Raw genomic sequence first — 63,390 nt, forward strand, 5'->3', positions numbered from 1 at the left:
AATATTTTAGATACGTATGGATAAAGGGGTACGTCAATTGTCCTTATTATTTGCCCCGACTACGAAAGAAAATCTACTATTACCTCTATCGGCTGTCTATTATTGAAACATCACGGTACTAAGCAACACAGATTAGCGCATGCAGTTTAAAATAACTTGAATTCGGTAACGTAGAAATATGTCTATTACGGATGTGATCAAAAATGGAAACATTTATACATGTTTATGCATGTTTCTTACTTGCCAAAAGTATCAAAAATACTTTGTCTGTGCTCAGTAAGTATTACATATGTTATACATTGTATACTTTAAAAAGGTGTTGTTTTAGCTGTCCGTTCGATATTTTTAACTGTACGCTTTTTAATGATTTCAGTTGGTTATTATTTTTCATGAAAGTGATATTGTAAATAAAAACAACAACTTTATCATTTATTAAGCAAACAACTGAAATAAATACGAAATATACCCTATCACATGGATCTGCTGGCAGCCATTGTTGATTACTATAAATAGAAACTAGAATAGTTCTGTAGGACACAGGATGAGCACCCGCTGGTACATTTGTCACAAATAAGGGGCAATAATTCAACTCTTTGCAGTCATTTTATATAAAAGATTCATTACTCTATGCCATATACTTTTTGAGCTATGAGCATCACAAACAAAAATCCACTATTTTGGCTATTTCAAGGACCATAACTCTGTAATTAGCGCTAAACTCTAAAAAAAGAATGCCAAGTGTGCAAGGTCGCATCATGATAAAGACTCATGCAAGGTTATGAATTTACATCAAATATTTTTAGCAAGGCGCGTCATTAGGTAAAAATTTGCATTTTTACTATTTCAGTGACCATAACTTTGGAAATAGAGGTGGAGAATAGGAGATGCTAAAGTTTATATCATGATAAAGACTCATGCAAGTTTTCATCAATTTAATTGAAATACTTTTTGAGCTAGGCGCGTCACAAGGTGAAACTGTGCATTTTTTACTATTCAGAGAGCATTACTTTGAAAATAGGGGGCGGAGCTAGACGAAAAATAGCAAGTGCGCAAGTTCATATCATGATTAAGACTCATGCAAAATTTCATCAATTTATATCAAATACTTTTTACCTAGGCTCGTCACAAGGTGAAAATGTGCATTTTTGACTATTTCAGGGGCTATAACTCTGGTATTAGGGGACGGAGCCGGACGAAAGATAGAAGGTGCCCAAGTTCATATCATGATATAGAATCATGCAAGGTTTCATTAATTTATATCAAATGCTTTTTGAGCTAGGCGCGTCACAAACCTTTTTCGGACGGACGAACGCAAAACAAATCTGTATGCCCCCACCACGCATAGTTGGGACAAGAAAATGCCCATGGATCCGGGAGCAAAAGCCGTCAGACTTAACGTTTATTCCACCCAATAAACAAAATAATGCAGGAGAACAACACTTCAACGGTTCCCACTATTCTCTTCAAAGAAAACAGCATTAAACATTGACGATGGTGGCCATTTTGAATTTTCATTAAAATAAAAAGTCCCCAAAAGATGACAAGGTATCATACATTGGGTTCTCTAAAGAAAAGGAAACAACAAAAATATCTTGTATATACTCCATCGCAAGGTTCAACTAAAGTTCTATAAGAGTATATGCTTGGTATTTAAACCTTTATATCAAGACTAACCATTGGAACAAGTATTTGAAAAATTCTATTTACCTGAACTATAGTTATATTGTACAATATCTTATAAAGATTAAATATAATCGGTACTTGTTTATAAAGCATACAATATCATATCAGTTTATACTCTTAAAAGTAATGATTGACAGTACTATATATTTTAAGGCAACATTTAACCTGTACGAAATCTTACAGCTGAAAAAGACCTGCATTTCTGTATTCATATGGAGCAAACTGCTGACGTAACACTATCGCTTACTACGATATATCGAATTTAACGATGCAACGCTTACAGTCCTCCGTATTGAATTCCATTTAGCACACTCCGCTTGTTAACATTTCTGTTGTTGCGGTAAATGAGGTAAAACGATGCCTTTTCATGGTCCCTAGGTTAATATTTTGCACCTTTTAATTGACATTTGGATTGCAACAGTGGAACAAGTTTCTGTGTTGATTTGGCAAACTAACTTTTATATTTATTCAATATGATTTTTACCTGTAAATGAAGACTTTGATTTTGCTCGCATTATTTAGCCATTATACAATTTGAAATTGATACTGATTTGTGGGTATTCATATTCATTTTAAATGATTGAATATTTAAGTGAATATCTTTATCAATTTAACCAACGGTCATTGGTATTTTGACGATTTTTTTGGAATTGTTGGTGCTGTATTTACTAACAGTTTTATATGTGCTTCGAGTTGCTAGTATGTCTGGTCGTTGTCCTTAGTACGATTTACAGTTGTCATGTTCGTAAACAATATTTATATGACTTTTACAATATCTGGCATTTTTAACGACAAAAAATATATTCGATGATATTTGATGCGTCCACACAATCATTTTCTATTAATACCTTTTTTATTTTTATCTTGTTCGTCTTGATGTACATCTTCACAATCAGCACCTTGTTCGCCTTGATTTTTATTCTCATTTTTCTAATCTTGTTCGCCTTGATGTACATTTCCATTTTCCTCAGCTTGTTCGCCTTGATGTACATTTTCATTTTCCTCTGCTTGTTCGCCTTGATGTACATTTACATTTTCCTCAGCTCGTTCGCCTTGATATACATTTTCATTTTCCCCCAGCGTGTTCGCCAGCTTGTTCGCCTTGATCTACATTTACATTTTCCTCAGCTCGTTCGCCTTGATATACATTTACATTTTCCTCAGCGTGTTCACCAGCTTGTTCGCCTTGATATACATTTTCATTTTCCCCAGCGTGTTCGCCAGCTTGTTCGCCTTGATCTACATTTACATTTTCCTCAGCTCGTTCGCCTTGATATACATTTACATTTTCCCCAGCGTGTTCGCCAGCTTGTTCGCCTTGATCTACATTTACATTTTCCTCAGCTCGTTCGCCTTGATATACATTTTCATTTACCCCAGCGTGTTCGCCAGCTTGTTCGCCTTGATCTACATTTTCATTTTCCTCAGCTTGTTCGCCTTGATATACATTTTCATTTTCCTCAGCTTGTTCACCTTGATGTACATTTTCATTTTCCTCAGCTCGTTCGCCTTGATATACATTTTCATTTTCCCCAGCGTGTTCGCCAGCTTGTTCGCCTTGATCTACATTTTCATTTTCCTCAGCTTGTTCGCCTTGATGTACATTTTCATCTTCCTCAGCTTGTTCGCCTTGATGTACATTTCCATTTCCCTCAGCTTGTTTGCCTTTATGTACATTTTCCTTTTCCTCAGCTTGTTCGCCTTCGTCTGCATCTTCATTTCCCAGCACCTCTGTCGGTTTGATCCACATCTTCTTACTCCGCATCTCGTTGATCAAGATACACATATCTATACTCCACCTCTTGTCCGGTTTGATTGTATCTGATGTATCTATATTCGATAATACTTGTTTCAGAAAGTCAGGATCTTTATCTGCAATAATAGCTCTGAAAGGTTTGAATCGCGGATATTCAATCATAAATTTTGTTACAGATTTTCCATTCTGGTATCGTCTTCTTACATATCTCCATTCGGTCTTGATTGCTAAGATATCAAATATTGTTTGGCCGGATTTTGTACGCATGTAGTAATCGGCTCTTAAATCTTCTACAAGGATCTTGAATATATCTAGGTTCATCTGGTCACAAGCTGTATGCAGCGGAGTTTTTCCGTATTTATCTTGCGCATTTACGTCTGCAAGCGGGCCTAACAATTTGACAATTTCTATCTGACCCTTGTGAACCGCAGCATGTAAAGGGGTGTATCCATCTTTCTCGGATATTTGGACATCTTAATATCCAGAAAGCTTCTTTATTACTTTAATTTGCAGCTCTCTTTCCAGTTCTGGCCTCTGCTTCGTATATCTTTCGGCATTCTCATTCTTCTTATCTCCCCGTCCGTATACGGCTAGATAAATGGGTGTTCTTCCATAGGCATCACGAATGTTTGGACACAGTTTATTTTGTATCAATATGTCTATTAAATCAACATTCTTTTTTAAGACGGCAACATGATACAGGCTGGCACCCTTGATGACAGAAGCTTTACCATAGGATACGCAATTCTTTAGTGTCACTTTAGTTTCATCTGCTTTCAGTAAAATGTCCACAATTTTATTTTCTCCACTGAAAGCTGCGCAATGTATTGGATAATGGCCTCTGTAATCTTTCACCTTTATTGATGCTCCATATTGTAGTAATAGCTTTGTTATATTTTCGTCTCCGACATCAGCATTCATGTGCAGTGGAGTTCGCTTAAACTTCCCTGCCTTGCAATTGACACGAGCTTTATTTTCTAAAAGTATTTTACACGAATCTGGCCGTCGATAAAGGACGGCTTTATCCAGTGCTGACCAACCGTTTTTATTTCTGTAGTTGATACTGGCACCATGACGAAGTAAGCACTGCATACATTCAACAGCGCCACATTTGGATGCTGCAATAAGTGGACTGTTTTTGTTTATACTGTTAGGATAATCTATACAATTTCCAGTATAATTCTTAAGCAAATATTCAAGACTTCCACTGTGCCCCTTTGCAGCTGCAAAATAAATCGCGTCTTCATTTACGGTAGCGCCGCGCTGTAACAACATTTCAATGACATCTTTTAATCCTTCATGCGATGCTATCAGTAATGTTGATTGCAAGAATTCTGTTGTGTTTATACATTGATGTAAATTCTGTTTGAAAACTTCTTTAAGAAGTAGGGAACTGTCGTATAAAAGTCCAAGTGACGGCAAGTACACTGCAAGTTCTTCTCCTAAATCAATATCACAGTGCCTATACTTTTGAGGCAACGCATCAACTGGTTTTGAGAACATATATATTCCTTCTTCGCTTTCACAAAATTGACTGACAAAATGTTTATTGTTGAAACAGTCGTGTTCCAAAAGAGACGTATTCACTGATATCTCATTTGCAGAACTAACAAACAACCCAAAGCCGAATTTCATTTTAATTTTTCCATCTCCTTCCCTGAATCCACCTTTAGGCAATTCTTTCGGGTCTAATGCTCTGCATATTGCCGAGTGCAGTTCCTCGTACCTAAACTGTTCAACGTAAATATGAAGGCCGTCATCTTTAGTCTCATCTGTCGTTACAAACTGTTTCAAGAATTCGCTATCCGCGAATTCTAGTACTGCGCTCGTATATTCCTGACCCGCAACAAGCCCAACCATATCCTTTACACTATTGTGGCTGAAACGATATGTACCCGTGTGGGGATTAAATTGCAAAAATCCGTCTTCGTTGTATTTCAGCGACTTACGAAGAGTTTTAGTTGTCTTTTGTTTCAGATTAATGCCAAATTTCGATGCTGCCCTTTTTATGTCATCTGGTATATCTGGTGGTTCAACGTCTTTCAACTTTAACTCTTTCTCAGGACTCGTCCAAACAAGTATTAAGGCAAGAAACTTTTCTTCGTCTAGAAATAATTCTTCTACGCACTTTCTGAAGAACAGGAATGGTTCACCGAAGAAAAAAGCACCTTGGTTGAATAGGTGTTCATTTCGAACAAAAAGGCTGACGATTTCCGGAAATCCTATCATTGATTTATGTTTAGAGTCCTTTCTTTGAAAGAAATCATCAAAATCTGATGGCACATCGTATATCATGGAGAAAAATTCAGATTCACTGTCGTAGACCTCGTTACATTCTGTTATTAGATTTGAATCGAACTCTTTCTTTGCATACTTTAAGTGCTTCTCAAGAATTTCAGTTCTCTCAGCATTCGAAAGATCATAAGATGCTAGTATTTGAACATTGTCGTCTCTGAGTATGGTCAAACGTCTTAGTTTTTCTTTAGCTTCCTTTAAGATATAATGACGTGTTGTAATTATTGCTTTCACCGTTTGAGCTTTAATAGCCTTTTCAATATCTGGCAAGTGTCGTGACCATTCTTCCAACAACTTTTCATTTAAAGCTCCTGCACCAAATATGTCGTCGATGAAAATTGTCAGGGGCTTCTCCTTGTTCAGTGTTAACTTTTTCCAATCCGACGGCTCACTTAGTTTTAAACAGTGTTCTTGATCTGTTATTTCTGACAGTAGTTTTGTGGCTATATAGGTTTTTCCTTCCCCGGGAAGTCCGCTTAATATCAGGCAGCCAGTGTGGTTTAATTTTTCCTTCGCGGTCTTATGTGCGTGAGTGGTAACATAAACTTCACCACGTTCAGAGTCTCTTAGCCATACGTTTGTGACTGCTGCAATAATAAATAATTATGAATGATTATAACACTGAAGATTAAATCATTTGTTGATATTTCTTGACACAGTGTAAAATTAAATTTTACCATAATTTTTAAAGTTATATACACCCGCTAAGATTGAGCAATATTTGAATGCAGTCATCAATCAGTATTAGCATTCTTTCTTTCCGAAAGTTTTTGAATACAATTAAATCTAATGAGTTAACAATGCGGTAAAACAATTTCCATAAAATTAAATAACTCAACATGATATTCAACAATAGAGAGTTTGAGATTTCAACCTTCGCCTTCCCCTTCAACGTCTCTCATATATACTTGGGGTAAAACGTCACCAATATGCGTGTATTTTATTCATATCAGACGTTGCTACTAAAGTTTTCCATGTAATTTCAAGTAAGCCTAAGACTTCGTTTTATTTCTATGTGAAATAAAAAGCTTAGTTTCAGGATTTCTGCTTATTAAGTTATTCGATTATCCATATGTATAACTGGACTAAATTCGATGCGAAACACTAGCAATAGGTATAAGAATATTGAAGTTGTGTTTGGCTAATGATTTTAACTAAATACATTGAAATGAACCTGTAAGTATGAAGTTATCAACTGAATTTTGAGAAACTTTGAGATTTTGTTCAAACTTTAACTTCTACGGCATATTTGTGTCCTCAGGCGGTATTGATTATACCAGATGGGCCTTTTTGTCGTAAGAAGTGAAGTTTTGAACGTCCGAAGATGTGATATCACGGAAGTCAAAACTTCAGTCTTTGTACATCTACTTTGTCCACAAACACGGCATCAAAGACTGAAATCTGGATGGAGGCACATGGCATGACAGTCATTTTACTTGAAAAATGAATGATAACGCGCGATTATCATTTAGTGGAACATTTTATTTTAACTTCAAAATAGAATCAATCCGTTTCTGCCGGACACTTAATAAGACAATTGCGTTTTAATTATAAACATAAAATGGTACTAGTAAGACGGAGTTTTTTTTTTTGAAGTATCAGACAATTTTAGATATATGATATCATGGTACGAGAGGTTTCCTGTTAGCCATATGGGATAGCTCCATTATCTCCATTCTTTACATGCACGGACCCAGAACATGGTAGAGGGGCATTTGGGTCAATCGCCCTTTGATTCTTACATTTTACAAAGAAAATCGGTCTTGAAACTCGGTGTGACAATCCCCCACCCCCTGAATTGGTGACCCCTCCCCCCTCTTGAAGTTGGTGTCCCTCTAACCAAAATTCCTTGATCTGCACATGCTTTGTATTTGTCTTTGTTTTTTTTTACTTATGAAATAGTATATTCAAACAAATACGTGTAAATGCCCACATGTTATTTTGTGCGACAATTTTCGTCTCCACCTAACAGTTCTTGACTGTTTCGCTAGACTCATGGTGACTTGGCACGATTATATTGTGCTGTCTGAGAGTTTGGCATTATACAGAGTCAAACTTAGTGTCATGATGCCAAAACGTATGATAATTATCACGAGAGTATTTTGTATTTGTTTCAAATCGCTTGTTAAATGTATTAATAAATTGTGTATATTGGCTCATGTTATCAACGTATTTTTTAAAAGGTTAGATTTTCAACAGGAACAGTCTACAATTAAAACGCGTAAGGAATTCGATGTACAAAGTACCAATTCAAAGCAAAAAAAAAAAACTTTAAGAAAAACAATGAAATACTAGTCAACAGCCTTTTGTGTTTGCTTTATCTCATATATTTAACTTCAAAGTATATCGAGAAATGCATTTGTTGTAGTTGATGTCTCATGTTTTTGTTTAAAAAGTATTAACTGTAATATCTTTCAAGAACACCATCAACAATAGAATACGATGATATGATTATCATTTTTATTTCCTCTCATGTATGATTTACAATCATGCATAGTATACTTACATCAATTTATACAAAATGTTCTTTTTTTTAATCGCGCTAATATCCATGCGATGATTATGTTAATTGAAATGTTTTTATTTAATTTTCATTTCTAAAACCTCTTGTAAAAGTCCTGCACTTTCGGACAATTGATATCAAAATGCACGAGAAAAACGATCATAATTACAGATAAATTGAATGGGCGAATTAAAAGAAGTAAGGTTCATTCTAAAGTTTGAAATCTCAAGGAATTTTAATAGAACTTCAACTTCATACGTTAACTTCGCAAAAGACGTTGAAGGGGAAGTCGAAGGTTGAAATCTCAAACTCTCTAATATCTGGCTTACAACCTAGCAAACGGGTGGTCACGTGCAAAGCACTACTGCTGGTCTTCCCTTATCATTACTCGGAATGATAAAGTACGACATACTTACATGCAATTCTAGTTACTTCAGAAGAAATCACCGAGGTTTCGCTCACAGATAATTCTTGTACTGAAAGAAAATATGTCGGTTCATATTTATAACTGTGTCGGCTGTAAAATATCATGAAATACATCCCTTAAATGTGATATCATTAAATTATGCTATATATTATGTGACATAACATTTGTATTTTGTGATACTTAATAAGGAACAAAAGGTAAAACTGAATGATCATGACACTGAAATTAGTTTATATCGTACTAATAAAGGTCAGCAGTTAGTTTTCTTCCTTTACAATAAAAAAGAACTAAGTTCACGACGGTATTAGAATACACGAGAAGTAGTTGGATGGTAAGTAAAGTATCAGTTTGATGACAGGAAATATCGTACTTTGTATTTTGTAACGGTTGTGAGGGCTGGGGCCGTATTCATAAAGCATCTTAAGTATAAGTTTTGACTTAAGTTGAAGATTTTACTTAAGTTTGTGGTGATTTCAGCTTAAGTCTAAGTAAAAAACTAAGTCCTATTCATAAAACAGCTTAAACTTAAGATACGTAAGAAATGACTTAAGTCAGAAAACAAAATAGCGTCGTGAGTACGATTAAAGTGTTGTTTTTCAGATAAAAGCACTTTAAACATAATTGTGCATGTTGTATCTGTCTGAAATTAATGTTGTTTGTTTTATTGTTTTCGTCCACAATAAAAGCCAAGAATTACTTATTAAGTTGTTTTATGAATAACATATATACTTAAGTAAAATAAATTTCTTACTTAAGTAATACTTAAGTGAATAATCAATTTCTTATACTTATACTTAAGATGCTTTATGAATGCGGCCCCTGCAGTTGATTTGTTTGCAAATTTGTAAACATTTATATAGAAGTAATTAAAAAAAGTGCCGACCTTTAACGAAAAAGTTATGTTATAATGAAGTTCACCATATTGTTTCATTTAAATAAGACGATTATGCTTTGATAATTTGCTGCATGTCTAAAAGTGTAATCATTTTATTGACGAGTCTTTAAACAAAAAACCAATATTGCCTTCAATAATTCGCACGATGAGAAACAAACAACGAAAAACAAGTCGCTCGAGTAAAAACATTAACCCTGTTCAGGCTTTCAGTGCATTTTATAGGAATTAGGCTGGACTCGATATTTTGAAAATCATTTGTACATAAAAGCATTAATACATGAAACGTTTACATAAAGAGAATATTTAGCAATACCAGTGCCGGTCTATGCATCCGTCATGTCTTTGCCGAATGATTACATGTTTATATTTGTCATGTGAGGAAGTCAACCACACGGCTAGCGTAAGGATTATGTTTCTACCCTGCTGCTTTATATATATATACATTTCTAGACAATGTTGCCTAACTTTATTTCGATTTGGTAACACAAAAACGCGTACATTTCCCCTTTACGTGAAAAAAAATGAATAACATAATTCTTCTTGTTGATAATCTTTACAACTTAATTGTATTTTGCGTACACATGTAAAGTTATCTGATGTATTGAAATATGTATGTAACGGACGGCAATAAATTGCAATTTAAAGTTTTAAATTGAAACATTACAGTTTTCTTTAATCTCAAATCAAAGGGAAATACTTTAATATGTTATATACTCCATACACAGCCGCCAAAGACACGACCGCGTGCGTTGACCTAAAGCAAACGTATTTTTTAAAAAGCTTCCGAATCCTATGGCTATTGTTTTCTTTAAAAAATCTTGTTTCCATAATGAACTAGAACTGGCACAGGAGTGACTCATATCCACACCATACGGTCTTCTCACAGAAGAATGGCAACCATAAGTAATCTTAAAAATACTTAGAATAATATAAAAATGTCAAAAAAGCTTAATACTTAAAAAGAAGTTTACTCGTCTTTGGAGTACTTCATCCTGGGCTTCCACATATAAGTAATACTAGTATAAACATGTAATTATGTGCCCTGGATGAGGGATGAGGTAAATATAAAAAAATTCTAATATTAGAGATACACTAAAAGTGAATACAAACAAATGTCTTGCCGACCCATGTTACCACAGAAAAATGTATTTACTTTTTACATAGGACTGATAATAAAAAAGTTAGAAAAATACCAAAAATATTGAAAATCTAAAAATAGGATTTCTAAAAATAGACTAATTCCTGGAATTTAAGGGGAAGAAACGCAGTACAAAAGTTAAAAAAAAAAAGGTTACTTCCCTTTGGCTCTAAGCCAATCAGAATGAGATATAGTGAAAATACATCAAAATTAACCTTAAATTCTAAGTAAAAGGGGACATAATTCAAGAAAAATTGGTGTCAGAGTTATGGAACATCTATTTTAAGTTTGAATCATATCCATTTAGTAATAACTGAGATAATAGATTTCGGGACGCGACGGGACGGGACGGGACGGGACGCGACAAAACTGACTCCTATATACCCCCCTCCAAACATGTTTGGTGGGGGTATAAATATTCTTATGAAATCGTCCAGGACAGTCAGTTTCCAGTACAAATAGTATATGTTTGCGCCTTTTGTCATGCTCGTATGGGAATTACAAGTAGTTACATTTTACATCTTGTAGCTCAGAGTGAAGTTTATTCACTTGAAACCACCACATTGTCAATGCACCAAGTTATGTGAACCTTTCCAAACAAATTAATCATTCAAGTGAAAAAATATTCCAGTGATGAAATGTCATTCATATGGAAATCCTAAAACCGAAACTTAAGGTAAAATTCGTCGCAAAACCATAACAAAAAAAACTGATATCGACATTCACGCCATACAACACGGACACTTCGTGTTTTTATGTTCATTTAAGAAAGCATTTATAAAAAGTTATCAAATACTGCATGCTTTCCTTCGACGGAATTCATATCGTAAGTGTAATTTATCGTTATTTGGACTTTTATTTACTGAACGGTTACAAACAGAACACTATTTCTGTATAAATGAAGTCGTACTTTCAAACAAGATAATTAATGAGTCTCAGAGTCAAGAAATTAAAACATAGTTAATAAATAAATCAAATCGTTTTCAGTTCTCTGAAAGCCAAAATATCAGGAACCCCATCCGAACCGTTACAAAATGTACAAAATGGAGACATTTATCGTCATAATCCCGATACGGCACTCGTCGTTCCACAATTTCTTATGTCACCTAGTACCGCCCGTGTAATATTATCACTTGAATATTTCCCCTATCACCCATATAAATTTTTCCCTCACCTTTTGATTGTAGCGAGCATACATCAGTGGCGATACTATCTACTTTAGAATCAGAAGACTGGAGACGTTGGTAGATAATACTTTGGTGTTCTTCAAAACATTCTGTATTTTTCTTAGTCATCTCTTCAAGATCTTCTACATTTGCAATGCAATCTTGCAGGTCAGCCTGGATGTGAGCAATTTCTTCTTGTAGTGAGTTATCCATTTCCTCCCACTCTTTAATCATTTTTTGATAACCATGTTCTTTCTCTGGATCTATACTGTCATCTCTCAACCTCTGAATGTCTTGATATAAGTTTGGTATTCCTGTACCCAGACGTGTAATCACCTAGTATCACAATCAATAGATCACATCATTAAATAGAGAGTTGACAAGATTGATTAAATTGATTAGAAACATTTCTGTATTAACGACTCATTTACTCCAGCTTAATAGAGAATTAAGCTTCATAGACAATATGATATATGGTATCATTTATATTAATACATAAATCATGATTAGTTAGAAAGCCGAAACGTTCAAGATAATTATTTACCTGTTCTATTTTGTTCCACTTCCTTTGAAAGTCTTGCTTGTTCAATGAAATTGATTTCAAATGTGATATCTGAAACACAAATATGAATCTGTTCTATCCATATACCTGAAATATATCAACCTCTTAATTAAACGTACGAGTCTAAAACATCGCCAAGTACTGTCTGTTTGCGCTCTCACTTAACCTACATTGTATATTACGGAATGTCGGTGCTTTAATCAAGGTGCCCGCTCATAATCAACTAATACCCGGAGGTACACCTAGGGTCTTCCTCCGCCATTACAAGCTGGAACGTCACCATATGACACACACTCATGTAGGTGTGATGTTAAACCCAACCAAAACAAAAATCTAAACATACAAACTCTAAGTACTACTTACTTTAGACATATGCTCAATCGACCATTACAATCTGAAAACAAAACTACAGCATGACATTTTGAAAAAGAGGGATTTGAACCGATGATCCTGGCAAAATTTGTTTCATGGAGACAACGCCACGCACACTTTACTGGGGATAGAGAGCTCAAACCATAATTTACCTTTAGGCATGAAAAAGCATGATTAATTAGCATTATTAGGCCTGCTCTCGATGGATTTTAACAATGATACATAATTCATTAGATACCACACTAATGATCAAATCGAGGAATGTCCTAGGAATATTATATTTGTCATGAAAGAGACGAATTTTCTAAACAAGAGGGTCATGAAGGCCCTGTATCGCTCACCTGACCTATTGACCTAAAGATCATCAAGATTAACATTCTGACCAAGTTTCATTAATATATGGTCATAAATGTGACCTCTAAAGTGTAAACTAGCTTTTCCTTTAGATTTTACCTGGTGACGTAGTTTTTGGTCCGACATGACCCAGATTCCAACTGGACCTTGAGATCATCAAGATTACCATTCTGACCAAGTTTTATGAAGATACAGTCATAAATGGAGCCTCTACAGTGTTAAAAAGCTTTTCCTTTGATTTGAATCGGTGACCTAATTTTTGATCCCACCTAACCCAGATTTGAATATGACCTATAGATCATCAAGATTAACATTCTGATCAAGTTTCATTAAGATATGGTCATAAATGTGGCCTCTACAGTGTAAACTAGCTTTTCTTTTGATTTGACCTTGTGGCCTAGTTTTTGACCCTACATAATCCAGATTCAAACTGGACCTTGAGATCATCAAGATTACCATTCTGACAAAGTTTCATGAAGATACAGTCATAATTGTGGCCTCTACAGTGTTAACAAGCTTTTCCTTTGATTTGACCCGGTGGCCTAGTTTTTGACCCGACATGACCCAGATTCGAACCTGACCTAAAGATCATCAAGATTACCATTCTGACCAAGTTTCATGAAGTTACAGTCATAAATGTGGCCTCTAGAGTGTTAACAAGCTTTTCCTTTGATTTGACCTAGTGACCTAGTTTTTTACCCCACCTGACCCAGATTTGCACTTGACCTATAGAGCCTCAAGATTAATATTCTGACCAAGTTTTATTAAGATATGGTCATAAATGAGGCCTCTACAGTGTAAACTAGCTTTTCCTTTGATTTGACCTGATGACTTAGTTTTTGATTCTACATGACCCAGATTCAAACTGGACCTTGAAATCATCAAGATTAACATTTTGACTAAGCTTTATGAAGATATAGTCATAAATGTGGCCTCTACAATGTTAACAAGCTGACCCAAGATGACCCAATATCAAACTCGTCCAAGACTTTATTGAGGGTAACATTCTGACCAAGTTTCATTAAGATAGGGCCCAAATTGTGACCTCTAGAGTGTTAACAAGCTTTTCCTTTGATTTGACCTGGTGACCTAGTTTTTGACCACAGATGGCCCAATGTCAAACTTGTTCAAGATTTTATTGAGGGTTACATTCTGACCAAGTTTCATTAAGATTGGGCCAAAAATGTGACCTCTAGAGTGTAAACAAGCATTTCCTTTCAACTGACCTGGTGACCTAGTTTTTAATCCCATATGACCCAATATCAAACTCGTCCAAGATTTTTTTAAGGGTTACATTCTGACCAAGTTTCATTAAGATTTGGCCAAAATTGTGACCTCTAGAGTGTTAACAAGCTTTTCCTTTGATTTGACCTGGTGACCTAGTTTTTGACACCAGATGACCCAATATCGAACTCGTCCAAGATTTTATTGAGGGTAACATTCTGACCAAGTATCATTAAGATTTGGCTAAAAATTGTGACCTCTAGAGTGTTAACAGTCAAATTGTTGACGACGACGACTGACGACGGATACAGGGCGATCACAAAAGCTCACCTCTGAGCACTTCGTGCAGAATTTTACAAAGCATTATGTTTATAAGGCTAATGTTGGAGCAAGAATAATCTCTGCTACTCATGCCTTTATGCAAAAAAAAAAAAAAACGTTCGGGGACTTATAGATGCATGACTGTATAAATGCCAATATAATCTATTATTTTCGTTGAGTGTAACCTGTGAACCGAAAACGTACCAGTAAGAAATTCAGCGGAAGAAACTCATTGTACAAACACTACCCTTTTGTCGCACTAACTGACATTATTCCAACACTTGTTTGACGAAGTTCTATCAGTAACTAGTAGTTTGGTATTTAATTTTACCTCATTTCTGTACTGTCTAAGTCGTGTGATGTCCGCTTCTGTTGATAAGTCAAAAGAAGGAGGGACAGAATTCCATATGTTCGAGACCTCATTCAGACCACAGATATATCTCAGCAAACACACAAGCAGAGAAACATCAAACTTTGCCGAGTTAGGCTGACCTATTGCCGGATAAAGAACTTTCCACTGTCCTTTTGGTAAGACATTTTTCTTTAACAAGTTATTTAGTTTACTACGTGTGTTGACATCATTCAGCGTGTTCTGTAAGTCATTTGGTGGAATGGCTAGGTCAAATATGTGACGTAAGACCAATGTCCCGCCGTCTACAATCAGAGATAAAAGCCGGAAGCAGTATGCCTTCTCTTCTGATGGTGTAAGAGAGATTGGCAGTAATGACGCCATTCTAAACTTAATTCATCTCTGCTACCATAGCTTTCCTGTTGAAAGAATATGAAAAAAAAAATTTAGTTTGCAAGAAAAAAAAATCATTACATGTGCTATGAACTTAGATTACAAGTTCCACACATGTAAAGAACACGTTTTTGTTTGCATTGGTTTACAAATAGAGTTGACGATTTAACTCCTTTACGTGATTTTAAAATCAACTTCAACATTAAGCTACAGCATTTTAATACTGGTCGTTTTTAATTACCAAATGTCAAAATCATTTGCCCATCATGGCTGTAATTTACGCAAAAGGTTTGTCTCAGATCATTTGTTACATTAAGGGTTTTAAACCTTTAAGACTTACTTTTAGATATTTCTTAGTTTTTCGTTATATTTTATGTTTTATGTCGAGTTATTAGATCGTTGTTTATCTATTAATACGATGATTTATGATACTCATGATGATATCATCAACTTTTTCCACTTACTGGATTATTTCAAAATACTACAACTTGCAGGTTTTACATAACCATGATAGTTTTATGAAGAGTTTCTATTCATCTAATGCACAGTAGATGCATGGACCATACGATGTTTTCTATCAAGGCGAGTCATGAATTAATTATCATCAGGAATACAGTTTACAATGTCACAGTTGTACCTGTCCAGAGGGTATATACATTTCATAATCAGAAAATGTTATTTGATTTTTCTTACATTTACCAAAGTCGATATTACTGGGATATATTTGTACTAATAATACTATAATTACATGTGAAACTGTCAACAGTTGACATTATACTAGGGTCATATTTCTCGTTTTTGCCATTTAAATGCGGATTTGACATCATATAAGCTACAAAGCATCGAGCCAGTAAGATCATGACATTTCTGGAATCTAAAGTATTCCATCCGACAGTCATTTAAATGTCTATGATTCTAAAACTGGCGTTTAAACGGACTATTTTAATCCTGATTAAAATATTTAATTATACGAACAAATTTATACTTCATTCAGGTAATAGTTTATTTGGTGGTCTCTTACCTTGTTTATAGATTACAAAATCATCGATTGGATTAACTCAGTATATATGTATCAGATTATCTCATTGGTTATCGAAACTTATATATCGGAAACACTGTTTTTCTTTTTTGGTCGTGTCAACACGTAATTTGAAAACATACTGAGTAGTTTTGGCGGGCTTCACAGTGCCCACAATTATTTATAAGATAGAAATTTAAATTACTGAAAACATCAGAAGAGAGAAATGCCATAGACAAACTTCTTCAACGCAACGTCGGGAAAAATCATGCGTAGAATAGAGAGAACATTTTTCAAGTAAGACATTTTAATAAACTTTGTGAAAAGTGTGTATCACGGACAAAAAGTGATTAAACAGTGATCAATCACGGACAATTGTAAGTTGTACGGTGAAGACAGCAATCAAGATAAGAGGATGGAAAGAAGGGAACGAATAGATTATAAGCGGTTACATGAAGGGAAATCGGCTGTTAGAAGGAAGTTAGAATACGTGCCACAAAGTCCAGAAATCGCTCGAGGTGAAGAAACAGGTGCTACAGGCGGGACCGTAACAACGAGCGAGTCGCATAAGGAACAGATTGAAATTGGTGGTCTACGACCGGAAAGTGAGTCGGATTCGGACGATGATGTTGAGATTGCTTCAATGCGAGAAAAGCTAGCTCAGCTTGAAAAAGAGGAGAAAAAGCTAAAGAAACAGCAAGAGAAGGAACGTTTAAGAGGGCTCCTGGAAGAGAAGAAAGACAACATCGTCAAACTCAAGGGTAAATCTTCTATTTCTTCTTTAAAACCGGAAGCAAACGATGCTATTGCTAGTACTAGTAGTAAATCTATCAAATCTAAACAGACAGAGTCATCTTCATTACCATCAGAGTCGATGGTAGATATCAATGCACTTAGAAAAGACAAGAAACTGTTACGTTCAGTGTAAAAACGATTGAAAGAAATTGGCTTGGATTCGGATAACGAATCGACTGACAGTGATTCTTCTGGTGATTCCTCATCAGATACAGATAGCAGTAGTGATCATTTAACAGAAAATGTTAAAAATGAAGATAGCAAAAAGAAAGATGTGTCAAAAGCAAAAAAAAATCTAAATCTAAACATAAAAAGTCAAAGAAATCTGGTATAAAAGCAAAATCTTCAGATAAAGTTAAACATGTACAGAAATATCCACATTCTCAGCTTAGGCACAAGATTGTTAATCAAAATAATACATTTCAATACCTTAATCAAAGTTTATTTGTTGCAGGAGAATTAGAAATTATTTCTGATGATAGAACAGGTATGGTAGAAAACAAGAGGGCCAAGAAGGCCCTGTATCGCTCACCTGACCTATTGACCTAAAGATCATCAAGATAGTTTCATTAAGATATGGTCATAAATGTGGTCTCTAAAGTGTTACTAACGTTCCCTTTGATTTGACCTAGTGACCTATTTTTAGACCCCATATGACTCAGATTCGAACATGATCTAAAGATCATCAAGATTAATATTCTGACTAAGTTTCATGAAGATACAGTCATAAATGTGGCCTCTAGAGTGTTAACTAGCTTTTCCTTTGATTTGACCCAGTGACCTAGTTTTTAACCCCACCTGACCCAGATTTAAATATGACCTATAGATCATCAAGATTAACATTATGAACAAGTTTCATTAAGATATGGCCATAAATGTGGCCTCTAGAGTGTTAACTAGCTTTTCCTTTGATTTGATCTGGTGACCTAGTTTTTTATCCTACATAACCCAGATTCAAACTAGACTTTGAGATCATCATGAGTAACATTCTGACCAAGTTTCATGAAGATACAGTCATAAATGTGGCCTCTACAGTGTTAACAAGCTTTTCCTTTGATTTGACCTGGTGATCTAGTTTTTGACCCCAGATGACCAAAATCAAACTCATCGAAGATTTCATTGAGGGTAACATTCTGACCAAGCTTCATTAAGATTGGGCCAAAATTGTGACCTATAGAGTGTTAACAAGCTTTTCCTTTTATTTGACCTGGTGACCTTGTTTTTAACCCCAGATGACCCAATATCGAACTCGTCCAAGATTTTACTGAGGGTAACATTCTGACCAAGTTTCATTAAGATTGGGCCAAAATTGTGACCTCTAGAGTGTTAACAAGATTTTCCTTTGATTTGACCTGGTGACCTAGTTTTTGACCCCAGATGACCCAATATCGAATTCGTCCAAGATTTTTATGAGGTTTACATTCTGACCAAGTTTCATTAAGATTGGGCCAAAATTGTGACCTCTAGAGTGTTAACAGTCAAATTGTTGATGACGGACGACGGACACAGGGCGATCACAAAAGCTCACCTTGAGCATTTCGTGCTCAGGTGAGCTATAAAAGGGTAGGTCAAATTTGTTGAAAAGAATGATGTATCTAAGTTCAAATTACAGTTTTACAATATTGAAATCATTTTACGCTGCTGTTCTAAGAGAAATTGAATTAGGAGAAAATCTTGGTCTGACGATTTTCATTATTTGGAAATTGCTATGCTTACGAAAGCCAATCCCCCGAGTAGATATTCGTCTACAAATGCCAATCTAGGTAAAGGTAAAAAATCTTACTCAAAGGTCAATCAAGAAAATGTAGAAGAGGAGAGTACATGGTTCTGCTCTTTCTATCACAGAAATAAATGTATGCACAAGGCTAGTCACACACTAATGGTTAAAGGAAAATTAAGATGGGCCAAACATATATGTGCTACATGTTGGCAAAAAGATCAAAAGAAACTTGAGCATCCGGAAAGGTCAACAGCATGTCCCTATTCATCAGCCTGACGGTATAGGTCCATTGAGATAATCCAATAAGATAAAGTAGAAGATATTTTCCTTCCAAAATTTTGTTAAAATACAAATGTTGAGAAAAATATTCTGGACAAAAAAGTAAATACTTCACACAATTGTAATCACACTGAAACTTGTAAAATCTGTAGAGAAATAAAAACAACCTCAGGTTTTCAGAAAGTACATGAACAGTTTAAGAAATCGGGGAAATTTAACTATGAACAATGTAGGATTAGAGTAAATGAAAAAATTAACACAGAGTATTTAAGAACAGTACTAAATAATTTTCAGTATAATGACATGTTAGTGTGTGATTTATTAGAATATGGATTTCCCATAGGTTTTACAGGAAATGAAAATTTGCTTCCTGAAACAAAAGAGGTTTGGATGTATAAAAATACAAAGGCGCAAAAGAGTTTCCAGAGGTTATTAATAAATATTTAGTTAAGGAAATGAAAAATGACGCAATTATAGGACCTTTTAAACAAAACCCTTTTAGTCAAATTTTGTTGATTTACCCTTTGAACTCTGTACCCAAAAAGATATTTCAGATAGAAGAATTATTTAGATTTGAGCAGTAATACCCAGTGTGCAGTTAATGAATTTGTACCAAAAGATGAATATTTAGGAGAGGAAGTTGCTTTGATTTATCCAAAGAGAGGTGATTTGGTAGCACTCAATTTCAAATGGTCAAGGTTCATTACTGTTTAAAAAAGATCTATCCAGAGCTTATAGACAAATAAGTATTTGTCCTTCAAATTACAATCTTGTTGCTTACACTTGGAAAAAACACATCTTTTGCGATACTGTTTGTCCATGGGTTTGAGAAGTGCTGCATATATCTGCCAAAGGGTCACAAATGCCATTTCATTTATTCTTCTAGGCATGGGAATTGCTGTACTTAATTACTTAGATGATCTTGCAGGTGTTGAACGTAGAGAACATGCAGCGTTTGCCTATTTGACATTAGGTAAAGTTCTGAAAAATGCTGGTATTGATGAAGCTGAAAAGAAAAATAGCCCATCATCGGAAATCATGTCGTTTTTAGGAGTTTTATTCAATACTTTATCAATGACCATGGAGATAACCCCTGAAAGACTGAATGAAATTAAAAAATTGATAACTTTATGGTTAAATAAAAGCATGGCCACATTGAAAGACATTCAGTCATTGTTAGATAAACTCAACTTTGTTGGGAGCTTGTTTAAACCCAGTAGGATTTTTATTAATCGTTTATTAAACTGGTTTCGTCAGTTACATGTTACTAACAATACAGCTCTACATGTTATACCAGAGGAGGTTAAAAAAACATCGTTTGTGCTGGAATGAATTCTTACCTATTTATAATGGAGTTTTATTAATGAATTTAGGGCCTTGGTCAGATCCTGATGAACTTTTTTCCTCCGATGCATATTTAGATGGAATAGGTGGATTTTGGAATGGAAATTATTTTCATTCTATACTTCCAAGTAAGATTATAGACCAACGGTTACACATAGGAGCACTAAAGATGTTAGCACTAATGGTGTGTTTACACATCTGGGGGAAAAATTTCAGACATCAGCGAATTGTAGTTCTCTGTGATAATTTATCAGCCTGCATAGCTATTAATACAGGAAAATCAAATGCCATTTTAACCAAAGTTGTTTAAGAGAGATCATATTTGTGATGGCAGTGAATGAGTTTGAATTAAGAGCTCAGCATATTACATCCTCACAGAATCGTTTGTCTGATCATAAAGATGAAAGACATAGAATTGAATTTGAAAAGCTTAATGCAAATTTAAGGCTTGAGGAATATCAGGTTAAAGAATCAGAATTTAAAAAAGTTATGGTAGTTATCAAATTATGTCATTTTAGAAAAGCAAATACACCAGTTAAGAAGTGATCTCAGACATTCCAACAGACAAGCATATGCTGAAGGCTCTAAGAAGAATTTACGGATTCAGTTGGAATCCTTCTTATTATTCTGTACATATTTTCAGTTGTGTTTTTTACCAGTCACCAGTCTCAACAGAGATTTTACAGTTATATGCTCAGTTTTTGAGTAGGACATTTAAATCAGTAGAATCAATAAGAAATTACATAAGTGGAACGAACACTTTTGATAAAATAGACACAGAGATCGCGGGGTGTTCGTTTGGTGTTCACTTTTCACAAACATTAGATTTGCCGTGAACATATTTCCGCAAACTTCCAGCGAAAGTTGCTACGATTATCCCGCGAAATAGTTGCTGCGAACATACCGCGAACTAGCTGAGAACCATGATTACAAAGCAAAACCTAATCAGAAAATTGCCCACAAAATAGCTTGTACAAACTAGATGCCCACGGGCAACATGACGAGCCCGCCCTTTGACGCCTAACTGTGACCTTGACCTTTGAGATAGAGTCCATCTCATTGAGTTAAACATTCATGCAAAATATAAACATAATTCAATGCATGTACATGTAAAAGTTTTTGGCCGGACAAGATCTGACATGACCTTTGTTCTCCAACTGTGACCTTTACCTAGGGATGGAAATGCCCAACTTGGTAATAATGATGACGCCATAGAGTCTATGCTTTGTATCAGTATTGCTCAGAAGAAGAAGTCTTATCTGATGACATCTTTACTGGATGTTTGTCATGCCTGCAGAAATTAGTGTTACAGGTTCAATCGCATGATGCTAACTGTAAGAAAAAGCTTCAAACTGCAAAAACAAAAAAGCTGCATAGTATAATGTTTGTTGACTGAAAGTGTCAGGATTTAGAAGTGTTATTTCATGGACATCATCGCCCCACATGCAAAGTGGGACATTTCTAGCCAGTGCAAAAATAAGCCATGGATATTTTCAAGTGGTATGCTTCCCAATCATTTTCAAATGTTCTGTGAATCACCAGGTATCGGAGAGATGGGTGAATCTTATGTAAATGAATAAATGAGGAATTGCCATGTCATGTGCACTTCTTGAAGAAGAAAACCTAACCGGCATCAATATCCTTACTGACGCAAGACATTGTTGGAGAAAAAATGCCAAAGTCCGTGACATAGTATGTATTGGAGGCTCTACAAATAAAGTACTTAAAGTTGAAACAGTCTCTTAAGCAGATGACCCTTGTTCTCAGCGACATGAGTTACTGGGTGTCAAACGAATTTATAGCTAAATTGAGGGAAAATGTCCTGTCAACATACATGCACTTGACAATAATAATCAAATAACTAAATATGGCCGAGAGGAGCAGATGTCACGGACACTTGGCACTCGACAAAAGGAATAGCCAAAGCAGCAAAGATTACTGCATGGTTCAAATCTTCGCATGGCATAAACTGGAATGAACTTTCCGACAAGGCTGCAGCCATAAAGACGTATATTTTTCATTCAATGAAACTTTGCAAAAATGATTAAATTATTTTACGGAAGAATATACCCAATTTCATAGAACATTATCAAGGAATTAAATCATTAAGATTGTCTTGATTCAAGTATTTTACGGAAGAATATACTCAATTTCATAGAACATTATCAAGGAATTAAAGCGACTAAAAACAAGGAAGAATATCCAACAGGGAAAGCCACGTTCAAAAAACGCAGCCTGCCCAAAGACACACACGAATAACTCTTGCACACCATACACAAACATGAACACAAAGGACAAAACAAACAAATAACCCACACATTGTGAATTGTACTTTTTTTAAAAAATATCACCGAAAGTCAAAATGACGCCACTATTTCATATATATACATGGAACTAAATGGTTGATACATTTCTAGTTTCCAGATTTATGGGAACTTTCGAGTTTTCACAGTTTTTCTCACACATTTTTATAAACCGTTACAACGCATTATTTTGTAAACATTGGCTTTATTTTGTAAACATTGATATAAATATAGAATAAGCCGCGACAGTATTTTATGACACTTACATCACGTACAAACCATACACTTTGCACGCGTTTATCATGCTTCTTATAATAGAGCGGATAATATCTTATCTATAGGTATCGCACAATATTGTGTCGTTTTTGATTAAAAAATAATCAAAATAAGTAACACTCTCATTTAAAGTGAAGATATACGCTGGATATCAATATATGGCTTGATGGCGTTGTAGATGAAATTTGAAGGAAAAAAAAGGTCAGATGCAGTACTCAATCAACACCGAGATTGGCAGGTAAACGATTTGTCCGCGCAGCTACTTGCACATGCGATATAAGTTGAATTATACAGTTATTTATCATGCAATTACTATGCAAACTGCAAAGTGCCTGATATCACTTGCTTGATATTTTATTTTGATATCAGGTCATTGAACTGATATCAAAATTAAACACCTCCCATACTGATGGACTAATTTTTACATCAGCTTCCTTCCACGTCGAATTTTACTACAGATCTAGTTTTGATGTTGCATGAAAAAAAAAAAATTCTGTAATCTCAACTCATTTCCTTAAATTTATGCCTGTCTCCACAATTATCACACATACAATATCGCTTAATGACGTCACTGTGGAGCGTTCATCATGACATCACATTGTTTACAATACACTTGACAATCTACTTACTGTAAAATCATTTATATTCGAGGGGGATTAATTTTCGTGGCTTTCGTGGTTGAGTCAATCCACAAAATTTAATCCCAACGAACAAGTGAAAATCCCATTCATTTTATGTTCAAATGTTGAAATCCACGAATTCATATCCCCACGAAATTGCCGTTTTGACCAAAACCACGACATTTCATGCCCACGAAATTAAATTGTCAAGTGTATTGTAAACCTTTCCAAGAATTGATCAAATGGCATGTAAACAATGTAATGTCATGATGAACGCTCCACAGTGACGTCATTAAGCGATATTGTCTGTGTGAAAATTTAAGGAAACGAGTTGAGATTACGGAATTTTTACGCAGATAAGAGTTTATTTCATTGATATTATATTTTTATAAGAATATCAGAAAGTTAATAAACATTGTCGAAGTACAGTACTGTATAGCTGCCGTATTGTTTTGTTCAAGTGTTTCAGGGGCGAATGAATGTTCAAAACCGTAAAATATGAATTTATGAATTTCTGCTTCAGAAGTCAACCTTTACGAAATAAGAGACGAGGACATATGTTGTTCTCTGTAGGTTGTATGAGTTACATGATAAATAGAATAACATACTTTTTATTTATTTTATTTATTTGGGTTTTACGGCGCACCAACACAGTAAAGGTTATATGGCGCCAAACAGGACTACAAATTTTGGTTCCACATCTCATTTACATCGAAATAAAAACATGAGGTATGGAATCAAAATTTGCATACATGCTGGAATCACAGAGTTACTGCAAAACCAAGTGTTAAGACCCCATTAGTCGCCTCTTACGATCATGCAAGGGTAAGGCAGTGGTTCCAATTCTTTTCATACACAGATCGTCCCAGAACCACATGGGGCAGAATAACATACAACTGTCCTTTTATATCAATGTTATCAGGCTCGGCAAATATGGACGAAAAGGATTCGGTTCCCTCACCCCTTCCAGGTCAATACTATAAGCATGCGCGGATTCCCCCCCCCCCCCCCCCCCATCCAAAAAGAAAAGAAGAGAAGGGCAGAAAATGGATTTTTCGAAAAGGCAACGAAAGGACCGCATTCAAAGTGTATGTGGCTGCTGCTGCATACGACCTTGACGTAATTCATATTTATGTTAATTATCTCAAAGAAACAAAGAATTTTACCTTTAAGAAAACTTAATCTTATTATTTGTCTTAAATTTAACTGGTGAGTTCATAAAAACGTGAAAATAAAGGGGTATATTGTTTATAGAAATGCAGTGGAAAATGTGTTCTTAAATGCTCCTAAAATGCCTCAGAATGCAGGAATGCGCTGAAATTCAAAATTTTCGAGAATGGGGGTGGGGAGGGGGGAGGGGGCGCGCGCATGCCCACGGACCCTCTAGCTGTTCGGCTATTTTTCTATTTCAGCCTGTTCAACAAAAACTACTGGCAACCCTGTACTTGTAAACGGCTAGCATCCGCGTAAGTCACATCAAATTATTTAGTGTATAAATCATAGTGAGAGTTCGATCGGACCCCCTCTAAGAAAATTGGCTGGATCCGCGCATGCTAAGGACAATAGTGTGCTGACTTCATTTTATATTATTGTCTTATTTTCAAAACGTCATTACACTACGCGATACCTGTACTTATACGTTCTGTTGATTATCATGTTATGTTTGCAAGGTGCTCGCTGAAGGCCGGGGATTCCGTTTTATTATAAACCGGAAAACCCTTTTCAGAAATGGTAGACGAATGTTTTTATTTTTTATTTATCAGGAAAAAAACGATTTTGGACAGTATTCGATGAAAAATACATTGTTAGAACATTAAATATGCCACTTAAAGGTCAATATAGGTAAACGTTAATTTTACAAATTCTCACACCACGATGTGTGGGTTACTCGCTTTAAATCATGAAGTTTGTCTTTCAACATCCAGATGTAAGACAGACCCAAACTACGAGTGCTCAAAATTTACCTTGAAAAGTGTTGAAGTTGTTGAAATATTGATATTTTTTTTTTTTAAATCAATGCCTATTTATAAAGATGCGGAAAAAAAAACAAATACTGTTATGGATACGCACTATGTTGAATCATTTAACAATGCACTTCTGGAGTATGTTGACAAAAGACGAGAATAAATCTTGCAATTCTGGATTGGAAGGAAAATACAAACCGACCAAAAACATCAGAAAGGGATATAGGTTATAAAAGAGATCCTACAAAGACTTACACAGTACCTGTTAAGAAAAGGAAAACAATTTTTTATAAGAAAGTATATGGATTAAACATTTATACACATAACAGCAATAAACTGTAGTACATATCTTGCGTCGTCTGCTATTCAGTTTTGTTTGCATTCTGCTGCTAGGTTTAATTTTAGAACTGAGAAGCAGTTTTATACACTAGCCACATATTGCAAGTATATGAAGATTTGGTTTATGTAGCTGATAGAAAACAAGCCATTTGTTATATTCGCACACTAGAAGTTTCGATTTATTTTCAGAACATTATCTAATAGACGGTTAGTGCACGTACTTGGACTCAGTGTTTTTATAATACTGCCTGATCTTAAAGGACAATTATATCCGTTCGTGGTATATACCTAAGTCGTTGCTACGTGGTGAATAGATGATACACATTCCATTAAAAGAACAATAATTCGAGCCTAGTAGATAAAGTTTGAATGATTTGTCATCTGAAACCACGTGAAACCATCCAGCTTGCTTATGGAAGGTCTATGGTTCTACCTTGGTGCCCGCCGAAGCCTGAAAAATACACTGATAGGCATATGGGTTCTACCTACACCATCAAAGGCTGGAAAAGGTTGCCGTATTACTATATTTGTTTCCGAGTGTCACTCGACCCAATAAAAAAAAACACGTATTGAACTTTCTCAAATATAACGTGTGGTTGAAGGAATAGACTGGCATCAGTCGTTAGAGTCAAAAATGTAAAGCACTTGGCCATAAAATCAATCCTCTTTGATAGCACTTTCTGAAAAAATTTACAATATCTCTAACCTCTGACTCTAAAATTTTACTCGAAACTCACTTTTTTAAAATTTAACTCGAAACTCATTTTTTAAAATTTATCTCGAAACTCACTTTTTTTAACTCGAAACTCGCTTTTTGAAAATTTAACTCGAAACTCACTTTTTAAAATTTATCTCGAAACTCACTTTTTTTTAACTCGAAACTCACTTTTTAAAATTAAACTCGAAACCCAGTTTTTTTTTTTTAACTCGAAACTCACTTTTTTAACTCGAAACTCACTTTTTAAGATTTAACTCGAAACTCACTTTTTTTAACTCGAAACTCACTTTTCTAACTCGAAACTCACTTTTTAAAATTTAACTCGAAACTCGCTTTTCCAACTCGAAACTCACTTTTTTAACTCGAAACTCACTTTTTAAAATTTAACTCGAAATTCACTTTTCCAACTCGAAATTCACTTTTTTTTTAACTCAAACTCACTTTTCTAACTCGAAACTCACTTTTTTAACTCGAAATTCACTACTCAAAAAAAAAGAAATCCTCAACTACATACCCCCAAAAAATACCAAAAACAAAACAAAAAGTTCAAAAATATCTAATAAAACAATACTTAATTATTGACTACTTCATCTGTCAAATTCAGAACTTGGTCAAATGTGTCTTTAATCTATACTTAAGAACTTTGTGAGTGGCATTGAAAGAAGGGAAATGTTTAATTATTTACAAATATATAATCTAGTAGATAAACAGGAAATTTTAATGATATACATGTACTGTACTTATAACATGTAAAGCGTCGGCAGCGATGAAAATTTCATCGGAAATTGTTCAATTATTTTGGTCTTTCGAGTGTTTGACGCGAGTGGGGATATTGCCCATATGAAAAAAGTTTCTCAGTATTTACTAGGATCGCTTCAAATCAGGTGGACTATACCTAGTATGTGTAGTGCCTTTCTGTTTTAAAAGGCACATAGTTCTGTCGCAGCTTGTTGCAAATAATAGAACATTTGGCTCTTGTTGCACAGAGAATGGAAATCTATGACCATGCACACGATTTTGTAATAAAAAGTTTATTGCACAGGCGCCACTCGATGCATTGCTATTTTAACTGAATATGCTTTCAGGTTACTACAATACAATAGCACTAAGTCTTGTTCAGTAAGTCATTTCTTCTGCACATGTGTATCGGACCACAACGCACGCTTAGTGCGGCCGGGTAAATCGCGTGCGGTCTTAGCACTTTTTATTTTAGACTGCTTCAAAAGTTGCTAAATGTTGCAGATAAACACGCAGCCAATTTTCATTAAACATATACGCATTTTCTTTACTACACGGTATGAATTTATGTAACAATTGTCGGTAAAAAATACAAAGTGATGCGATCGTTATAACTATTCGTCCATCTGAGTCTGATTACTACTTCCGGTCTTCCATTTCTACCGATATTTTCTCTCAAACCGTAGAATACCAAACCAAAGAATTAACATCGATAAGAAAAGATTCCATATGAAAAGATATACTTTATTTCATAGAAATCCGTCAAATAATTACTGCATACTGAAGACATGTTGGTATGCGATGTCATGAAAACTTTAGTCAAATGAAAAAAAAAAAGTAGCGATAAAAATAATCTGTTAGTCGAACCCGTCGACATAAATTAATTTGGGAGTTCTATGTCGACTTCAGTCTTGCATTACTGCAACTACGTACCCATGTGGTTTCTAGATTCCGGATTATAGCAACTAACCGTCCATCGTGTGATCGGCCGTGTAGTCGAGTGGTTAGTCGCTGACTTGAAATCTCTGTAACTTGTGAGGGGGGGGGGGGGGGTTCGAGCCTTGCTACCGGCCATATCTCTATGTGAGAACGCTTGGCAGATTCTTACGGAGGACGGGGGTCTTGTACTGGTTCTTCCCAGGAGCGATGGTTAGGTAAACTGCCAACCCGACATACAGGAAGAACTGCTGAAAACGGACGTTAAACCCAAGAAAAAAAATCCGTCGTGAGCAAGTTTCTTGGTTAGGAAACTTAGTTAGTCATGAATCCCGAATCAAGTTTTAATTCCCTATTATATAAAGTTAAATGAAGGAGTTCAGCACTTATTTTTGTTTGGGTTTATAGGTCATAATTATGGCGGCTTTCCAGCTTTGATGGTGGAGGAAGACCCAAGGTGCTCCACCATACATTATTTCGCCACGAGTGGACACCCGGGTAGAACCACCGACTTTCCGTACGTAAGCCAGCTGGATGGCTTTCTCACATGAAGAACTCAACGCCCTGAGTGAAACTCAAACCCACTTCGATAAGGGGGATGTGATTTGAAGTTGGCGGCCTTAACCACTCGACGAGTCTAGCACTCAAGGCGTTTGATTTCATGTACAACGGCTACAGGACCGAAAGTTGAATCGATCGAAAAGAAATGACTCCAGTTGATTCAATCGCATGTTTACTAGATTCTCAAACACATAAAACTTTATTACCTTTACAACTTGAGTTACGTATATCAAATATTGTATTTTCAACATGAAAAGTCCCTGACCTAGCGACAAAAATACACATGTGACAGGACATGTGTAATATTTTACATGTATAAACATCTTTTGATCTTAAACTTATATGCACCCACTGACAAAATTTGCATTTTGTAATGAGTGATTTTATCAATTTGTCACACAAGGAATCATTTAAAGAAAAAAAATCATACGTGAAATAAATTTAGATAATGCGACGTTAATAAACAGCTGTCAAATGGGACAGTTTTACGAACATAATGTAAACGGGCCGAGTGGTTGATGTCTATTCTGTAAAAAATGTTTGACTTGAAACTGATTCTGAGACACGGCTTAAAACTGCAATATCATCAGTTTTTAAAAACCGTAAACCCATTGCATGACTGACTTCAGTTTATGTGTTGTTTAGACAATTAACGGGAAAAACCCACAGAATTTTAAATGTACATAACTTGTCTCGCGTCTTGGGCGGAGTTTATGTAAATGACTGATACAAGGTTAGCCACTCACGATAAGAAAATAGATATCAGTCAGTCACTCCATGTGTATGGTGCAAACACTGAATCGGCGCACTATTCTGAAACCGGCAGTAGATATATTTAGTAAAATGAATTTTTTACAGAACCAATAATCACACCCTATTACCTGATGTCCACCACGCCGAAGGATGCGGCTGCCACAGAGGTCAGAAATCAATAACGATGAGTAGTGGTGTTAGTCTTTTGAGCTGTATTTTTTTATTTCGACTTTCCATGAAAATATTCTGGTGCAGGCATACGTGTAAATGCCTTAACATATTATATAATTAATCCTGGTCGCCAACTTTGGGAAATAAAGAATAATTCAGCTGTTTAAATTGGACGTTTATTAAAATTGATGCAAAAATCATATTCAACGGCCCAATTCGAAGTGTTTACAAAATAATTTGATCGAATTTACCTAACACGTCAAACGATCAATCATCTGGGGATAATCCTGGCAAGTTTCAAGTCTGTCCGTACGTCTACATCGACGTTCTGACCCTCCAAAGGGACCCGGGTATAGCCACGCATGATAAAGTTTACCGCAGAGGGCATTTTTAAATGATGCCCATCCCACCGAGGAGTCAAAATATAGGATACCGTTTACGACAGAGGGAAATTTTGTGTAAAAATGTCTACTTTGGCTGTTTGTTTCGCTTTTAAGTCTTGGGAGGTCATGGAATCATTTGCAGTATCACGGTGAGGATGCGTACACCGGATATTGCCATTTAGTGATAAGTTATTTTCCGAAAACGTGTTTATTTTTCGTCAACAAGGTACGTAAAACACCTATTTACTATTGTATTATACTTCTATAGAAGAAAAGATCATTGATTTTAATAACTAGATACTGTGTATATGCTCTCACAAGCGTAAAATGAGTCAATATTATGAGGAAACGCTAAAATTTGTGATAAAATGGCATCTTTATCATCTGATAAATGCAGGTCGGGGACATATTTCTCCCGATATCGTCACTTATTGTCTTGTGATAAAAATTCTGATTCGTATGATTTATTTAGTTACAAACAAAGAAAATATGTGCAAAATTTCAGCTTTGTAAATGTTCATATGACGGAGAAATCGATGATAAATGAACGCCGATGGTGTACTGTGTATTGCAAATATATGTACTGAGTATTGACTTGTATCACATTTTACTGTACTGTGTATTGTTTACATTATCGCTGAGTTTTATAGAATTAATCTTACAAAATGTACATTATAATTTCCTTTCCAAAGTACAAAACAGTAATTTCTTTAGCCCTGAAGATACGTGATGTTTTACATTGATATTTATAGCGCTTACTCTGTTGTAATTCATGTAATAAGCTCTAAACGTAACTCTCAGTCACCATAGTGCAACAACGGGTAATATGTTTTGTTACGTTTAGCAGTTGTGTATGTATATATATTTTCTATTCTTCCATTGATCATTGATTAAGTTGATTTTACACGAATTATCTCAAAAACAGTTAAAGGTATCTTTTATAATTTTGCATTTGGATGCCACTAAGACTTACTCTCAATATCTAGCAGAAAGCCCGGCCCTACTAATAAATACTATATTGTGATTTTTTTCGTTGCAGATTCAACTTGTTTATGTGTGTTTATGGCTGGCTCGACGAACGAATTTAAGGCCATTGTATGTCATTTTGTTGAACACCACCCAAATGACGAGAATATTATAGTACGCTAACGACCAGAACCAAAATTACAAGATAGCACCAGACATATGCAGAGAAAAAAGCAGAAAAAAACTGTTGATTCAGAAAATATCAACACACTTGTTTCAAAAAGGAACCCGCTTACAAAAGGGACCAATTTGCAACAGAAAGAAACCTTTGATTTGGACAAATGGTGAGTAGCCTGTTCATTGACGGCAGTGGAAATGTATGCCACCTACCTCGCCATCTAGCAGAACTCAACATTTACACATGCTACCAGTACAAAATATAATCTAGAGACACATACACGGCGGTGTACATGAAACTTTCAATGTTACACAGAGTGCAATTCCATAGACAGGGTTTTCAGAGAGTGTTGTTATACAGTCTATGAAGAATGTGACAAAATAGATGGATGAATAAATAGCCTTTAATCTAATCAGTTTGGTTGCCAAGAAACGTTTTCTTCGATTTTATAGTTTCCTATATTTCTTGACGTCGCAAAATGTTTTCATCGACAACTTGGTTAATACGAGGTATAGTGAAGACTACAAGTTGTTTTGAAAAGCAGGCTTACAACTCTTCCACTGATTTTACAATTGTACATCTTCTTGCATAACAGAGACTGACACTAAATTAAGAGGATAGAGAAAAGCAAAACAGACGAATACTTATTGACATTCAAAGAAGCAGCTAGTTACTGCATAAATGTGATGAGTGTACATTACTTCCACATAAGATTGGGCATTGATACTGAAATAGGTTCTGTTGTGACAGATTTATTTTACCACCAAGTAATATTGTAAAAGTAATGTATTACTTTGATAAAGTAAAAAAAGTCATGTACATTGAAATATTTATTAAACAAACTTGAAACGTAAACACAAATTCATAAAATAGCAAAGATAATAATAAGATAGTTGAAGAACTCTATTTGTCTTTCGTTCTAATCCTTTCCACCAGCTGTACTTGTAATGTTAGTATATAAATATAGTTATGTATATTGTTGGGAATAAATATGTTTAAACCAAAGATCATAAACATTTGACATTCAACAGTTTGAATACATGAAAAAAATCGAAATGATCTTCAAGTGAGTTCCCGATCGTTTTTTTATAGTTCGAAGTTGACCTTGACAATAAATATACAATTTTGGTCAACAGGAAAGTTGATCACATAAAAGTGATAACGAATTGTTTGCATAGAAATGACATATATCTTGCAAATGAAGTGTGCAAAATACTTTCAAGAATGACACATGACACTGTTTCCTCCTACTTTTAACACAAATAGCTCAGTGCATATAACACCCATTTTGTTTCGTATGAAGCAAGTGGTGAGCTAATTACCTTTCAGAACAATGCATTTAAACAAAAAAAAAATAGCTTTGACTATATCAAGTGAAACTAGTTCGAAGGTTCTACGTTAAATGAGTCTAGGGTTATTGAGGAGAAACAACTTTAAAAGTTCAAAGCCCCTACCATATTGACCTTTGAACTATTGACACCATAATCGATAATGGTCATCTATTGACCAAGGTTTATGTCTCTTTGTAGTATGAAAGCGAAAGGATAACATATTTTCATGTTTGCTCTTCTTATAAGGTGAGACCTTTTCCACACTTGTCGTCATCATATCCTGTGTTCCATTATTACAAAACTTAAATTCACGGCTGAACTTGTGGCTGGGTCTTTACTCGGCAGTGGCTAGTCTTTAGACAGTTTCTCGGAGTGACTATTGGCCCGCTGTAATTGTAAGTTGTAATATCAATGTTCAAACTGGTGCTTGTTATTTTCACTGTGAAGTCTAAATTCATCTGCAAACAGAAAAAGACATTCCATCATTTAGGCCAATGGAATTACATGCCTCGTCTATCTTATGACCATAAATGCTGAAAACATGCACATTTTTCAATATCAATACTCAGTACACCAAACTGCAATACACAATACAAATATTACTTTGAAAACTCAATACACAGTACACCATCGACGCTCATTTATCACCGATTTCTCCGTAATTTGAACATTTATAAAGCTGAAATTTTGCACATTTTTTCTTTGTATGTGACTAAATAAATCGTACGATTCAGATTTTCCCCGAAATGCAAACAGGTTATGGTATCGGGACAAATGTTTTTACGGCATGCATTTATCAAATGATAAACTTGTCATTTTATCAAAAAATTTAGCATTTCTACTTAAGATTGACCCATTTTACGCTTGTGAGAGCATATACATAGTATCTAGTTATGAAAAGTAATGATCTTTTCTTCTGTAGTAGTATAATACAATAATAAATCGGGATTTTACTTACCTTGTTGACGAAAAATAATCACGTTTTCGGAAAATACCTTATCACTTGGTGGCAATATCCGGTGTACGCATCCTCACCGTGAGTATGCATTGTTTATATACTTCTGTTTGAATATGGGCGATTTGCAATGGCGAACGCCACTGTAACACAGTGTTAATCAGTCTAGATGTTATTTCCATCTCCGACATTGCATACTATCTGCTACATGTATAGATTGGTTCTGCTGCTGTAAATGTTCATTTTGTAAATTCATTTTTGTTTCAATTTCTTTTATGATGAAATATACAGAAATAATGATATCTTAAGTCCTGATACTTGCGTTTTTGCAGGATTCAGTGTTAAAGTTACAGTTAATATTAGATATTAAATCGTTTTGCATTTATTATATACAGCGTTCATTTAAATACACATCAGATCATATAGTTTAACAAAGTTTGTCGAGTAGTAAATTAAGCATATATATTTGAAATGTGTTAGAATTGTTTAAAAAAAAAATGCTAAGACACTGATTAGCAGCTTATGCTAGAGTGATTGACCATATGGAATAAGATGAAAACATTTGGAATGCTAGATATAGGACAGAAAACATATACCGACGTGATTCCAAATGAAGGTGAAATATTCATTTCTAGTGACCAGCGTGTGGACATGTATCGAAGTTACAGGGCAAAATATCAAAACTGAATACATCTTTAAAGTTGTCAAGAGAGATCGATCAGAATGAAATCTTCATTTCAGATAGTAACTCGGTAATAACAGGTGGTTTAGTTATTTCCATTGCATTTTGATAGATCTCTCTTGACATGACAATTAACTAAATGGTCAATCACTCCAGTGTTAACTTCAAAATCATTGTTAATGAATAACAGCTTTATCTAGAACCGATCACTTGACTTATGCCTCTGACAACAAATATAATTTTTCTAGCCCAACGGATCTTTTATGTAGAACTATGTTACTATCTTAGTATGAAAGCCTCTCTTAGTATGAAAGCTTGATAATGCATTTGTTTTAACAATTTGATATTTAATATCAACCTATATTCAACTGAACCCAGCAAGAACGCAAGTACCAGGACTTAGGATTTCATTGCTGGCAGCAAATGTCTGTATATTATGATAAAAAAAGAAACAAAAATGATTTTACAAAACGAGGACTTTCAGTGGCAAAACAACTCTATACATGTACAGAGATTGTATGCAATGTAGGAGATATATCAGATTGTATGCAATGTAGGAGATATATATAAATACTATCTAGACTGATAAGTTTACAAAACGAAGACTTATAGTAGCAAAACATCGTCGGAGATAGACAGAAGTTCAATCTAGAGTGATTAACACCGTGTTACAGTGGTGTTCGCCATTGAAAATCGCCCATTATTAAACAGAAGTATAAACAATGCATACTGCAAATAATTCCATGACCTCCCTGGTCTCAAAAGCAAAACAAACAGCCAAAATAAACATTTTTACACAAAATTTCCCTCTGTCGTAAACGATATCCTATATTTTGACTCGGTGGGATGGGCATCATTTAAAAATGCCCTCTGCGGTAAAGTTTATCATACGTGACTATACCCGGGTCCATTTGGAGGGTCAGAACGTTGGTGTAGACGTACGGACAGACTTGAAACTTGCCAGGATTATCCCCAGATGATTGATCGTTTGACGTGTTAGGTAAATTCGATCAAATTATTTTGTAAACACTTCGAATTGGGCCGTTGAATATGATTTTCGCATCAATTTTAATAAACGTCCAATTTAAACAGCTGAATACTTCTTTATTTCGCAAAGTTGGCGACCAGGATTAATCATATAATATGTTAAGGCATTTACACGTATGCCTGCACCAGAATATCTTCATGGAAAGTCGAAATGAAAACATACAGCTAAAAAAACTAACACCACTACTCACCGTTATTGATTTCCTACCTCTGTGGCAGCCGCATCCCTCGGCGTGGTGGACATCAGGTAATAGGGTGTGAAGTTTAAATGCCGATTATTTCACGAACTGGCCATAAATTTAAATAAAACTTACATGCATCGAAAGGTGATTCAATTCCTCATTGATTTATGTAAAAAATTATCAAAGAATATCCAACATTACGAATTTTCTAGTGATTTAAACCTATGTATCATCGTACGTTGACACGCTAATATGCACAAACGATAAAAACCAATAACCTTACATGTCTGTGTACTGTGATTACTCCATTATTTTGGTCCTTCAAAGTTTGACGCATAGATTGTCTGTCACAAATATAAAACAATCTGAACGTCGAATTATTTTGACTAGTACTAGGTATTACCAACATCGAGTATGCGACATTTTACGAAGAATGGATACATGTACATCAATTTGATATAAATGCATGAAACCTTCGATACAAAACCTGCGGTAGCAGTTTAATTTTATTTCGTCAAGAGTTGCTATATAAATACATGTATACACATCAATGTTGGTCAAATCTATAATCTACATAGATTTAAGTGTATATGCTGCACATGAATGTATTTATTATGCTGAGTCAGAGCTATCGTGAAATAAATACCTGTGATATTTTGCTTTTGTAACTAACCCGTAACGATCAATTGAAAATTAAATTATTCACGTTTTTCATCGTCTGCTAACTATTTTTGTCTCCAGCTCCCGGTAGTTATTTTACCGCGTTTTCTGCTTGCAATTCACGATTTTCTCATGTTTTCAGTGCACTATATAAGTGATTGTTAACTGATATTCTTCACTCGAGGTTGAATATTTGACAGCATAACAAGTATTTTGATTATTTGTTTATTCCCTCCCATCCACCCTTACAGACATTTAAAGTTTCTTAATAGTTATTGCTGATGGCTTGTAGCAGTATTCGAATATTAAAGGCAGATTTGACTTTTTGATTGTGATTTAAACAAGAGTAATCATTAAGTTCTAGAGAGATTCCTCAGGCCAGACATTACATCTCCTTTATGTTCTGATGGAAAATAGGGTTCACAGTTACGTACCTTATATTTCAAGGGTCTTTAGACATGAACATTCCTTGATAATTACTGTTGAGTATTCATGTATTACTAGAACTTTAAAGGCAGATATACATTTAACATTATATGAGAACATTTGAATTTTTCATGCCAGACTCGGTATCTACATTTAGAAAAGTGGCATTCACAAGTAGGCATTTAATTCTATATCAATATATTTCATGCTGTTTTTCCCTATGCAATGTTATTCTTTCGTTATCAAATGTAAATTGCCGTTATCCTCTTTTGAGCTAGCTTTCATTTTATTTTGATTTTACCTTGAAAGAATGTTATGTTTTACACACTGTACATTTTTTCTTATTTTGTGGTTGTTCAACGAAGCTGAGAGAGACCAGAATGGCCATCTTATATGCTGTTTAACTATTCCAGATTAGATGAGTTCAAGTTATTACATTTGGTTCATTCGGGACCTAATAGAAAACACATTTTACAGTTTAGATTTTCATGTACATCTGATTATATGTTTGCCTTAAATGTTGATAGTATGTTTTCAGGTTGAGTGGTGTACAAAGATAAAGATAATCGCATTTACCCCACTTCTACTGGTCGATCATCACCACATCGCACAACATCGTACCATCTGACATTTGCAAGACAAATATATTCGTATTTTTTGTACATTGGAATGCTGTCAAATACTAAGACCTGTATCCTATATTTCGTTTGTTGTTTTTGTAGTTAGGAACATGAAATTAGTGAATAATTGATTTACTCACGACAAAGAGTGAGTAAAATACTTTAGGGTGGAGCAAACTACAAGCGTGATCAAATTAACCTCTCACCGATAACTAGTGTGACACCTACGTCATTTACTACCTGCGTTTGATGTAAACGCCCATTCGGCGAGCTTTTCTGAAATTGGCAGATTAATTGACCACAGAAGTCTATCTAACGATTTCTAAAACATTTCTAATGATATTATGATAAAAACATAAACTCCTGTCCATAACAACGAAAGTAATAAAAATATTTTGAAGGGTGTAAATGTAAAAAAGATTTAACATCAGCTATTCAGCAACTATATTAAATGCTTGAGCATACTTCTGCAGGAAAATTACAATGTGGTAAAAGCTTTACTTTCTTTTATTTCTAAAGAAAAATCAAACATCTGGTACAAGTGATTTGAAATAGTTCAATTAATCTTGTTGTGGTCAGTTTAGGATGGCTATTGACAGGTGGTACTAATCGCTCTTCATGACATTATATAACCCCAGAATCGCATTTTATAAGTCTGTTGAGATGAGCCTAGAGAGAAAATGGTTTTCTTAGAAAATATCAGTGTCAGTATGAAGAAAGAATAAACTATTACAGATAACTTGATCTCAACAGACTTTGTAAGTCTGTTGAAGGAAATAAGTTGCCCGTCCGTATGAACGTCTAAAGCAAATTACGTCAATCAGACATTTTTCATTTTACCGTGGCAAAGCTATAGAAGTAATTCGTAATGAAATTATCCAGTAAATTCAATGTTCAAAGAGAATGGAAGAAAATAGCGTTACCTCGTATTATGTCCCGATAGTACTTTAATATATAAAGAATGTCCCCAGTTCAACAAAATAACCATACAGAAAAAAAGACGAGACGTTATCAATGGCATATCCCTGCACAACACGTTTCCGGAAGTCTAACGGTTAATCGATCCGTAATACTTTAAATATGTTTGAGAAAGTATAATTTGTACCAAATATTATTTAGAACAACTCTATCTTACGTAAGAAACAAAAATAAATCTTACCTTGCTTTTTATTCCATTTATGTTTATCCAAATAGACTGACCTAATTTGCCTCCAAAAATTCAATACCACTTTCCGGCAGTTGTGGTAAAAGTATACTGCACAATAAAGTTTACGTGTTACTAACACTGGAGCTTGTAAATGTTAACTTTAAATAAATGATCTACTGTTTTGAACTCTTTGAACTGTCATGCAGTAACGTGTATACAATTGTCTTTTTATTGACTGAAATGTCTAGTTGGTGGGCTCACTACAGTTAGAGCAGATGAATTTATCCCCCTTTCTGATTACCCTGGCACTAGTGTACCCATCCATTACAGGTATCACACTGTCCCCAGTTCACTATAATAACTTCAGACCTCTTAGATGAGTCTGGAGAGAACCTTTTACATATACAATGCACTTGTCATTTTCATCCATGTCATCATCTGATTCTGACCTGGAAAAATTCTCACTTAAAGTTAAAGCTGGTTTCTTTGTCTTAAAACCTGATGTTGAAGGTTCTACAGTCATGGTTCTTTTTTGTTAAAATTCTACCTTGTTTAACAGATTTCTTTGCTTGCTTACATTTTTAGTTGTAATTTTTGTCACGAATGTCATCTTCTGTGATAAATTTCCCCTCAACTATCTTACTTAAAGTATTCCTTGTTTTGGCCTTCTGAACATTCTGCAATATTTTCCCACCTCTATTCAGTAGAAAAGATTCAGCTGCATTTGACTGTACTGGAGCTGGTGTATCAGATACAGGAGCAGGAGTTTCATCTGAGTGTGCAGGGTCTCTTTCAAGGGATGTTGATGGTGCAACTTGATAATCTGTGAACACATTCTGGTCAAAGGGATAGATTCCACTTTTTCTACAGGCAGCCTGAATATGACCAGGATTCAAGTTACTGGGATATACTTTACAAGCCAGTCTGCAAACTTCATAGCGTGTAATTACACTGCCACCATATTCCCGGATGAAAATGTGACAAGCACCTCAAACGGGCCAAAGCAGCTAACATCTAACGGTTGAAGTGCGTGACTACAGCGTGGTGGTAATACAAACAAATAAATGTGATTTGATTTTGCCCACTCAATAAGAGACTAATATGGCTCTTTTGTCTATCATACAGGACTAGAATATCATCTTCATCCCTTGAAGGCAAGTACTTTATCAAGTGTTCCATTATATAAGTTGAGAAAATCTTAGTGTTTGACCATCCAGACTAAGAAACATCTCCATCTCCTCCAGCACTGGCTCCTTCTAACAAAGATTCAAGCATTGACGCTCCAGGGAATACAAAGTAAGCGGTACAACTTGACCAACACCGTTGTCGCATCCAATCAAAGTAACCGTTTTGCCTTTGCCGGATGTCACGGCTTGCGATTTTCCCACCTATAAATTTTGGAGGCTTATACTCGGTGTTCAAACCTTTCTCATCAATGTTAAAGATCCTGTGTGGCTTGTCATGTAGGTTATACTTGGTTAGGATATGGTCAAGTTGTTGAAAATAATTGTCAGTTGCTCTCCTAGTTGCTGACTTTGCCCTTGCAATTTCTAAGCTACGAGGTTTCTTCACACCAATGTCAGGCCACCTACGCAAAAACTTGTACAACCACCTGTCAGTGAGAGGATGGTTCTTGTCCCTTAATCCTTATTCTACTGCATAGTCAGATGCTACATTTATGGTTTCTTGGAGTCTATATCCATGAACCTATATCATCCATATTTTTTAAAGGCTAGCTAAAAGTGCCCCCTGTTCTTGGTTAAACAAAGGTTGGGGTCCAGATTTAAGTGTTTCTAAATTAAAGGGAAAGGCAGTGTTGTTCTTACGTTAATTTCATCAGCTGGAATTTCTTAAATCATTTAAAGAAGTGAAAGAATTTTCAAAATCGAAGTAAAAATGAGAAAGTTATGAGCTTTTAAATATTTGGTCCAATTTGCAGCCATTTTGTTTCCATGGCAACAAAAAAGTTTAAAACAAAATGGCAGATTTATTAGATTTTTAGATACTAGTACACATTTGAATTGTATTTACTTATTTCTATAAAATAATTTCTCTACTTCTTCCAGCTATAATGAAAGAAATTATCGTGTTTTACAACTAACACTCAAAAACATATGAAAATTAATCTATTTAAAAGCTCATTTGCTGAATAATGAATTCAGCAGTGTGTAAATGACGTCACAAACACACTAAAATGGCTGCTATCAGCCATTTCTTAAATTCAAATCCTGGCTGTATCTCCATGCAGAGGGGTACGACTCCCCCGAAAATGGAGCCACCTGTTTGCCGTGGGTGGCGCCCGTAAGCCAGAGAGGAGGGTCCTGGATGTTGAGGTGCCCCATGGCATCCCGGGGAGATGATGCGTACTTGTTTGCATGTGCGCATCTTCTTCCCGGGATGTGGGTGCCAATACACATCTTTGGTCTCTAATTCGGTGTAGACGTTCTGGCGGTCGTATTGGCCCGATACGATCAATCGGCTAGTCATGCCAAGCCCTAGGAAATCTCACCTTTACGTTTACATTTTCTATTGCTTATTTCAAACTGCATCTTTATGTGATAATTTTTATATTTTCACAAACACAACTTTGGAACAAAATACGTTACACAAAACCTGTCTTTACTCTGCTGTATTGTCACATTTTACTGCGCTCAATAAACTTCATATTACGTTCACACAAATGTATTTAACAATATATTTTCATATGTACTTCATCTATGTTTCCTAGAAGGCGGTGGCTTAGGGCCAATCGGTTGGGTAGAGTAACAATCCCTTGAATCCCATGTTTGCTTTTCTGCATTACAGCTGGTGATATGAACAAGATTGAAAAATACCTGGCCGAGTATATCACTACAGTATCCCTAACATGTATGAGCTGGATATCCGCTCTGTTTTCATGTTCCCTTGTTGGACTCCGCGGCGGGTGGGGGCTGCGAGTGACGAATTTTAAACATTTAATATGGAAAACCAAAATAAAAACGACCGCATACCGAAACAGATTCTGACGGCACGGAAGGTGAGAATCCACACCGACCATACACTTCCAACATGGCATTTCCACGATTTCTTTTAATCCAGTCAACAGACGAAACATTCAAAATGTCAAGCCTCTCGCCATTTATAATTGAAAAAACCATCGAAGGTATTGCTGGTGTACCGAAATTAGTCAAAAAACTGCGACCTGGTAATCTGCTTGTTGAAGTTGAGAAAGCCTCACATTCACGAAATTTACTTTCCTTAACTTCATTTTACAACCGGCCATGTAAGTGCATTGCACACCGTACTTTGAACACCTCAAGGGGGGTCATTCGTTGTCCTGACCTTGCAGGGGTTTCGGAGACGGAGATTGTGCAAGGCCTTTCAGATCAACATGTCACTGCTGCTAGACGTATAAAAATCAAGCGATTAGGAAAAGAAATTCACACAAATACTATTATTCTTACATTTGGCACTCCGTTTCTTCCTTCAGTGGTAAAAGTTGGATACCTAATTACAAAAGTTACAACATATATTCCTAATCCTCTTCAATGCTATTATTGCTTTAAGTTTGGGCACAATGAGAAAAACTGCAAAGGCGATTACACTTGCCAAAATGCGGACAGGATGGACATTCTCATGACCACGGCACTTGTAGTCGTCCATTGCGTTGTGTGAACTGCAACGAGCACATTCAGCTAAGTCTCGTGATTGCAAGACATGGAAAATCGAAAAGGAGGTTCTTCATGTCAAATTCACACAAGGCATTGGATTTCCAGAAGCAAGACAAATTGCCAATGCCAAATTTACATCTCCAACACTCGCACAAACTTATTCATCAATAACTAAATCTGTCTCTAGCAAATCAACACAGTGCATTGATGCCTTTACTCAAACAGATTCAGTGACTGCTCAACAAAATCCAACTCAAACTTCTGTACCAAATGAAAAGCCTAAAGTACCAGCAAAACCTTCAGAGGCATCTCAACTTCAAAAGGCAGCTGCTAAACCAACACTGCCACCAGCTATACAAAATGTTATTAAGTATTCAGGTACGCCGTCGTCACGACAAAACGTTTCATCAAACACTAATCAACGTGGGGTGAGTCAAACACCCAAACAAAAAATTGACTTGAGAACTGATGGGTTTGGAAAGGGATCAAATGATCCCATACAAACCCATAACCGGTTCCCTCTTGATATGAACCGGTTAACGGGAGAAGATGATGACGATCCGCCATCATCTGCTCCGTCCAGTGTAACTAGCACAAAGGAGGGGAAGATCAAAAGGTTCCCACCTCCTGAGTCAATGTAACACTAATACTTTAAATTTCCAGTCGTTCAATTTTTGTTTACTATTGTAAATGGAAAGTAAAATTATCCAGTGGAATTGTCGCGGACTTAAAGCAAATTATAATGAAATTCTCCTTCTCTTATCAAAATATAATCCTTCGCTTATGTGCCTTAGTGGAACGTTTTTAAAGGAAACGGACAAAATAGCTTTCAAAAATTATTCCGTGTATAACTTCATAAATACTAACGCTGATAGAGCTTCTGGTGGTACATCTATAATTATTAATAATGCATGTTCGCACAGGCAAATTGTTCTAAATACAAGTATTCAGTCAGTTGCAATTAATGTTACATTGCATCGACCAATTACTGTCTGTTCGATTTACATACCTCCCAAACTTCAACTTAATCTTGAAGAGCTTGATGATCTTATAAATCAATTACCACAACCATTTTTGCTTCTGGGAGATTTTAATGGTCATCATGAATTTTGGGGCTGTTCTGACAGCAACAGAAGAGGACAAATTATTGAAACTTTTATTGAAAGAAATGCCCCCTGTTTACTAAATGATCAATCCAAAACTTATCTTCATCCTGCAACAGGTAACTTTTTTTCGCTTGATTTGACAATTTGTCATCCGAACATCTTTCTTGATTTTGAATGGAGAGTACAGGATGACTTGCATGGTAGTGACCATTTTCCAATTATTATTTCAAATACTTCTAATCTGCCATCAGACCACCCTTCATATTTCAAATTTAATAAAGCTGACTGGAAGCAATTTGAAACGCTATGTAAAAATGATTTGACTTTGGAGAATTTTACTAACTTTTATGATCCTATTGATCGGTTTTCAGTTCTTCTGTCCGATATTGCTGATAAGTCCATTCCTAAAACTTCAAGAAATGGTAAACATAAAAATAAGCCTTGGTATAATGATGATTGTAAGACCGCTGTTCGAAAACGTAGAGCGGCCATTAAAAAATTCAATATACGGCCGACAAAAGAAAACCTACAATCAGTTAAGATTCTGAGAGCAAAAGCTCGCAGAACTATAAAACAAGCAAAGAAAAGATCATGGCATTCATACGTTTCAAAACTTAATTCTAGGTCATCGGTTAAAAAAGTCTGGGAAATGATTCGCAAAATAAGTGGAAAAGGAAAAACTTCAAATGTTTCCCATCTTACAAAATCAGACCAGTCTATTGCATCTAGCAAGGAGGACATTGCCAATACACTTGGTGAAACTTTTTCAAAAAACTCTTCATCAAACAGAGAAAAGTGGAAACTTCACAGGTCGCTCAACACGACAAAAACGAAAATGTTGCAGGCTCGGTTTGATTAAGCCTGTTATCAAACAATTATGATAAAAGATTTCAAAACATAAAATCAACTAAAGAAAGTAAACCTTTAAATTTTGTTTCAAATAATGATGAAGATTATAATAAACCTTTTTCACTCACAGAATTGCTTGACTCTTTAGACAAATGTCACGCTACTGCAGCTGGCCCAGACCAAATTCATTATCAACTTTTAAAACATTTACCACAAGAATCATTAGACCTCCTACTTCAAATTTATAATATTACATGGAAAACTGGCATTTTTCCAGATTCCTGGAGAGAAGCTATAGTTATTCCAATACCAAAACCTGGGAAAGATAACACTAACCCCAGTAATTATAGACCGATTGCCCTTACGAGTTGTTTATGTAAAACTCTAGAACGTATGATCAATTCTAGACTAGTTTGGTATCTTGAATCTCAAGGCCTAATTACAAACTTTCAAAGCGGTTTTCGCAAGCAGCGCAGCACAACTGATCATCTTGTTCGACTGGAAAATTTTATTCGTGATGCATTTGTTAAAAAAAGAGCATTTAGTGTCTGTCTTTTTCGATTTAGAAAAAGCCTATGACACTACATGGAAATATGGTATTATGAATGATCTTAACGACTTAGGTTTAAAAGGTCGTCTTCCAACATTCATATCGCAATTTTTATCAGATCGCAATTTTAAAGTACGTGTTGGTTCTACCCTTTCTGACTCTTTTGAGCAAGAACAGGGAGTTCCACAAGGTTCTATTTTATCTGTCACAGTTTTTAGCATCAAAATTAATAATATTGTGAAATGTTTGTCACCAGGGACAGATTGTTCATTATATGTTGATGATTTTCTAATATGTTATCGTTCAAAAAATATGCGTACGATTGAACGCCAATTACAGCAGTGTTTGAATAAAGTTCAAACTTGGGCCATGGAAAATTTTCCCAATCAAAAACTCAGTGTGTCCACTTTTGTCAATTACGGAAACAACATTGTGACCCTGATCTTTTTCTAAATGGTACAAAAATACCCGTTGTTGACGAAGCAAAATTTCTTGGTGTTATTTTTGATAAAAAGCTTTCTTTTATACCACACATAAAATACCTGAAAGCCAAATGTTTGAAATCGTTGAATCTTTTAAAGGTAATTTCAAATACTGATTGGGGAGCAGATCGCAAGGTTTTGTTAAGACTGTATAGAGCTTTGATTAGATCCAAGCTAGATTACGGTTGTGTTGTTTATGGTTCAGTCAGAAAATCGTATTTACAGATGTTGGATACTATTCATAATCAAGGTCTTCGTATTGCTCTTGGCGCATTTAGAACATCGCCTGTTGAAAGCTTGTATGTTGAAGCAAATGAACCCTCCCTTTACACGAGACGTGAAAAACTGTCATTGCAATATGCTCTGAGGGTAGCTGCCAACAAATCCAACCCTGCTCATAAAATCATATTTAAACCCAAATACCACGATTCGTATGACAGAAAACCAAAACAAATTAAACCTTTTGGATTTCGCATTGATAATTCTATGAAGGAAACAGATTTTGAATTTGATGATGTAAAAGATAATTAAGTTCTGAATACACCACCATGGATTCTTAATTCTCCAACAGTTCTTTTTGATATGAAAACCGCATTGAAAAAAGCTGAAACAAACCCTGAAATATTCAAGTCCAAATATAACGAAATCAAGTCGGCTTACAAAGATCGTTTTCCTATTTATACAGATGGTTCAAAAGATGATTCAAAGGTTGGATGTGCCGCCGTTAGCCATCTGCATCAATCAAAATTACGTTTACCAAATAACGCTACAATTTTTTCAGCAGAAGCAAAAGCTATTGATTTGGCCCTTAATTTTATTTCATAATATAATGAAGAAAAGTTTATCATCTTTTCCGACTCACTTTCTGTATTACAATCAATACACAACCGTAATACAGAAAATCCTCTCATTCAAAACATTCTTCTCAGGGTTCATGAACTATCTTTTAAAAAGTCCATCATATTCTGTTGGATTCCTAGTCATGATGGTATTTTTGGAAATGAAGATGCTGATACTGCAGCAAAGAAATCACTTTCATTTAATCAATCTAAATTGAAATTACCATATACTGATTTTAGGTCAAATATCAACAAATACATTTTAACTAAATGGCAGTCCTCATGGAACAATGCTTCGTTCAATAAACTTCGTGAAATTAAACCTACTTTAGGTGAATGGCACCAAGGAAATAGATCTGTTCGCAGGGAGGAAGTTGTTCTTTCTCGTTGTCGAATAGGTCATACTCGGTTGACTCATTCGTATCTGCTGAACAATGAAGATCAACCTGAATGTATACCATGTCAAACACCACTTACTATTAAACATATTTTAATCGACTGTAAAGACTTCGATCCACAGCGCAACTCATACTATAATGTTGAAACTCTAAAAGAGCTGTACGAGCAAATTTCAGCCGACAAAATTTTGCAGTTTTTGAAACAAATAGGTATATATCATAAAATCTGAACCTTATTTGATTTTTATTCACCACTTTTATACTTTTTAATGTTTGCATTTGATTTTTTACACTATTTATGTATATACGCTTTTACTTTAATAGTTTTATTTATGCTTTGCAATTAACGTAATCCATTTAACTTTTTCTCGGCGATATATGACCTTTTGTGTCGATTCGCCGTAAAACCCAACTCATTCATTCATTCATTTGTTGACATTTTATTTTCTTTGACAGCAATGCAAGCCTTGGTCAAGTTATCTGGGTCATGTGATCTGTAAGACCCCCTTTTAGGTATATGGTGCTGAAAAAAAGAATGGAAACCCATTTTGATTCCAAATGCCAAATAATCAATTAAATGTTGATAAGATACCGGATACATGTTGTCGCGTTATTTTTCAGTGAAGTATACTGTAGAAATGATTGACAGGGGGCGGCGTTAAGACATTAACCTACTTCTGCAGACGAGCTCATTTGGGGTCTATACGCAAAAAATATTGATTTACTAGTGAGGAAAATTTGGGAATAGTAAAATTATGTAAAATCTTGTGTGCACACATAATTTAAAAAAAAATACTTACGGTTCTAATCTCCATTTTGACTGAAAGTTGCTTGACATTTCCGTGTTGTTTGTAAACAAAGCGCGCACACTTGACCCGGATGTGATGTATTTCAAGAGAAAACTATAACTTTTCCGGGGCCGCAGGAAACAGTTTGTTGTCGAAAATAGGTTGTCTCGTGATATTAGAATGTGTACACATACACATTTCATGTCTTATAATTATTTAGCTGTGTATTTAAACGACGTATTTTGATAAATTGTTTACAGATAATACTAATTTTCCTAAAGTCCTAAAACATATTTAATTGACATCCTAGTGTTATGTATATGATATAAACCAATGTATGCAAATATCTCTCCTGTTTGCATTTCATTTTACACAAATGTCAATATATTAAAAGCTGAAGGAATTAGCAAAAATGCGAGGTCCGTTGTAGATTCTGGATAAAAACACAACCGGATCTATTGACCAAACGTGCGAATGCAACTGGAGCCTCGGTCCCGATTGCAATTCAAATCTGCAAATTTAGTCCTCGCTGTAATCATTTTTTCCTATTGTAAACACGGTAATAATTGCATTTAGTGCAAACAGCGTGAATAGTTATGTAAAACATGTACTCTAAACTTATTTTCATGATTTATTGAAACTTATCATAATTAAGTTCAGACAAGTTTAACCTCCAGTCCACATTTGAAGCATATGACTTACAACGTTTGTCCTGCTTTTAGGAGTCTTAGATAAACGAAAATATCGGTAAAACCGATGGATGCTCCCTGCAATATGAGTTTTACATATTAATACAGAATTTGGATTCACTGACAAGGCACATATAGTTTACTAATGTTGAATAATCAAACGGCAATATTTCATTGAAAAATCATCCCACGCGAACATCCGCGCGTGCTATACCGCTCACCTATTAACCTTGGCCTTGGAATCATCAAGATACTGACCAAGTTTCATAAAGATATGTCATGAATGTGGCCTCTATAGTGTTAACAAGCTTTTCCTTTGATCTGAGTGGTGACCTATTTTTTGACCCCACATGACCCAGTTTCGAACTTGGCCTAGAAATCATCAGATAAACATTCTGTCCAAGTTTCTTGAAGATATGGGTCATAAATGTGGCATCTAGTGTAAACAAGCCTTTCATTTGATTTGACCTTGTGACCTAGTTTTTGACCCCAAATGACCCATTTCTAACTTAGCCTAGAGATTATCACGATAAACATTCTGTGCCAGTTTGTATCTAATCAAAGCATAAATGAAACCTCTATATGGCTGGAAAGGCCAAAATAGAACTCTAAAACACATGATGAAATCTAGTCAGTTTTCGAAAAGAACAGAGATCTTATTGTGACTCAAGTTGTGTGTAAGTGTGGTTAAATCGAATGTACAAGAGGGTCATGATGACCCTGGATCGCTCACCTGAGTAATATGAGCTACATGTTTCAAATGTCAAACTGATGCTAAAATATTAAGAAAGTAGGTCAGTAGGTCACATTTATGGTCACTGAAAGTCAGTTTTAAGATCGGCGTGCAAACATGAACATGTCATTCAAATTTCAAGGCTGTATCTTAAGAAACAAGAAAGTAGGTCAGTAGGTCACATTCATGGTCACTGAAAGTCAGTTTTAAGATCTGTGTGCTAAACTGTATATGTCATCCAAATTTCAAGGCTGTATCTTAAAAAACAAGAAAGTAGGTCAATAGGTTAAGGTCAGAGTCCAGTGATCCCTAATCGCTTGGGGTCATCAGGTACTTACAATTGAATAGTCTAGGAAATTTGATCTGATAATTTTTGAAGAATTTTTTCCTATAAAACTTTTTTCACCCCAGGGGCATAATTTGAACAATCTTGTTAGAGATTCACTAGACAAGGCAACATGCCAAATATCAAAAGCCTATGCTTTGCAGTTTCAGGCAAAAAGATTTGTAAAAAAATTTCCTATATATCAAGTCTATGTAAAACTTGAGACCCGAGGGGCCTCTTTTCACCTCAGGGGCATAATTTGAATAATTTTGGTAGAGGACCACATGGCAATGCAAAATACCAAATATCAAAAGCCTAGGCCTTGCAGTTTAAGACAAGAAGATTTTTAAAGTTCCCTATAGATATGTCTATGTTAAATTTGGGACCCCCAGGGCAGTGCCTCTTTTCATCCAAGGGCATAATTAGAACAATTTGGTAGAGGACCACTAGACAAGGCAACATACCAAATATCAAAAGCCTATGCTTTGAAGTTTCAGGCAAGAAGATTTTTAAAGTTTTTTCCTATATATTAAGTCTACGTAAAACATGAGACCCGGGGGACCTCTTTTCACCCCAGGGGCATAATTTGAACAATTTTGGTAGAGGACCACATGGCACTGCAACACACCAAATATCAAAGCCTACGCCTTGCAGTTTCAGACAAGAAGTTTTTTCCTATAGAAGTCTATGTAAAACTTGAGACCCCCGGAGCAGGGCCTCTTTTCACCCCAGGGTTATAATTTTAACAATTTTGGTAGAGGACCACAAGGCAATGCCACATATCAATAAAAGGCCTAGGTCTTGTTGTTTTAGACAGGAAGACTTTTAAAGTTTTTTCCTATATAAGTCTATGTAAAACTTGTGACCCCCGGGGCGGGGCCTCTTTTCCCCCAAGGGGCACAATGTGAACAGTCTTCATAGAAGACCATTAGATGATATCGCATGCAAAATATCGAGGCTCTACGCCTTGCGGTTTTGGACAAGAAGTTTTTAAAAAATTTTCATTTCAGTTTCCATGGCAACCAGAGTTCTGCATGAAATTCAATTCTTTGAATAGTTTTGAAAGGAGGCCACCCAAGGATCATTCCTTTGATGTTTGGTGTAATTCTGTCCAGTGGTTTTGAAGAAGAAGATTTTTTAAGAAATTGTTGACGGACACACGACGGACATTGAGCGGTCACAAAAGCTCACCATGAGCCTTTGGCTCAAGTGAGCTAAAATGTCAATTCTATTGTGTTCACAAGATAAAAACAAGAGGGCCATGATGGCCCTATATCGCTTCTTTGCTATAGCTTAAAAAACAAACAAGAGGATCATGATGACCCTGAATCGCTCACCTGAGTAATATAAGCCACGTTTAAAATTGCACACTGATCCTTAAATATTAGAAAGTAGGTCACATTCATGAACAGAGATCTTATTGTGACTTAAGTTGTGTGTAAGTGTGGTTAAAATCGAATGTATAAGAGGGTCATGATGACCCTGGTTCGCTCACCTGAGTAATATGAGCTACATGTTTCAAATATCAAACCGATGCTAAAATATTAAGAATGTAGGTCAGTAGGTCACATTATGGTCACTGAAAGTCAGTTTTAAGATCGGTGTGCAAAACTGTACATGTCATACATATTTCAAGGCTGTAACTTAAAAAAACAAGAAAGTAGGTCAGTAGGTCAAGATCACAGTCAAGTGACCCCTAATCGCTTGTGGTCATCAGGTAATTATAACTAAACAGTCTAGGAAATATGATCTGATAATTTTTTAAGTATTTATTCCTATATAATGCGTATAAAAAGTGACCCCCCGGGCGGGGCCTTTTTTCTGCCCAGGGGCATAATTTGAACAATCTTGTTAGAAATCCACTAGGCAATGCTACATATCAAATATCAAAGGCCTAGGCCTTGAACTTTCAGACAAGAAGATTTTTTTCTCCCTATATGTCTATGTTAAATTTGGGACCACCAAGGCAGGGCCTCTTTTCACCCCATGGGTTAAATTTGAAAAATTTTGGCAGAAGACCACAAGACAATGCAACATACAAAATATCAAATGCCTAGGCCTTGCTGTTTAAGGCAAGAAGATTTTTAAAGTTTTTTCCCATATATGTCTTTGTAAAACTTGAGACCCCCCGGGGCTGGCCTCTTTTCATCCCAGGGTTATAATTTGAACACTTTTGGGAGAGGACCACAAGGCAATGCTACATACCAAATATCAAAGGCCTAGGTCTTGTGGTTTTAGACAAGAAGATCTTTAAGGATGTACGTGCGTTTTTTCCAGGATATCCGCCATTTTGAAAAATGTCTCTTCGAATATTGCTTTCTAACAAACGTTTTGCCAAAAATTAATGCTAAATAATTAAAATATGGCTAATAATGTACAATTTAACCAAATATATTCTACTTTTCTTGCGATTTTTTTACCCTAATTTTTGGCTGGCATTTGCTTAAAATTGATGTAAGATTTACAACGGGATAGGGGTAGGTAACTTCAAAAATCTATTAAAGTAGATCAGGTTTGGTTTTGATATTTTCCTGACTGACACATATAATGATAAACTATAATTGAAATAAAAGTTTTCAAGAAAGCACTTTATATTATCTAGAAAATATAAATTAAAACAAAAAGAACAAAAAGTATCAAAATTCACCAGTTTTTAACAGTTTGTTTGTTTTGGGTTTAACGCCGTTTTTCAACAGTATTTCAGTCATGTAACGGCGGGCAGTTAACCTAACCAGTTTTCCTGGATTCTGTACCAGTACAAACCTGTTCTCCGCAAGTAACTGCCAACTTCCCCACGTGAATCAGAGGTGGAGGACTAATGATTTCAGACACAATGTCGTTTATCAAATAGTCACGGAGAACATACGCCCCGCCCGAGGATCGAACTCACGACCCTGCGATCCGTAGACCAACGCTCTACCTACTGAGCTAAGCGGGCGGGCTAGTTTTTAACAGTTTTTTCTTAATAAATCTCTTAGATGCACGGTGACGCCAACATTTTTTCGTTCCATTTTGAAGCATTATTGTGTGTCATTAAAGCTGTAAAATATTTTGAAAATCCTAACGTCAGAATTTTTTTGTAGATCTAAATACGTTTTTTCCACTGAAAATAAAGTGGGTGGGGTAATTATGTTAACATTTAAAAATGAAAGAGATTTATTATTCGTTACCTTTATGCTTATATAATACTGACATCATCTTATAGTCATATCAACCTGTAAGACCTGAAATCCTTATAACATTAAGTGGGATATTATATGTTTTATAAAGTATCACCATTTTTTCAATTTTACAAAATTTCAGAAATGCATAAACAGTGGGTGAAGAAAATGCCTTATAATATTAAAACTAGTTCGGTGACCTGTGTTTTTTCTTTTCTTGTTTGTCTTGGAAACTAATGTTCTTCAAGCTCACAGAGTATGAAAAAATTCTTAACGTTAGAAAAAAATCGTTCTTACATCCTAAAAGTTTTTCCTATATTAAGTCTATGTAAAACTTATGCCCCCTGTAGAGGGGTCTCTTTTCACCCCAGGGGCACAATTTGAACAAACTTCATAGAGGACCATAAGATGATGTCACATGCCAAATATCAAGGCTCTACGCCTTGCGGTTTTTGACAAGATTTTTTTTAAAAAATCCTATATAAGGCTATGTAAAACTTGAGACCCCTCAAGGCTGGGCCTCCTTTCACCCCAGGGTTATAATTTTAACACTTTGGTAGAGGACCACAAGGCAATGCTACATACCAAATATCAAAGGCCCAGGTCTTGTGGTTTTAAACAAGAATATTTTTAAAGTTTTTTCCTATACAAGTCGATGTAAAACTTGTGACCCCCGGGGCCGGGCCTCATTTCACCCCAGGGGCACAATTTGAACAATCTTCATAGAGGACCATTAGATGATGTCACATGCCAAATATCAAGACACTACGCCTTGCGGTTTTGGACAAGATTTTTAAAGTTTTTCCTTTCGGTTGCCATGGCAACCAGAGTTCTGCATGGAATTCAATTCTTTGAACAATTCTGAAAGGGGACCACCCAAGGATCATTCCTGTGAAGTTTGGTGTAATTCTGCTCAGTGGTTTTCAAGAAGAAGATTTTTTTTAGAAATTGTTGACGGACGCACGACGAACGACGGACTACAGACATTGAGTGGTCACAAAAGCTCACCATGAGCCTTTAGCTCAGGTGAGCTAAAAAACTAGGCGAGTAGGTCATGGTAAAAAATATTCAAGACAACTTCTGAAATCTGAAAAAAAAACTATATAGGTGGTCAAAATCTCTTTGCTGTAGCTTCAAAAATAAGAAAGTAGGCCAGTAGGTCAGGGTTAAGAATATTAAATATGAGTATTGAAATCTGTATCAAAAGTTATACAATATACACGTGGTCCATATTTCTATGTTGTACCTTCAAAAACAAGAAAGTAGGTCAATAGGTCAAGTTTTACTTTTCAAGATGAGTATTGTAGTCTGTATCAAAAATTATACAAGTGATCCAAATTTCTATGCTGTAACTTCAGAAACAAGAAGGTGGTAAGTTGGTCACAATTAATACTATTCAATATGAGTATCAAAACCTGAATAAAATATTATACATGTGGTTCAAATTTCTCTGCTGTATAAGCTACATTTTGTACAAGTTTCAAATGTCAAACTGATGCTAAAATATAAGAAAGTAGGTCAGTAGGTCGCATTCATGGTCACTGAAAGTCAGTTTTGAGATTGGTGTGCAAAACTGTACATGTTATCCAAATTACAAGGTTATATCTTCAAAAAAACAAGAAAATAGGTCAGTAGGTCAAGGTCACAGTCGGGTGACACCTTATCACTTGGGGTCATCAGGTAATTATAATTATAATTTAACCATCTAGGAAATATGATCTGATAATTTTTTAAGTATTTATTCCTACATAACAAGTGACCCCCAGGGCGGGGCCTCTTTCCACCCCAGGGGCATAATTTGAATAATTTTGGAAGTGGACCACAAGGTAATGAAACATACCAAATATCAAAAGTCTAGGCCTTGCAGTTTCAGGCAAGAAGAGTTTTAAAGTTTATCCTATATAAGTCTATGTAAAACTTAAGACCCCCCACACCGAGGCAGGGCCTCTTTTAACCCCAGGGGCATAATTTGAACAATCTTGGTAGAGGACCACAAGGCAATGCTTCATACCAAATATCAAAGGCCTAGGCCTAGAACATTCAAAAAAGAAGATTTTTATTTTTTTCTCTATATAAGTCTATAAGTTAATTTGGGACCCCCAGGGCAGTGCCTCTTTTCACCCCATGGGCATAATTTGAATAATTTTGGAAGTGGACCACAAGGCAATGAAACATACCAAATATCAAAAGTCTAGGCCTTGCAGTTTCAGGCAAGAAGAGTTTTAAAGTTTATCCTATATAAGTCTATGTAAAACTTAAGATCCACCCCCCCACCCCCCCCACACCGAGGCAGGGCCTCTTTTAACCCCAGGGGCATAATTTGAACAATCTTGGTAGAGGACCACAACGCAATGCTTCATACCAAATATCAAAGGCCTAGGTCTTGCGGTTTCAGACAAGAAGATTTTCAAAGTTTTTTCCTATACAAATCGATGTAAAACTTGGGACCCCCAGGGTGGGGCTTCTTTTCACTCCAGGGGCACAATTTGAACAACCTTCATAGAGGACCATTAGATAAAGTCACATGCCAAATATCAAGTCTCTATGCCTTGCGGTTTTAGACAAGAAGATTTTTAAAGTTTTTCTTTTGGTTGCCATGGCAACCAGAGTTCTGCATGGAATTCAATTCTTTGAACAATTTTGAAAGGGGGCCACCCCAGGATCATTCCTGTGAAGTTTGGTGTAATTCTGCTCAGTGGTTTTCAAGAATTTTTTTTTCGAAAATGTTGGCGAACACACGACGGATATTACGCGGTCACAAAAGCTCACCATGAGCCTTTGGCTCAGGTGAGCTAATTAACAAATTTTGGCTCTTTCAGGGGTCAATCAGGGGCTGTAACTCTGGAACCTATGGTTGGATCTGACAGATTCATCAAGGAATCCAAGATCTATTGTTGCTGAAGATGTTTTGCAAGTTTGATTATAATTAATTGCAAAATGTGGTCTCTATCGTGTTCACAAGAAATTGGGGACGGATGCATGACGGGCGATCACAAAAGCTCACCTTGTCACTACGTGACAGGTGAGCTAAAAAGAACCATTTTCTTCGAAGCACAGGATATATAACTCAATAAATAGTATGATGTCAAACGTGAACAACTATAATAGGTGTGTGTGTTCTGGTTTAATGTCTTTTTCAACAATTTTTTAGTCATATAAACGACTGTGTCTACTTGTAGCAGTGAGCAATGCCCAACTTTATAGTGCTGCCTCACTGGAATATCACGCCGTAGACACGTGGCATGATACCCCACCCAGTCACATTATACTGACACCGGACTGACCAGTCCTAGCACTATCCTCTTAATGCAGAGCGCCAAGCGAGAAAGCTACTAGCACCATTTTTTATGTCTTTGGTACGACATGGCCAGGGATCGAACCCACGACCTCCCGCACTCGAAGCAGGCACTCTACCACTAGGCTACCGAGGCGGTTCACTATGATAGGAATTCCAAAAGTGTAACGTTATGTATTTCTCTTACAAGAACTTTTTAACCGAAAATTTCACCGTTTACCTCTTGTTATAGCCAACCCCTCGGGGATGTTAAAAACAAAGAGCAATGTAAGGTATTAGATTTACTAACAAGAGCTGTCCTCCGACAGCAACGCTCAACTATTCAACAGCCTTGTCAATTAAATGAATATCAAAGTCGAAAAAGGGGCATAATTTTGTAACAAGAGGGCCATGATGACCCTGGATCGCTCACCTGAGTAATATGAGCTACATATATCAAATGTCAATCTGATGATAAAATATTAAGAAAGTCAGTAGGTCAAATTCATGGTCAATGAAATTCAGTTTTACGATTTGTGTGCAAAACTGTGCAAGTCAGCAAAATTTCAAGGCTGTATCTTAAAACACAAGAAAGTAGGTCAGTAGGTCAAGGTCACAATCAAGTGACATCATATTACTTGGGGTCATCAGGTAATTATAATTAAACAGTCTTGGAAATAGGATCAGATGATTTTTAAGTATTTTCCCTATATAACTCACATAATAACTAAGTGACCCCAGGGTGGGGCCTCTTTTAACCCCAGTGGCATAATTTGAACAACTTTGGTAGAGGACTACTAGACAATGCATCATACCAAATATGAAAAGCCTAGGTCGTATGGTTTCTGACAAGAAGATTTTTAAAGCTTTTTCCTATATCAGTCTATATAAAACTTGGGACCCCTAGGGCAGAGCCTCTTTTCACCCAAGGGGTACAATTTGAACAATTTTGGTTCAGGACCATAAGACAATGCTACAAACCAAATATCAAAGGTCTAAGAGTTGTTGTTTCAGACGAGAAAAATTTTTAAACTTTTTTCCCTATATAACTCTATATAAACCATGTGACCCCCGGGGTGGGGCCATATTTGACCCTAGGGGGATAATTTGAACAATCTTGGTAGAGGACCACTACATGATGCTACACACCAAATATGAAAGCCCTAGGCCATGTGGTTTTGTACAAGAAGATTTTCAAAGTTTTCCCTATATAACTCTAAATAAACCATGTGACCCCCAGGGCAGGGCCATGTTTGACCCTAGGGGGATAATTTGAACAATCTTGGTAGAGGACCACTAGATGATGCTACATACCAAATATCAAAGCCCTAGGCCATGTGGTTTTGTACAAGAAGATTTTCAAAGTTTTCCCTATTTAACTCTATATAAACCATGTGACCCCCGGGGAGGGGCCATATTTGACCCTAGGGGAATAATTTGCAAAATCTTGGTAGAAGACCACTAGATGATGCTACATACCAAATAGCAAAGCCCTAGGCCATGTGGTTTTGTACAAGAAGATTTTCAAAGTTTTCCCTATATAAGTCTATATAAACCATGTGACCCCCGGGGCGGGGCCATATTTGACCCTAGGGGATAATTTGAACAATTCTGGTAGAGGACCACTAGATGATGCTACACACCAGATATCAAAGCCCTAGGCCCTGTGGTTTTGGACAAGAAGATTTTTAAAGTTTTTCCTTTCGGCAACCAGAGTTCTGCATGGAATTCAATTCTTTGAACAATTTTGAAATGGGGCCACCCAAGGATCATTCCTGTGAAGTTTGGTGTAATTCTGCCAAGTGGTTTTCAAGATTTTTTTAGGAAATGTTGACGGACGGACGACGCACGCCGGACATCGAGCGGTCACAATAGCTCACCATGAGCCTTTGGCTCAGGTGAGCTAAAATGACAAAATAGAGTTATGGGACCTGTCCAATGTAAGTCAGTTTATCATAGTGAATGAGTGTGTTAAGTTTCAATCTATTCCCACAAATTAGTCGAGCTAAAAACTAATAGATACTACAAGAATCTACTTTACAACATGTGGGTCATATTACGCCCAAATGTAAGATTATAATAATACGTCACTGGTTTTAGATCCAGATGGGAACATCCGTTTCAACGGTAACTGTTTTTGGTGCTAACGAGGCTCTGTCGAGTTACCACCATCACAGTTACCCAAGAGTGAAATTGCATAAAGTTCCAAGTGAAATGTGAGGCTAATTTATTCAATATTAAGGCAAGAGTTTTGGCCCTTGTGTATATGTTGACGACGATGAGGAACAAATATCTAAAGTATGAAGCACATCCACAAGCACAACAGTTTACATTAGAAGTCCATTAAAAATCAGACCAGTCTATGAGTGTAGAGGTGTGGCGAGTAGAACAGCTGTTCATATACTTGATCTTCAGATAGACCAGCTAACAACAGTGACAGAGTAAAATCTGAATGAAAGTAGGTATAAAACTCTCCTTATTAATTTGTAAAATATGGCTAAAAATCACTTCATAGGCCTGTTCAGATAAAAAGAGAAGCTTAAAACTAAAATGTTTGATAATGTCATTAAATCAGCACTTAAGAATTCATGAGTTTTAAGTATCTTTATTGCAACAATATTCATGTTATATATATGCTATTCATTAAATATCTAGTTTGAATAAAAGTCGAGCAGTCTTATCAACATGAGCTTTACTTCTGTTTTTAGCTCTGCTGCAAGGACCTGCATGGTTGTTGTAAAACAGGGCAATAGTCATTGCCTCAATTAAATCACATTTATACATAATCTATGACAAGTTTAGGGCAAGAAAAATAAAATTTGGATGTTTAGTGTAGATGCATAGGTGAAAATTCTTGTATTGGCTGAAATGTAGGACTTTAACCAAACCAACACCAGCAATTTATAACTGACTTAAAGCCATATACCATAAAATGCATCCATCGACATCTCAACTAAGTCACTGACTTTAAATGCAGGAAAGTCTTGGAATGTTTTTCACAAAAGAAAATGTATCCAATAGCTGCATTAGGACTTCTTGTGCATGTTATACTGAAAACTGAAGCCTTTCTCATGTACAGTACAATAAGTTTTTTGTTAACTACTTTCGGCAGATTAAGATCAGTTAAGAAAGAAGTAAAAATTAAGACTTATTAACTGTTCAGAAATTTTATGACTGGAAGAAGAAATTTGATAAAAAATGGAAGACATATTGTCCATCAAGAAAGTAACTACCAACTGAACTAGATGTGTGGCCATAGGACACAGGTGCCCCCACTCCTGCCACTGTAACATGGTTTTACGACTCAGGTTAAATAATTTTTAAGATGTTTGCAACACAAACTTTTAAGAACCTTATGTGTATTTTTCACTTAGTTAGCCATAACTCTGGCCTAGCCGAGTAAAATCCTAAAGAGAACACTTCACAGGCTATAAAACAATCCTCGGATGTTTTATGATTCTAGGTCAAGTTTGTACTTACATGTTTCACAAACTTTTTTTTGAGTAAGTCTGGACAAGAAGTCTGGTCTTGTGTAATGAAAAAACTTAAAAAACAAAATAAGTCAGGGGCCATAACTCCTACACGACTAAGTGAATCCGGATCCGAAACCCCAGGTGCACAACTGCACATGCTGACCAACATTCCTGTAAACTTTGGTGACTCTACTTCAAATACTTTTGGGGCTAGGTGCGACACATTCTCGGAAGGACGGACAAGAGCAAATCTATATGCCCCCACCACTCATGGGGGGGGGGGGGGGGGGGCACAAAAAACAGTCAATGTTTGACCAGTAAATAATACCACCTATAAACTAGAGCTATCACTAAAAGTGATGAATGTACCCCCCGCATGCACTGACAAAGTACATTGCAATTTGACGCACACAAGATTGCATAGTTATGTGGACTGTATGTATTCAGTATAGTAACAAAAAACAATGTCCCATAACTATGCAGAATATTTATCTAAAAGAATGTAACATGCACCATGCACAACTAGAGTTGGTACTGATCACTTGTGTGAAGTTTCATTAAATTGTGTGCAAGGGTGAAGATTAGGCGCACACAAGATTGCATAATTATGCAGACTGTATGTACATAGTATGTTAACAAGAAACAAAGTCCCATATCTCTGCAATTTTTGTTGTTTCATTAAATTGTGTCAAGGGGATGAGGAGAGATGGTGCGCACAAGATTGTGTCTATGTATATAGTAAAGTAACAAAAAACAAAGTCCCTTAACTCTGCAAAAAAATTTTCTGAAAGAACCTAACATGCCCCATGCACAACTACTGTTGTTACTGATCACTTGTGTGAAGTTTCATTAAATTGTGTCAAGGGGATGAGGAGAGATGGTGCGCACAAGATTGTGTCTATGTATATAGTAAAGTAACAAAAAACAAAGTCCCTTAACTCTGCAATTTTTTTTTCTGAAAGAACCTAACATGCCCCATGCACAACTACTGTTGTTACTGATCACTTGTGTGAAGTTTCATTAAATTGTGTCAAGGGGATGAAGAGAGATGGTGCGCACAAGATTGTGTCTACGGACAGACAGACAACCTGAAACCTGTATACCCCCCTTACAACTTTGTTGTCGGGCATGTAATCATGACAGAAGAAGACAACTATTCACTATAATTCTAAATATAATTTTATTGACTTCTTCAATCTTGCTGTTATGTGCAAGGCTCATGTGTCAATATGGGCTTCGAAGTGTACTATATATTGCTACACTGGTTCCATGTTTTAAATGTCACCTTTTACCTTCTATTCAACTTCTTAAGATATTTCTTCACTTCCATATAAAACTGTTGATAAAATCTCCTTTCTGCTCTAGCTAAATGTATGTTTGCATTAATGCATCAACTGTAATTTCATTTTCTTTATACATGATCAACTGGTTCAATAAAATTCATATCCTAACCACTTGTGCTGTTATATTCTTGACCAAAGACTGGTTATTTTCAAGTTCATTCGTTTGTACAACAATTTTCGCAAATGTAGACCCAGTCAAACCTTTAGTGAGACGTCCTGGATTGATACAACAACAACCCTTCATTTCCTGAAAGAAAAAAACAACAAGACAACATGTAAACGATTGCAATACATATTTACTTCTGATACTGTTGTTTCATTTGTTTTGCTGGGTTTCAAGACACAGCGACAAATTAGGTGAAATGGTGACTTTTCAGCATTTAATGATCCCAGCTGACCCTTCTGCATTATTTCAGGACTGGGCAGTTACCTGGGTAGAACCATAGACCTCTGTAAGCCAGAAAAATGGGTTTCTGACACATGCAAGAAGTCTGTACACCTTGAAAGGTTTTTAACATACAGGACTGTGAGTCAGAAACCTAAATCACTCGGCCTCCTCGGACACTTGTGTACTTTTTTATTGATGTATATCATATTTTCATGTTTTATGCACACTACATGCATAAAGTAAGTTGTAATATGGAATAACATTAAACATACACCTTTCATGTACATGTATTATTTATGTGGTGTTACTGACTGGTCAATGTTGACTGTGTTCAGTATTTACTTTATTGTTGTTCCAAAATGTGTACTGTTTAGTGTGAGAAACCTGCCGTGTACTGACAGATTTTCAATCTTCTGTTTTGTGATCCAGGTCGAGTTTATGCCATTTTATACTGTAACAATCTTTCATATTAACCTTTAGCCTGCTAAATTTCAAAAACGACTGGTCAATAATTCAATCTGGGCAGTGCCATTTGTTATTTGAAGGGGTGTTCACTGAAAATTTACTGACTGAATAGCAAACAGTGCAGACCATGATCAGCCTGCACGGTAGGCTGATCTTGGTCTGCACTGGTCGCAAAGGCAAAATCACTTGCCGCCAGCAGGCTAAATGGTTAAACATGGTTCATACACATTCTTTCAGACAAAATTCCCTGACATTTCCCTGACATGAAAGCATTTTTTCCTGACTTTTTGGTTCGGTACGATACAAACCAAGTCACCTAGTATGACTTTTGTTATCTTAAAATGTGCACATTTAGTGGTTCAATTTTAAATGAAAAATAGAATGTTGGCCTCCACCACCCCTACAGCCAACCCTTACCTCCTTTTTTGACAAACATTTACATTGTTTAATATTTTGTTTGTTTATTCCAAATCAACTGGATATGGAGCTGGTGATTATACAAAACACATTGGCAAGCAAAATGACATGAATTATCATGCATTAAAAAGTAATCAAATACAGAATATAGATATATGCATATAATTTAAAATTATGCTTTAATTGTTGTAAGTGTGATAGCTTTCATGAAAAAGGAAATATTTGAAGAAACTGCCTTAACCTTTACAAATTGTTGCCTAACCAGATCAGAAAATTCCCTGACATTTTCCAAATTTCAAAATTTCCCTGACATTTTCAAAATTTCAAAATTTCCCTGACATTTTGTAAAATTCCCTGACAATTCCCTGACCTTGAAAAAACAAATTTTTCCCTGACGCGTATGAACCCTGTTAAAGACTCAAATTCATTTTTTATGCCAACATTTCTTCAAAAATACAGAGAAATCATTAATAATTATAGGGACCTAATTTTCATGGATTTTGTGGCTGTGCCATTCATGCCATTAAATCCCAAGGAATAAAGAAAATTTCCCTTTTATTTTATTTTAAACTTTGAAATCCATGAATTTAAGCCCCCACAAACTTAAATGATTTCACAGTACTGCAAATTATATAAATGAGAACGATCCTTTTAAATCAATTCTACACTTAACGAATACATTTTCTTATTACACCATAAGTGATAGGTCAAACTATAAGGTAGAGCAACTTACCTTGATAAATTGTTTGAATTCTGAAGGTACAATAAGGATATGCGGTGTGGTCGGCATTATACATGTTGTCTGGAACTTCTCGTAATCTATACACATCTCCTCGTGGGGTGGGTAGTAGGGGTAGTAACTGAGTAATACAACAAAAGTACATTCAACATGCAATAATACAACCTGCATTTTTCAAGAACACTTTTCAAAGAAATTTCAGGACAAAAACAAACTTCACTGATGTGGAAAAAAACTAACAAAGTAAATGCTTATAATATTTTTTCAGTAGCACACTTAACCAGCTCAAATTGTTTCAGTTTGGACCTTCATTAATTTTTTATTTAATATACTTACTGACTATAATAATAGGAATTATGCATTCAGATATCAGATGACTTTTATTCAAAGTTACAGAACCAATAAATGTTTGATTTCAAGCTTTGGCTAATAGATTCAACATTTTTCTGTGAATATTAGACTGTACCAAGACCACTGCGCTGTCAAAATCAACTTATCATCAGTGACAGCCTTTATTTCAGTCACATGTTTTTTCCTAAAAAATTATATTCTGGCTAAAAATCTTATTAGGTACATACCTATGCTGATTAAGAAGATGCTGTGTTAATCTACCCAGTCTGTCGCTGGAACCAGGCGGACTGAAATAAGCACACAATGTTTTCTACTGGTTTTCTACAGTTTTCAACCATATTTAATCACATGAAATACTATTTTAATTTGTACTCCATATAAAAAGATCTTACATCAGATATTGTTGAGAGGTCCTTAGACTTTTGATACCTGACCATGACCTTATTTTATGATGCCAACAAGTGCAAACATGAGGGCCACGATGGCACTAAATCGCTCATCTAAGTTTAGTTGCTTGCTTGAACAAATTTCTTTGCTAAAGCTTCAAAAACAAAAAACTAGGTGAGTAGGTCATGGTAAAGATTATTCAAGATAACTACTGAAATCTGTTAAAAAGTTATACAGGTGGTCCAAATATCTTTTCTGTAGCTTCAAAAACAAGAAAGTAGGTCAGTAGGTCAGGGTAAGGAATATTAAAGATGAGTATTGAAATCTGTATCAAAAGTTATAAACGTGGTCCAAATTTCTATGCTGTACTTTATGTTTAAAGAAATTGCTGATGAAAAGTGACCACGCCCTCTGGCGGCCATGTTTTTTGACG

General features: G+C 35.6%; 1 protein-coding gene and 1 long non-coding RNA gene across 2 annotated transcripts; both read right to left on the reverse strand.

Annotated features, from left to right (window-relative positions):
* Positions 1 to 2,749: 2,749 nt before the first annotated feature.
* LOC128552165 (uncharacterized) lies at positions 2,750 to 38,644 on the reverse strand. Its single transcript, XM_053533186.1, is given in 6 exon segments — positions 2,750 to 6,321; positions 8,654 to 8,713; positions 11,872 to 12,199; positions 12,408 to 12,476; positions 15,028 to 15,464; positions 38,563 to 38,644. Coding segments are annotated over 5 exon segments (4,431 nt in total). The 5' UTR covers positions 15,430 to 15,464; positions 38,563 to 38,644.
* A 21,384-nt stretch (positions 38,645 to 60,028) lies between these two features.
* LOC128552166 (uncharacterized) lies at positions 60,029 to 62,958 on the reverse strand. The gene is made up of 3 exons (XR_008368992.1): positions 62,798 to 62,958; positions 62,214 to 62,340; positions 60,029 to 60,457 (listed from the first exon to the last, which is right to left on the reverse strand). It is a non-coding gene; the product is annotated as an uncharacterized LOC128552166 (long non-coding RNA).
* Between the last annotated feature and the right edge of the window lie 432 nt (positions 62,959 to 63,390).

The sequence above is a fragment of the Mercenaria mercenaria genome, unplaced genomic scaffold, assembly GCF_021730395.1.
Source record: "Mercenaria mercenaria strain notata unplaced genomic scaffold, MADL_Memer_1 contig_2098, whole genome shotgun sequence".
Lineage (NCBI taxonomy): Eukaryota > Metazoa > Mollusca > Bivalvia > Venerida > Veneridae > Mercenaria > Mercenaria mercenaria.